This window comes from Pollicipes pollicipes, unplaced genomic scaffold (assembly GCF_011947565.3).
Source record: "Pollicipes pollicipes isolate AB1234 unplaced genomic scaffold, Ppol_2.1 Scaffold_4740;HRSCAF=5597_pilon_pilon_pilon, whole genome shotgun sequence".
NCBI lineage: Eukaryota > Metazoa > Arthropoda > Thecostraca > Pollicipedomorpha > Pollicipedidae > Pollicipes > Pollicipes pollicipes.
In genome coordinates, this window is record NW_023596545.1 from 7820328 (window position 1) to 7884267 (window position 63940).

Consider the following 63940-nt stretch of genomic DNA (forward strand, 5'->3'; position numbering starts at 1 on the left):
TCGGCGGCACGGGTCGCGTGCGGCGTGCCATTGACGCCAGCTGCCACCGCCAATACGCTCTGGCGCTCCGGCCTTGCCGCCGAAGCCGTGTTTACTCAGTGAGCAGCATCCGGCGGCGCGGCGCGAACGCCGCGGAAGCGCCTCGACGGCTGCGCGTGGACAAAGCCGCCTGCCATCCCCGGCCCCGGAGATTTGTCACGCGAGCGGCACGCGCGTCTCTGAGTCACGGATCGGCCCGACACCGATGTCGAGATGCGCCGATGTATCTATCATGTCGCCGCTGCGCCGTTCCGCGCGGTGCGGGAGACCTGGCTCTGTTTGTCGAGCGACGCAGCCAAATATCGGCAAGGACGTGACTTCGGTCAGCTGGCGCTCGAGCGCGTGCGATGAACAGGGAAGTGGTTGCGTGACACGCGAGAGGTGGGGGAGGGGGTCGTGATGTCATCTTGTGCGACGTCAAGCGACAGACATGACAGTTAGCTACGTCAGAAGAGCCCATCAAGATGACAATCCAATATGCGCCAGCCTCACCCAGCCGGCAGCAGGTACACCTCATGCGCGCTGCTGTCAAGGCCGTTCTGGATGGGTCGCTTGTGAGGGACAATAAAACCATGACCCCGTGTGCAGAGTGTCATTATTGGCAGCGCTTCGTGTAAGCGGGATGAGGCAGTTAAAGGAGTGTCATGCCATTGTTAGTGACTCAAGGTACGTTTCCAATCTTTGAAGGCGCTTGGGACTGTTTCTGCGTGTCATCTCGACTGTGTTCCGCAGATACATGAGGGGTATGCAATACCACCCAGGCATTTACAAAGATCGTGTTAAGATAGGTGTGAGACAGGTGTTAGATAGGTGATAGGTGTGCTCAAAGATAGGTGTTCTCTTTCGTGGTGATTTTGCAATGCCCGCAGCATTCACGAAGCGAAAAACAAAAGGTTTCGTTATAATAGTCATTTTTTTCTGAAAATCTGTATGATGCCTATTGCCTGTCATAGGCCAAGACTCACAAAACATGAACTGGAAAATTATTTAGTTTCTCTGAGTGATTCAAGTCTCATTCCAGCCACCACTGCATTAAAATTCCGATAATCTTTGAAATATTTGATGTGATCTGATCCGATGGTTTGATGGGATCTAAGATCACAGATCTCTGAGATGGAATGCAATCAAAGCGATGATACTAATAAACACCGTTCAACCTCATGGCTTTATGTTTTGCCGTCGACGATTTAGGTTCCGTTGTGTCATACAAAACAGCGATTGAAACACACAGTATTGAGGTTCTGTAGAAGCTCATATTACCGCACCGCTTTGGAGCCACATTACGAATCGTGATCCTACGCCTATCTCAAAACGTCTAGCACTGCCAAGCTACCCAATGTTTGCACTATAACGCCGTTAAAAATGAGTACCTTCCCGTAAATTAAAAGTCGATAACTTACCATTAGAGCTCAGAACTCATAAACTCCGGACTCATAATGAAAAAAACGGAGCTGAAGGTCTTTTTCCTATGTTTAGTTACCTTGACGCCGTTCTTTGCCAAAGCTATTGGTTACGCATCGTTTTCCCAGTCCGTCCTCGCACCTGTCCCTGGATCGAGTGGCCTTACGATCTTTACTCACGCACGTCCCGGCCCGGCAGCCCGTGCGACCCTTCCGGCCAGACATCTCTGGCAGGCAGTACAGACCGCCGGCTCGTAATGATAAACCGATGAGCTGACTGTGCCCCTGTGTCGAACAGCAGCACCCAGCTGGCAGGGTGGGTTCCGCCGTCTCCGTCGTCTCACAATGGTAAGCTGGAGAGCTGACTGTGCCCCCCCCCCCCCCCCCCCCCCCTGTGCCGAGCTGCAGCCTTCGACTGACGGGGTGGGTGCCGCCGTCTTCGTCGTCTCGCAATGAGCTGAAGAGCTGACTGTGCCCCTGTGCCGAGCTGCAGTCTCCGGCTGGCAGGATGGGTGCCACCGTCTCCGTCGCCTCGTAATGAGTTGAAGAGCTGACTGTGCCCCTGTGCCGAGCTGCAGTCTCCGGCTGGCAGGGCGGGTGCCGCCGTCTTCGTCGCCTCTTAATGAGCTGAAGAGCTGGCCGTGCCCCTGTGCCGAGCTGCAGTCTCCGGCCGACGGTGGGCGCCGCCGTCTCCGCCGGCTCGTAATCCCTCCTTCCCTGACTCTCACACACAGCTCCAGCCAGCTGCCGACGCGCTCCCACGCCAGCTCCCCGGTTGAGCGCGCTTTCTCAACAGTCCGCCGCGCCGGCTGGCGGCAAAAAACGCGACCAACCCGCCGCAGGGGCGACGGACGCGCCGGGGCCGGCCCGGCTCGCGCCGACATCGCCGCCGCGACCGATATAGCCGCCGCCGGCCATGCCCGCGCGGTCGGCGCCGACTTCGGCCGACTCGGTCGCACGGTGGGGAATCGCAGGTGCGAAAGAGTGCTGGGATGTTGGAAAGAGGGCCGCATGTGGCAATGCCTGGAGACGCCCGGGAGCTGAAGAAAGGATTGTGCAGAACAACCATCAAGTCATATTTCCGTGAAAGGTCATTTGTTGCTTTTAGGTTAGCTTGGATTAAACGTTACGTTACCATCTGTCGTGCATGCGCTACGAACGATGAGGGTTGGGTATCCTGCCAATTTTGATTTAATGGATAAGAAGTACGCCAGTAATACGCCCACTGGATCACAACGGTAAAGGTCAATGGGGACAATTTTATTTGTATCTTATATTTTTATTACTGATAAAACAGAATTGTTCATGACTTGCACAGAGGATATCTTTGGCTGTTCGTTATTACTTCAAAATGCATGCATCTTTAGATGGGTAGAATTTGATGCAGTATTTTAAGTTGCAGCTGCTGTATTCCGTTAGCCGTAGCTCTTGCGTTCATACGGTTGTGCTGAATCGCCTAGATCTGCAGCAGTATTTTCATGATGCTCGTGTACAAAACGCGTAGGCTTAGACGCCGTTGTAAATTTAGTGTTACAGATAGCTTATTGTTGGATTGCCGCTCCCATAACCCGCACCATCATCCTGGTGGCACCTCATATATCCTGGACGGTCGCCGCGGAGCACTTCATCCTGAAAAGAAACTACAGCCACATTAGGGCATAACTCGCGGGTCCAGACGGCGACCAACACCGCCCCCCCCCCCCCCCCCAAGAAAAGCAGTCAAAAAGGGTCGTAAACAGTACCGTATAACACTCAAAATGAGAAAAACAACAATAGGGTTCTTTTAAAGGGTCGATCCAAAGGTCAATAAAGTCGCAACTAAACAAGTGCTGAGTGGCTGAAAATTTGCATGTAACTAGTGGTAAGTGGATCTGAAAAATTAGCGTGCATTTCAGAAACGCTTTCATTGGTTGACAGGGGAGCACCATAACCCTCTCACACAAATCGATTCCTTCTCACAGAAGGACATCACGGTATGAGAGTTCAAAAGCTGCTGGCTTGGAGTCCGTGAGTGCACTGCATGAGCCAGTGGACCGGATCAAGATCAGACGGGTCACTGGCCGGACAGTGAGCTCGTATGACCGCTGACATCCACCTGGGTTACGACAGGATGCATAGCAATGGGAACCCCTGTGCTTAGTTCCTGGTACGATGCAGTGCTGGATGATAAAGTGCACCTCATCTTTAAACCTGGCATTTGATGCATCCAGCGTCTTCATGCAAGAATTTATTCGATGGGGATTTATGTGAGCATAGAGCGTGCTTGCTTGGCCAGGCGATGATCGTACATTGAAGTACATTGAAGTACATTGAAGGTACGGGGGAAGAGTCCCGAATTCAGCTGACTAGTAGTCCGAAAACTTTGGGTATCCAGCACCCCATCTAATTTCTTAATTAATTTACATTCGCCTCAAACTCTTTGTATTTATCTGCTTGCATCTCAAGTCTGAAAACACAACTAATGCTTTTTCATAGCTCGCTTTTTTGCATTCAAGCATCTTGTAGTCCGGACGTGACTAGACCGCAATTTATTTTCGTGTGATTCTAAGACACCAAACCCAGGGAAGATCGCTAGGGGCGCAGCTCTGTGCATATTCCGGGAGGCTGGGGCTTGCCCGAAGGTATCAAACGTTGGGTTGCTGAAACAAAATACAGAGATTTCTACTGAATGCACAGTAAATGGATTTTTTGCCTTTATATGCAAATTTCATCAAACACCGTTTTTACTTGTGTTTACATACAAGATAGCCGTGCAGGCGCGACAAGCAGAATAACTGCAACATAGGTTTTTCCCTATACACGGCGCGCTTGTGCGCGTGGTTCATGAATAAAGGGATTTTAATAACGGCGTTTCTACAATTGCCCTGTAGGTGTAGGTCAGTTTCGACGATACCCCGCTGGCTTGCACTGGACTTCAAACGCTGGTGTGTCAGTGGAGTGGGATGCTCTTTTTTGGGCTTTCGCTGCGAGAGCATTTTTGGAAGGATTCGGGAAAGTGAGGTGAAGTGTGTAAAGACTAGAATTCCATGAGGTCAGAGGTGTAGTTTTCCTGTTCAGTTGGGGTGGAGTGGTGGGGGGGGGGGGGGGGGCTCCAGCCCCTTCCCCTAACTTTGGGAAGAATTGCATGCTCTTAATGCAGGGAGAATTGTTATGTTGGTGTAATTTCGGGGGAAGGCTTAGTCGTTTTTCTCTGCTTATCCGCTCAATTCATTTTGTGAAACTACGCCCCAGCATGAAGTGATGCTTTCAGTATGTTCTATAGACTTCTGTGCGGTGTCATAAAGACTGACATTCTTTGCTTTGGTTTTTGTGCCCCACAAATTGTGTGTTGTGAGGCTGTGTTTGAGTGAGTTACGCAATATTATTATTATCCTTTTACAGGCCTACATAAGACGGAAACTTTGTGTGGAGGTAAGTTTATATTTAACCGAGTTGCAGTCCTGGGACAGCCTTTTTTGGAGTGCGGAGAGCCTGGAGAGTAGCAGTGACGAAGATCAGTTCATCATACCCCGCTGGTGTACATAGTCTATATGATTTGACAATTGAATGCCCACAGTTTAAGTGCATCATTGTCATAATGCACTTAAACTGTGGGGTTAACACATGTTGTCATTGCTATCCCAGCATAGCGCCGGCGCTGCCAATACGCATTTGGTGATGATTTCAATACCACGTGTTTATATCAGCATCTTGTACCTCCAGAATTTGCAGGTGCTGGTGGTAGTCTAGGGGTTTAGAAAAATATGCCTAGCCACTAGGCAGGTGGACCTCGCTTTAATGTTATTTCCCCTCCCTCCGTTTGCTGGTCAGTACTCAGCAGACGGCAACAGCTGATTGCCTGTCGTCATATCGATGAAAAATAGTTGATTCGCAAAAAGTATCAGATCACTTCCAAATCAAATTAAACTCCTCGCCCAGATCCACAGCCTGTTCTAATGCATGACAATTAGCGTCTAAAGCGAAAGCTATAGGTAAAAATGGACTAGGTGTGTGTGTGTGTGTGTGTGTGTGTGTGTGTGTGTGTGTGTGTGTGTGTGTGTGTGTGTGTGTGTGTGTGTGTGGTGGTGTGTGTGTGTGTGTGTGTGTGTGTGTGTGTGTGTGTGTGTGTGTGTGTGTGTGTGTGTGTGTGTGTGTGTGTGTGTGTGTGTGTGTGTGTGTGTGTGTGTGTGTGTGTGTGTGTGTGTGGTGTGTGTGTGTGTGTGTGTGTATGTGGATGAGCCGTTTGCATGACCTAGCACCTAGGACTCTCGCCTGCATGACGCACAGCATGTGTCGGCGCCAGCCTGCCTGTACTGTTGGAGGCTATTAAAGCATCCAACAGTGAATCTTCACGGCCTCCTAAATTGGATGGGGGAAGCCGGATTACTTGTGCATTGAGTACAATGGTGTTTAAAAACCAAAGGTTGCAAAAAGATGAAAGGTGTCCTTTTTACCTAGATCGATCCTTGGGCGAATTAGTCACCTGGGAAGAGATTACTCGTCATTTTTATTTAGGTTCAGCCTTGGGAAAATTAGCCAGCTGACGCTCGATGCCCAGCCGTATCTAGAGGAATCGCGAGTAAACCAAGAAGTGTAACGTCTCCCGCATTGAAGCCGTCCAACGCTGTTGATACGACTACTGCTTTCTATCTATCCTTGATGAAAACTGTTTGTTTCAACGAAAGTTCCTAGCTTTTCTACGACCAGTTCTCGTAGGTACAGTTGTCGTGTGCAATCCTCCCGTAGGTGCAACTCATGAAGTGCAAAGTCTTCAACTTCGCTGCAAGGGTAATCTCAGGTTGGCAATAATGTGATTACAGATGGATAAACTGTGTGTATGAGTCTGGCTATCCGCACATGAGTTAGCGTGTTATTTTCAGCTCTGCCTGCTGCACAGCGTTCTGATCACTGGGATACCTGTTGTGCTGCACAGCTTCCTGATCACTGGAAGACCCGTTGTGCTACACGGCGTTCCGATCACTGGAAGACCTATTGTGCTGCACGGCGTCCTGATCACTGGAAGACCTGTTTTGTTGCGCTCCTTGCATGTGTGCAATCGTGTGTGCCTGGTCGAAATGCAAGGAAATTTCACCATCTAACCTTGCCTCGTGTGTCATAACAACATGGAAAGAGACGATTCATGTATCGTGCAGTGCAGTAGCGCAAAGAGAATACCATCACTCAAGGTCAGTTCAACGCGTCAAAAGTGTCAGTTTAAAATCGGAAATCAAAAACATCATTCGACAAACATGACCACTCATGCAGTGTGCGTGAGTTGCGCGTAGGGTATGGGTGGATGTGCGGGAGGGTGGCAGTATTTACATGAACATGTCGCCTGTGCCGCGACCACTTTAGCCGATGACGCTCAGAAAATATCTCAGCTATTGAGAATAAGCCTGACCTTGTGCGATGGCACACAACAGAATACTCATCAGCCTCCTGGTCTGGGACGCTTGCAGACGCCACCGGCCGCCGTCGGATGTCGACGGTCAGTCGACTCGGGGGGGGGGGGGGGGGCGTCAGGGCGGAGAGGGTCTCGGGAAGAGTTTGGGCGCCGTTGAGAGCCGATCAGTCGACCCCGCGGACCGCCCGCCGCGGGGCGCGCCGCCCCGATTGGCGCCGGAGGCTCTCCAGCGTCGGATGCGCCGCGGCGACCTCCCCACGCCCGGACGGAAGCGAGGTAACTCACCGCCGGCACAGCCGACCTCGTCGCCACCCCCGAACGGCTGGCAACACGACCTTTCGAGACCCCTGAACTCGGGACGCATCCCACTGATCCCGGCGTGAGGCGCCCGTCTGCGCGGAGAGATCTGCCGACCAAATGGCTCATTGGAAAGTGTCACGAACATGGCCCCTACTAGCACGTCAATGTCGGCACCGTTACCTGGATACTGGGACATGAGCTAGACACATGAAACGAAACTGCGCCGTAGTCATTCGTAGGTTAAGCTCAAGAGAAACATAGCAACCAGTTTGCCGTAATTATGGCAAATAATATAAATATCTGATCACCCGTGCCAGACTGTATCGTAATATCGGGCTTTCGTGACCACTGAAGACAATGCAACATTTTCATTGGGCGTCAAGCTCCGAATGACACCACGACGACTGAACACTAATTTTTCCTTGGCAATCGTCGGCATCGAGCGGCTTGGTGCCTGGCAGCACACCATACATAACATTCCTTTCAACCCTGGCTGGTATCAACAGCAGGAACGCTCACTACGGATATCAGTAACAGTACATTGGAAACCGCCCGCATGGTATGCTGGTGCAGTATAAAAGGCGCACACTTTTACGGCAAGTTACGGCAAGTATGCAATAAAATGATGCGAGCCATGGTCAACAAGACAAAGCTGACCTATCCATGCGCTGTGGGCCGCATCACATCAGTGGCCAGTAGTCAGTGCTCAAAACACATCACTTGTGCATGTCTTAAACGCGCTCAGTGTTGTGACATCACGGGCGTGGGATGGCAGGCGGTTCCAGGCAGCTGCGGCCCGATGCGAAAACGCCCTCTGTGTGGCGGTCAGTCGGTGTCCACGCAGGTACAGGTTACTGCTGGTCGAGGCGTGAGTTTCGCGGAATGAAATAGCGGCGCGTGGGACAAAAAACGCGCTGACCTCGTGAGGCGTGCCTACCTACTTCAGCGCCCTAAACACGCTAAACACGCAACGGTGGGCCACCATGGCCTCGATCCTCGGCCATCAAAGAGAATTTACGGCCGGAGTTATATCATGGTGCTTTTTGGAGTTGGTTACTACTCTTGCAGTCAAGTTTTTGTTTGTTTGTTTTTTTTAAATTTCGTGTCGTTGGCTATTGGTCGCCCCACTCCGCACGCACAGGCAGTACCTGATATGAAAAAAACACGCATGTGCCTTGATGATGATTTTGAGACAATCTGAAGTGAAACATTGACAGAATTATGCCGAGAAACGAGGATGCCATTGTACTTTTTCACAACGCTCGAGACATGGGCAATCCATGACAGGCCGTAGTCAACTATGACGCCGAGAATTGTGGTGCTACTTGAGGCTTGCGCAGTCGAACCATTTACTTCGGCCATTCAAGTGAAAGTCAGCTGACTTATTAAAGCTTCCTTTGACACGACGGACGTTAAAGCGGTTTTAGTTTTGCTTCTTTGGGGAAGATGGCACAGAACCAGTATTGAAGCTCACGCATGGAACGTTCCAGTCTGGTTTTTAAATCGGCGAGACCAGATCCGGCAAGGGGCGCGCTGTCCACGTGCATGGTGTCGTCAGCGTAGGAGATGAGGTAGCCATGAGCCAAGTATCCATGTAAATCATTGATAAATAAAATGACACGTGATCATCCACTCATTCGTTGGTCACGCCCGATTGGCAAGACTGTCCTGGTTCAGAGCGGTTGCTCCTGTTGCGGCTTTCTGACAAGGAGCCCTTATTTCTCATCGTCGTTTCCATCGATTTTTCGTTCTCTCTCGCTCCAAACACACGCCTTTTACTTAGCTTTTGTTGCTTTCTTCCCGCTCCCCCATTGTGGGGAAGCGCGGTAAGCGTAAGAAGGATGACACCGATACTGACTCGAACTCGGCCTCCGACACTGATTCTCCTTTGGATGTAACCGACGGAAGCGTCGCTAGCCCAGTTCTGGCTACCACTTCGCCTGATGACCCCCGCGCGCCTCAGACCCAGTCCACTGGCCCACACCTTTTCACTGCGGTGTCGGGACAGAACTCGTCTCCGTCCAACACTGATGGCTTCGACCCTCTCTCGTCTTTGACCACCCCGGTATCTGCCCACTCTGATGCTGGCTCTCGCGCGACCATGACCAGCAATCGCCAGAGCCCTGAGCCCATTCTCGATCCACTCGGCTCTTTCGTCGTAGTGCAACCCACTGATGAGAATGTCTCATTTCGACAAATTAACGTCTTCTGGCCGTCCAAACAAATTCAAGGTATCTGTGGCACATGCGATCTTCAAACTGAGGCGCCAGTCAATGGGACACTCGTGATCAAAACAACCTCTCGGGCTCAGACCAAGGCTCTCCTCCAGACCACCGAATTCTGCGGCAAGAAAGTAAAAATTTATCTTCACTTCGTAAGAAGTACCACGAAAGGAACTATCTTTACACCTAAGCTCCGCTTCATGACGGAAGAGAAGATTCTGGCAGACCTCAGAGCTGACAACGCTTGTCATGTTCGACCACTAACCCCGTTCCGCAACGGACAGCGTCAGGACACCAGCTTACTTGTTTTGACTTTTGCAAGCACTCGCCTCCCAGAGACTCTCACAGCCGGCTACCTCCGATATCAAGTCGGGGTATTCACTCCAAATCCACTCAGGTGTTTCAAATGTCAACGGTTCGAACGCGTCAGCAAGTTTTACAAACAGATTGCAAGATGCCTCGAGTGCGGAGAGGCCTCTCACGAGGGGTCCGTGTGCACATCACCCCAAAAGTGTTTAAGCTGTGGAAGTGCTGACCACAGCGCCAACTCTTCCCAGTGCCCGACATGGAGAAAAGAAAAAGAAATCTGCTCCGAAAAGGCTAAGACAGGCGTATCTTATCAACAAGCACGGCGCACTGTCGAAGTAAAAATGTCTCCGTGGTCCTCACAATAATACTCGCAAGCAACAAGAGTAAAAATAGCGACAGGTGTGAACACAAACAGAACCGGTTCCCCAGTTATCGGCGCTGAAAATTTTTGCTCCAGTCAAGACTGTCTCAGTTACATCAAACACACAAACCCAACAGAATTGTTCCCTCGGGCCGGGCCTGGCCACGCGTTCGTACGTGCAGCCCTTCCGCGCCCTCCTGTCTCCAGGTCGACCATCGTTCCAGCCCTCCGGCTGCTAACGGTCGGCAGCCGGGTCCCTCTGGCCGCCGCACGAACGCCCCCCCCCCCCCCCCCCCACACACCTCCACCGGAATAACACCTGCTACAGCACGCCCGAGCGAAGACCATCGGTCCCGGCCCACCGGCCGGGGTGGCCATGGGTCGGCCTCGATCAGTTTCGTTCGACCGATGCACACCAACCGGTGGGGATGGGTCAAGCCAATATTAAATGTTTGTCGTCCTACAGTGGAATTGTCGCAGTCTCATTTCAAAATGTTCTGAACTGAAATATTTTTACAGTATTGTCTTCCATCATTATAGCTGTGCAGGAAGCTTGGTTTTACCCTACCGAGCCATATAACTTTGAATTGTTAAATTATTCCTTATATCGTAATGACGACACAACCGGCGAACGTCGCCAAGGTGGAGTGGTTCTTTATATCAAAAACGAAAAAAACACACATGCGCCTTCCACTCATCACACCTCTACAGGCTGTTGCATATTCCGTGCGACTTCATGACCGCAACATCGATATCTGTTCTATGTGCATTCCCCCAACTTACGATAATGCGGGGCTCTCGCGGCATCCTGATCACCTAGTCACTTTCAAAACCCTTCTCTCATCCTCGGCGATTTTAACGGTCACAGCCCAGCGTGGAGTAGCGGCACTCAGGCTGTCAATCGCCGAGGACAATTTAGTTGAAAACCTTATTGCGGATCTCTTGGATTGCAAAACGAGACTGCCTGTTTACAAAAAGTCGATGTGGTTTCCGACACAATCTCAGCACAATAGACCATATCATGAGACTTGAAACTGACATCAGACGTTCCTTTAAACATCAACACCACACAACTGCTGTATTACTGGACATTAGCCGAGCCTACGACATGGCTTTTAAACCTGCACTAATTTTCAAGCTCCATCAGTTAGGGTTTAAAGGCCATTTGGCACATTATCTTATTGGGTTTCTTTCCAGCATCAGACCATTTCGTGTGAGATGCAGATCCGCCGTTTCCGACACTCACCATCTAGAAAACGGCCTCCCACAAGGGAGCTGTATCTCACCAATTCTCTTTAATTTTATGATAAACGATTTGCTTGACTCATTACCACCGGAGATTTCCTCTTCACTTTTTGCGGATGATAGCGCGATCTGGTGCTCAGACGCTGAATATGACCATTCGCTGCCACGGCTCCAAGCCGCCCTAAACAAGGTGCAGCAGCGGTCAGAGCGGTACGGGTTCCGTTTCTCCGCTCCCAAATCTGCAGTTATGATTTTTAGCAAAAATATGCGTGCTAGTCCCAATTTTCGGCTCCGATTAGATGGACATTACATTCCTTTCGTTTCGTCTTTCAAATTTCTTGACATCGTACTTGACCCCAGATTGTCGATGCGACAGTACGTGGAGCATGTTTGCTCCAAATGCCTAAAACGGCTAAATTTCTTCAGATGCACTTCCGGGTCAAGATACGGTGCCAACCGCCAAACGTTATTACGTCTATACAAATCCTTAGTTCTTCCCATCATTGAATATGGCTCCGTGGTATATGCAGGAGGCAGCCAACACCCTCTCAAACCACTATCCACCATACAAATATGTTTTTGCGAGTTGCCCAAGGAGCTCTGTGTACTCCCCCGATTTCAGCGCTTGAAGCGGACGCTCACGGCATGCCTCTTGCCATCCGATGAATGGAACACACATTGAGATACATAACAAAAGTGCGACAAAATTCCTGTCACCCAGCATTTGAATCCATGCATATTTTACCTCACAGTCACCATAACTACGTAGGGCCGGCAGAACGTCGCTTAGGACTTACAATAGCATCTCGAACCACTCTCTACTGTACCACCCTTCAATTTTCTTTACTGCATTCTTCCGTGCCACCTGCTTTAATAGTACCACCATGGCAGTTAAATCCTCGGAAAGTTTTGTTCTTATGATCCCAAACGTTTTTTTTGCCAACAAGTTATGTTCAACAAACATTTAATCTTTTAATTTCCAACAATCGAAATAGCAGCTTTGTTAACGCCGATGGCTCCACGGCCAATGACCACACCGGATGTGCAATAATTTGCTCTGAGCATTACCATAAAAATTGTCGGTTACCGGATGGTACCTCAGTATATTTGGCCGAATTTTTTGCTCTTTTTCTTGCGTTGCAATACATTCATCAACACACCCATACAACAAAGACAAGAGTCATTTGTTCGGATTTGAAGGCAGCTGTACAATCTCTTATTGACCCAGACCTCACCCAACACCTTTTTTTAAAATCGTCAATCTCTATCGCATATTACACACACAGCACATGAATATCAAATTTATATGGATTCCAAGACATACAGGCATTATAGGCAATGAACGGGCTGACCAACTAGCCAAGAAAGCTTTGACAGCCCCACACATCATGGAGATCCCCGTTGATCATGCATCTACAAAACATTCGATTCGCTCAATGACAAAGCCTTTTTGGCAAGGACAATGAACCGATACTACCAGAACACAACGTCATGATATCAAACCAGACATTACCCCTTGGTCATCAACACGTCGTAAAGACCGTCTGGAGGAGAAGGCTTTTAGAAGGAGAAGGCAGAGTCCGCCCGTCTACGAATTGGACACACTAAGATCACACATACTTACATATGCTTAAGTGAACCTCGTCCTCACTGTCAGCCGTGTGATCATCCACTTTCGGTTAAACATATTGTTATTGAGTGCGCCAAATATCAACAGCAACGCAAAGTTATGCAGGCCTTTTGTCTTAAGCAAATTATTGAGTTTTCTTTAAAAACGTCCTTGGCGATGACCATCATCAACTGCTTAACACCGTATTTAACTTTCTCAGACTTACCGGCTTGCTTGAAGCGTTGCAAACGCCAATAAATGTGTACTTTTCTTCACATACATAATTACACCAATTTGAAATAACACCATCCTGGCGTGAAATGGCCTAAACAGGCCGAAGCGCCTCAAACAAATAAACTGAAACTGAAGTAAAATGAACACATTCGGCCCTCTTATCCTCTATCTTCCCACATCCTGCATCCTCACGACACCCCGCTTGTCCGGGGCAGGCTGCATGTGTCAGCCACGAGTGGGTCGAGAGCCCTTTGGGAGGGTGACCCCGACCGGGTACCCAGCCCACCAGCGCTCGGCGGTTTGTCCCCCAGGTGAATATGAGCCTGCCCCATCGTTGACCTCTTTCCTTCATCCCATAGCCCTGAAATGATTATTTCTCATCGAAATGGCCCTAATCCAGACAACCAAACCAAACAAAATGAAAGAAATAGGACCGGTGATCGAGCCCTGAGGTACATCGCAGGACATGAAAGGGTGAGCCGTATTTCATCCACCACCTGCCTTCAATCACTCAAATCGCCTTAAACCATCCCACACCGGCAACGCCTTACCATGACAGCGTAGTGAGAAGGATGTCGTGGTCGACGCTATCAAACGCCTTCGACAGACTGATCGTCGTTACCGACGATACAAGACCGTCGTTAGCGTTGGTGACCAGGCGTTGACCACGGCGTGCACGGTATCGTCGGTTGAACGGCGTGGCCTGTAGGATTACTGAGATGGATGCAGCAGCCCTGTCGCGTTCAAATATTCTGTAAGCTGTGTGCAAGCTACCAAGTTCTAATATCTTAGAGAGCACACTGAGCAGAGATATGGGCCTATCGTCCGATGGTACAGCCGGATCATCTGACTTTGGAACTCAGCAGTGATCCCTTCCTATTGGAGGGAGGTGTAATAATGGTCTAGCTCTCTAAAGCGACCCTTACGATCTGACAGTGGCAGAGCCGGCGCCTGGCTGCGCGCGGCTCATGGTGAGCGCGTTACGTAAGTGGAGCGCCTGGAGCCTGCCAATGACCGGGTGGTGGTGCGTGGCGCAGGGCAGACGTATTGCTGCCGACGTCTGACCTCCTCCGGGGTGACAGCCGGGTCGTGACTGAGAGACGACAGTGGCGCAGGGCAGCCATACTGCCTCCAGCGTCTGACCTCCTCTGGGGTGACGGCCGGGTCGTGACTGAGAGACGACAGTGGCACAGGGCAGACGTGCTGCTGCCGGCGTCTGACCTCCTCCGGGATGACGGCCGGGTCGTGACTGAGAAGCGACAGAGTCCGGGTGGCGATTGGGTGCTGGCCGAGCGTGTCTGACCTCGCCAGGACTGGCCAAGTTCCGATGTTTGACCCGACCTCAAGCGTGGGGCAGCGGGAGCGATGACCGAGCCGCCGCCTGCGGCCGGGCACGCCGACGTGCCGCCTGCACGCGTTGACCACAGCTGCCGGGCCGACTTCCTCGTTTGCGGTCATGTATAGTGGACCGCTATGTCCACAGATGAGTCAGGTGGAGCGCGCCACGGAGCGCTCCTCGAGATTATGCTCCACGTGCAGCCGGCGCCGCCCGCCCGCATCTCACATTATCTTGGGGTCCGTGTCCTTTGCTGACATCGGCGCGATCACGGTAACGGCCGCTGCTGGTAGACTGCCAAGTTTCGCTCTTATTTGGCCGGCCGGCCACGGTGTCAGGGTGAACGTGTGCTGCACTACGGCCTCCTCTATCCGGCACCGCACCCCGGCACTGCAAAGGACGCCAGGTATCGCCTCACGCTGACCCATTGCCTCCAGCTGGCCCACGCCGGAGTGCAGCTCGCTCAGCACTCAGTCTAACACTGCCTTCTGGATGCAGAAGCGGGACGGTGCTTAGTGCCGAAGGTGGTGTAGCGCCTTGCGAACAAACAAGTGAGTCGGACAGCGAAAGGCTTCGTCGGCAGGTAATGCAGCAAGCGGGTCAGCAGGCCAGCTGACGAATTACAAGCGTGGGCAGTCTCGAAATAAGGGCATTGAGGGCGTCCCCGGAGGCAGTAGATAATACCTGGTGTAAATAAATAGGACATTAAGTGCATCCTTCAAACTAACGCGACAATGAGCCTTTGAACGGCGTCATATAACTTGTAAGTGCTTTCTCAGACAAATATGCAATTACAGTGAGGATTGGACTGTAAGCAATTTCAGTGGCCATTGACCAGTCATGAAGGTTAGATCAACATTAAGTCCACAACATATTCCTGGCTAGAAAACTTATTTTATCACAAAGCTTATACACTCATTTCAATTTTTGTATAACAAAAATGTTAGCAGATGTCTTAGGTTAATTTCATGAAGGCCGAGGCAGGTGACTGACCTTAAATGACCATCGTGGACTGGTTGGTTTTAAGAATATGCCGCTTAATGGTAGTTCTTGACATTGATCTTAAACCAAATTTCAATATAATATCTATTGAAGATTTAAGAGCCGCCTAAAAGAGAGCATCATTGTATTGGTGCCAACGACATTTTGTGACTGGCAGTAGTTTATGTCGCTAGGTCATTAAAGCGTCTTTTATGCCAAGTCAAATGCCAAATTTTCTAGAAAATCAAACTTTTTCGGGTTTACGTGATCACACGTATGATACTATGCCTCGTACCGATGCGAGAAGCTGTTCGTGCCGGCCGTAGATCACCGTGCAGCGTTCCTCAAAAACCGCCCCTGCTCCGAAACCAGACATGCTAGGAGCGTACTCTATATGTTAAACCACACGCAATGAAGAGTTAGCTAAAAAAGTGTTGGGCTACCGAATAGTTGAGCGTCATTGCACGGTATACCGGAGAGGCATGATATAAAACATAAATTGGGGGGGGGGGGGGTCGTATCAGCCCCCTATCAGGGTGGGCGAAACCTGGCTTGAACCTCGCCACCAGAGATGTAAAGGTTTCATACAAAGGTGCTCACATAGGGGCTTACTTACCCGTGAATTGTGCTGCATTTAGCTTTCTTGCTTTTTCATATGTTAGGCGTCAAATTAGCAACCGTCGCCACCCAAACGCGTCGCATTCAAGCAGCCACCCTGGCCGGTATCCAAAATGACCACAACGGTCGTGATCCATTGGCCATCCAGGATAACACCCGATCAACCAGTCTTCAAACCGCAAAAAACTTAGCGGGTAGCTAAAACTGGGCCGTCTTGGCCGGGACCTGATCGACCTGCCGGGGCGGACGGACAGGAGCACCGGAACCGCCCCCTCCCCTCCCTGACGACCCCCGATCGAGCGCCATCTGACCTTCCGGTCGGGAGATGAGGCCGATAACCGACCCAGCAGCGGCGACAATGGTGACCCGACCGCAGAGCAGCTGCACACCGCCCGATCTGGGGCGGCTGCGGGCGCACCGGGCCCTGGTGGCGCCGGCGGCCCGGCCGTCCGACAGCGATGCTGCCGGAGAGGACTGTGGTGACGCCTACAGCCCAGCCCTACGACAGCGGGGCTACCGGAGAGGGCTCTGGTGGCGTCGGCAGCGAGGCTGTCCGAGAGGGCTCTGGTGGCGCCGGCAGCCCGGCCCTACGACAGCGGGGCTGCCGGAGAGGGCTCTGGTGGCGCCGGCAGCCCGGCCCTACGACAGCGGGGCTGCCGGAGAGGGCTCTGGTGGCGCCGGCAGCCCGGCCCTACGACAGCCGGGTTGCCGGAGAGGGCTCTGGTGGCGCCGGCGGCCCGGCCCTACGACAGCCAGGCTACCGGAGAGGGCTCTGGTGACACCGGCAGCCCAGCCCTGCGGCAGCGAGGCCGCCGGAGAGGGCTGTGGTGGCGCCGGCAGCGAGGCGAGACTGCCGGAGAGAGCTCTGGTGACACCGGCAGTTCAACCCTGCGCCAGCGAGGCTGCCGGAGAGGGCTGTGGTGACACCGGCAGCCCAGCCCTACGACAGCGAGGCTGCCGGAGAGGGCTCTGGTGGCGCCAGCAGCGGGGCTGTCGGAAAGAGGTCCGGTGACAGCCCGGTAGCACGACAGCGAAACTGTTGGGCGACTTCAGCCCACCATACCGGGCGCAGCTGGACGGCAGAGCTCGGCGCCGATGTCGACCCAATATGTATGCTGCGGCAGAAACTGGCATGATGACGGTGACGGCTGGTCGGTGCAGCCACACGGCTGAGGTCACGATGGCAAAAGCGGAGACACCGGGGTCACTCGCGAGCCAGTTAGACGTTCCAAATATAGATCTGGCATGGCTTCTGTGCCAATATTTATAGCTCAGATTTTGCGAGGGAGCACTTGTGTGTGGGCTCAGGCATTGGCTAATAGGTGCGGAGTCTTTCGCGACCAATAGATTGGCCTTGCCCTTCTAGGTATTAACGGTGACCGTACCTCATCCAGCCTTTCAACAGTTCTTCTGTTACACAGACACACACACCCACACACACACACACACACATATATATATATATATATATATATATATATATATATATATATATATATATATATATATATATATATATTGCAATAGTGTCTTACCCTAAGGCTTCATGAAGGGTATTCGTGAGCGCTCTTTAGCACCAAATATGGAGCCATTTGAATCTTGTCGTAGACAGACCGTAGCATCGGTGTCGATTTCTCAAAATGATTGGGGGGAGCAGAGTCGTTGACACGTGTGTACTTCTGCACAATCGCATGAAAGTGTGATTCCTTGTACTCAAGCAACTGAATCCCTCACGGTGGTGATGAGTGGATCATAAGCCGACCTGCCGGGGAATAGGACTTTTGAAGTTCTGGCATGATCTAAAGAGTTTGCTATTGCCTGGGTTTTTAATAGGTGCATATCGTTATATGAAAACGTCTTCCGCGGTGATTTGAGGGCAGCGAATTGCGGTATCTAATCTATGACGTCTACAAGTTCATCTAACTTCCGAGGGTCTCCTATTACAAGTGATTGACAGCCATCCCCATACCGCATAAGCTGTGCGGCACCAGTGTGGAGGTTGCGTTTTTCCAAATGTATGTACTATGACATGGAACCGATCGGCGAACCTTGGTACATCCTGGAGCATCTGGATGGCGCATCTGGCGCATCTGGGCGAGCATCGCTGTCCGAGGCGTAACATTTATATTTTTGTAAAAGTATAACATTTTACGAGTGTGAATGATGCTCAGGGCAATAGTTTAGCTATGGGCGTCATGCGCCATGGAATTTCAGTTCTCCTAGCAGCATGTAGCGACAGACACAGTCGAAGATCTTTTAAAGCTGAACTGTACACGTCAACGGTACCTGGCCGCATCCATGGCACGGGACAGTATCTGAGATCCATCCACACAGGATCCATCTATGCATACGGTATCCACACGGTCTAAGATCCATCCATACGGCGTCTGAGATGCTCAGGGTTGTCGTCTCAATTAAATGAACTCCGCACAGACCTTGTGGGCTCGAGATGTCATGGCATAGCGTGCAATGTAAAACGTGCCATAAACCGCCCACAAGCCAGCTTCTCTTCTAGCTTAGACACTATGAGAATCAGCGAGATTGGTTTGCAACTCCCTAATGTGGCTTTATCTAAAAATTGGCCTCACAAGTGATACCATAAGTAATATCCATAATATATTGGCGAAATAAAGCGCCATGCTGTCGCGACCACAAGCGCCGCTGGTGTTCATCGGTACCATCGTGAATTTTAGTTCATGTTCGGTAACAGATCGTAGGCAAAAGAACCCGTGTGCACTCGTGTGACAGCAGTCTTGCATGCCCACGGAGCCGCCGACAATGCATTGTCGGATGTCCTCCCCTCCGTACCAGCAAATGCATTGTTGACCTGGCCTACCAGTTCATTGTAAAACTGCGTTGGCTATGGTCCCTTGTCACCGAAGGGTTTCTGGACCTCGCTGTCTCGATTCTTTACCAGGCATCTTTGCAGGGGTTGCATCGGCTGGTTGCATGCCCGACGACTCAGGTGCCCGTGCACCGCGTCGGTGTGACAAAGTGGATAGCCCAATGTCATGAGTTCCTGAATCACCTCCAGCAGAGGGAGAGCGGTCGGCTTGCAAAGCTGGACCTACTGCTGTGGATACATGCACGTCAAGCAGCGGTCTGACGATGGTCAGGAGCGCATCCCACCGTTCATCGGGAGGCGTCAGGACAGCTCTCCGGCCGACAGCGGCGTATTCTGTAACCGCATATCGGTGTTTGTTCGGCGGCAGATGTGCCTACTTTTGTGCTGCTGTTCTGTTGTGTTGTACGTGCATGGTAGAAGTGGCCGGGTCATGGTCACTGACTGGCCGGGCGCTGGGTGCAGGCCCTGTACACTGCACATGACGTACTCCATTTTCTGCGCACCTGCGGTAGGGTTTTGACCACGCCCTTCCTGTCAGGGTGCCCCCTCCCCCCCCCTAACACGCAAGCATAAAGAATCCCTCGCCGATTTATCGGACCCAGAGGTCAGACGACTGCTACGGTGGCTCAGAGCGAGGTCGTGACCTGGAGTTGGGCAAACGGATCGTATGATCGATTTCAAGTAAGACCATGCCAGCCATTCCACTGCCGCGAGCACTGGGGGTCCGGCGTCAGTGCCGGGACAGGGAGGTAACTTACCAGTTAGACCATGCCAGCCACTCCACTGCCCCGAGCGCTGGGGACCCAGCGTCACTCCCGGGATAGGGCGATAGCTTACCAGTTAGACCATGCCAGCCACTCCACTGCCGTGAGCGCTGGGGGCCCAATGTCAGTGCCGGGACAGGGCGATAGCTTGCCAGTTGCTTTCATCGCCCGAGAGGGAGCCAGTAAACAAAAGCCTATCGAAGTCAGACCTGAGCCAAGCAACTGCCATCAAAATCGGCACGTGTGTCAACCATCTGCGCCACCAGAAGTTCTCAGAAAGGCTGCAGACAATCACACTAGACATGCTGTTGGCGCGCATGGCTATTGCTTCTAAGACGTGTGTTCTGCGGGTTAGACTTTATTTTGTTTCGTTGAGTACCTTATGGGTGTGCAATGTACAGCGAGAGAACCCGCTTCGGCTCACATTTTGTGCTTAGTTTGATTGAAACCCATGACAGCAGGTGGTGCCACTACGTAGCTGGTGTAAGCCGCCGGTCATCTTGCGGCGATTTTGTTCCACCTATCTCTTGACCCGGGTGCTTTCCGCCTTGGAGCTTTGTTATGCGCTGGATCCTGAAATAATTTGTGGCGAATCTATCATGTGTCACGAATGATAAGCGTCTACCATAGGGACATATATTCGCCAAAGAGGATAGGGTATCAAGATTAAGGAAGGGGGGGGGGCTTGACTCTCTCTAACGACATGGGAAAGCCTAGCCCTCTTTCACCACATTAATTTGCTCTGTGTCGGCAAAAAATGTTGCCGGGCACCCTTTTATTTTGTTGAGCGTGGGTAGCCGAATCCAGGTTTCAATTATCTACGTATGGTCGATGTTATGTGGCTTTAGATGCTCTTGGAGGTGTATATAATCGCGTAATGCGCACAACTGTGAGCGGATGCCACAGGAGACCCCAACCGGAAGCCACACGGCGGTCTGCATGCTGGAAAGCAGCCCTCATGTCAGACGTGTCGGACATAGCTTGTGTTTTTTGTGGTGGTGCGGGTTAGAGGATTACCGCTACCGCTATCGGCTTAGTCGGCTAGTGTCGATGGTCAGGTTTTCCTAACTGTTCCATTGCACATTCACGTCTAAGTAGTGGTTGGAGCATATCAAGGGCTCTTATGAACGGAGACGGCCAGTAGATTCGTCACGTTTTGGGGTCCTAATATGCAATCGGTTTGTTCCCAATCACCGATATGCACCGATAAGACATCGTGACAAAATAATGCAAATTATTACAGCCTGCAGACGTCGAAACATATCTGATTAGCGCCATACCGAAAAAATCTAGTACAGAATCAATAGGGCTTGCGATTCTGGCCATGAATTACATGCAGCATGCAGCAAAAACAGAAAATACTCGAATCTATACCGTTCGAACTCTGGCATCTAAAAGTGTGACTTGCTCGGTCAGCTGCATTCTTCTGGACATAACACCGCTGTTTCCTTTCGAGGCTTAGTTGCCGAAAAGGATACAAACCGCCTCCTACAGACATCAGTAGTTAATAACCTGCTGGTGAGATGATGTCATGTTCACGTCCCTTTTATCCGACATCTGTCGTCTGAGCGGCCGGAGCCTCTTCCAACGAGTCCCTACAGAATACCAAGCGGCTCCTTCCGGCCACCGCCAGCCCCAGGCAGGCTGACTCAACCCGGATTCCGCCGACGTGCCCGCAGAGCTGGGCAAGGCCGGCGCACACACGTGGGTGACGTCACCCGACGGCTGTGACGTCACATTGCCGCCAATGATTAGGCCCTAAGCGGGGCTCAGCGGGGTTCGTCTCTACAAACGCCCGGCACCAGGATACGAGAGACGATTCAGCAATAATCTGAGCACTTGGAGACGGTAGATGACGGTAGATGACACCACATTGCCAGTTGATGTCTAATTTCTTCGTTTTTGCTATCTTTTCGGCACAGAAAATTCTTCAGGGCAAGTACCTTGGCTGCGAATAATTAAAGGCTCCTTCTTTTCATCTGTTTTGCCCAAATAAAGTACGCTTGCTTTGTAATATTTCTTGATGTGTGTGGCAATTAAAAGCTAATTAATTAATTGAAGATTACGTTGCCTGTAATCCTATTTGAGTCATGCTTGCCAGTCGCGATTTAGTTGTGATCCTATTCTAAGCCACGTTTACTTGTCGTGATCTAGTTGTAATCCATGAACCGTGTTCTAAAATTAAAAATGCAGGCTGTTTCAAATAACTTCTAAAAACAAAGACCCCAACTGATAGAAACAGCACAAAGAGACGTTTAGACCATGATTTATCATCATAAGCCTTCACAAAAACCTGTCTGTCTTCATCAGTCTAATATCAAGCCACCACTAAAGAGCAGCGGAACACTTCATGCCGGTTTCTGCGTCGCCTGCTGCGCACCTCCTCGAAAAGCTCTGCTACATCCCGAAACCGAGATTATGGTGTACTCATTAAACTCTCTCTCGTATGTAGCGCGGCATCTCGAGTGCCGCGCCATCCCGGTCCGGTCAAGTTCGCTAGCCTCCTCCCCCGAGGTCACGGTCGTTTGGTGTTCATTTCCACCTGTTGCTGACCGACTGATATATGGCCGGCCCAGCTGGCCGCCGCACCGGCCGACCATCTGTCGGTCCGAGCGGCCGCCTAAAAAGCCGGCAGATGAGCGTGCCGGCGAGTGGCTGAGCGCACGTTGTAATCTCATGGTCCAGAGAGGCGGCGGCTCCTGTCGCAGGAGCTCGGCGGTTTTTCTTTCAACCCTGGCGGGGGGCTGGCCACAATTTCAGAACTAAAGCTGGGAGAACCAAAAAACATGCTTGGATTTTAGGATGTAAACAATTAAGCGTGGCTGTAGACCTAGTGCTCAAATTTGAGGTTCTTGGGGCATTTGATCCGAGTTTTTGAGCATTTGAGCATTTACCGAAAGTATGTAAAGTGAGAGCTCTGTTCATGCTTAAACAAGGGCATAGAAATTCGGAAAATTTTGTTGTTTTTTATAACTAGATAAGCCGAGTCGAGAAGACCGCCATAGAATTGCAAAATGATGCCTCTTACAGTCCAACGTCAATGGTTACCAATGTTCACCAGCCACTTTTACCCCAAGTGGCTAGACATTGTTTCTGTCGAGGATCAATGCGATTCAAACACGTCAATTCAACACCGAAATGTGTGGATTATTGATAAGATACCAAATATCCGGAGACGGAAGCATGCCTAACTACAACACCGGGATTTCTGCATTCTGGATGCGGTATGTTGAGTGCGTGCACTCGCAAAACATAATCTTTTTGTAAATCTTTTATTAATGTAAACAGCAAAGCAAGAATGAAATTAGGCATGATATGTTGAGTGCGTTCTACAGCGGGCCTTCTCGAGATTGAAAAGTGTTGGTAGGCCCGCATGAAGATAATCGAACAGCGCTTGATCCAAGTGCTGTAAGCATCGATATTTGCCGGGTTTTATTACTTAGCAGCTATTCAAGAATTAGATGTACTTGAATCATGATAATGCAAGCCTGATGTATGTGCATATACATGTATATATATATATATATATATGTATATATATATTGTATACATAATATATATATACATATATATATATATATATATAGATAGATAGATAGATAGATAGATAGACGAATAGACAATAGATATATTGCTGCCTGGGGTGACTCAGGATAAAACTTTTTTGAACAGATATGGTTTCTCCAGACTAGACTGGTCCTTCGGTTCTAGAGGAGCTCAGTGATCTCATTTTTGTCGAAAAGCATGCACGCTTACGGGATGCATAAAGAGCTCAAAGTTCGGAAGTTTAGAGCAATTTTGACTCTGAGAGGACCAGCAATGCGTCATCAAAATGGACATCAAAATCGGTTTAGGTGCTGTCAACAAAGCTTTTAGCGCTCCCATACCTTGCCAATTGCACATTTTTTAACATGACATCTGGCTGGTGTGTCACTTGAGTGGAAGGAATAAGACGTCTTTTGGAAGGAAGGAGGCAATGCTTTAAAGAAACAAACTGCGTTGAGGTGGGTGTCAAACGATTTTTTGCTGCCATAAAACTTGATAGTGTTGGCAAATGTGATGCAAGCACGTTTAACCTCACTTTGATCCCATCTGACCTCACTTCTTCCTTTCATTTTCCATTTAACCACGACCAAGAGAAATGTAGACGACCACGGATGCGCATCAAATCAGAACATATGCGCAAGAGAAACCTTGACTTTACATCATTATTGTACCGGAGGGTTGTTATGAGCATATCTCATATTGTACGTCGGCATGCATAGAAGCATGTCCGTCCACCGTAAGCTTGTTAAATGTGTTCGTTTTTTGCTGGTGGGGCTCCACCTCCGGTAGAAGCCACTGCAGCTGATCGCTGCCACCGATTAAAACACACGCGAAGAGCTCAATCATAGATGCACCCCTCATTCGTAGCTATTGCACGCCGCTCAAAATCGTGATAAAACGGACAGTCTTCGTTGGCTACCCATTCCAGAAATGGCTTTCTTTGCCACCGGCTAGCATTGATCTGGATAAGATGGAATACCAGCCAGGAAGGCTGATCTACCACATCCGTCAGTTTGTGTCTCGGTTGACGAATGGTGCAGCATCCTCAAAATCCTTCGTAACTGGCATAGATGGCAGTGTCGAAACCATGGCTGTCATTTAATTATCGATGCCAACTGACGTCATCCGAAATCATTCGGCACACGACCATATGACGTCACCCGAAATCAGTCGGCACGCGACCATATGACATCACCCGGAATCAGTCGGCACACGACCATATGACGTCACGCAAAACCAGTCGGCACCATATCAGGCCATATCGGTGCTCAAAAAAGCTCAATGTTGATACCTGACGGCCAGCGCTGTTTCGACCACGAGCTTGTTAACCGACCGGTAGTGCAGCAGATTCCGGCACAGCCCAGCTCTTGCCTAGGGAAGTCAGTGGGCGGCTTACCCTCGGAGCTGTCTGCTCCCGCGTTCCGCTGACGCCCTCAGGGATGACCCGAAGCCGTGCCAGAACCTGCTGCACTACCGGACGGGTGGCAAGCCCGTGATTAGAGCGGCGTTGGCCGTGATACACCTCCCCTTGGCCTATTTGAGGCCCGAACGGTCGCGTTCCGTCTAGTTGCGGGTGACGTCAGCGGTGACGTAAAAGGAGCCGTGGTTTCGACGCTTTTGTCTCAGCCGGTGGTAAATATTTCGAAGATGTTACGCCATTCAAGGAGTCGGAGAGACAATTGTTGGATCTGATAGATGAGTCCGTTTGGGTGATATTCCAGCTTATTCGGATCAAAGCTAGCCGGCGGCTAAATCAGTCAATTGATGAAAGGAAAGCCAAATACTGCTATGCGTTTTGTCGGTGTCTTGAGAAGAGTGCAAAAATTACAAAAGCTGCACATGATTACGCAGAGCAGGGTGTGTCAATGATGGAGAGTTTTGCAAGCCTTATAGCCTGTGACAAGCCTTGCAAGCCTTGTAACCTGTTAGCAGCAATGGCTTCTGCGGGAGGTGGAAGCTCACTGACAGAAGATTAGCACATTAATAAGCAACATGCACCGCACACACTATAATTCAAGTAGCAAACAATATAACTACCATGACTAATTTAGGAAATGATTATGTGACCTGGGTGCCCGCTTGATGCATCTGTTTTCAATATAACGTGGTTTGACACTTAAGTTCTCTTCATCGAGGTTGTACAGAGAAAGGACAAAGTGAGGTCAGGTGGGGTGAAAGAGAGGTCAAACGAACCCAGATCACATTTGTACACGCACCATCGACGCACCTCTTTTATCACAAGGACTATTTAGATACCCGTTTCGAGGCAGTTCGAAAATTTTCGTTTTTAAGCATTGCTGCCTCTACCTTCCTCTAGATCCCTTTCCGCTTCAGTAAGTTACACGCCAACTAGATGCCACGGTCACAGATATGGAATCGGCATTGAAAGATAGCGTTAAGGGTTTCGTTTCAAACGCCCGAGCCGATATGAGCGTTCATTTTTACAACGCTTTGCTGGTCTCTCAGTGAATAGCTTAAAATTACAGAATTTTTGAATCCCTGCGCATTGCCTAAAAATACACAAATTTTGACACACAAGAAACTGCTGAAATCGGGTTGTATCGCAGAAATAGACTAGCCCCGAGGAGTGATGCTTTCCCAAACACCGTTATTCTGGGACACCCTGCTGGTCATGGTGTGATTTCATGTGTGTTTTGAGCCGCCATTCTGGATGAGCATTGTGGCATGTCTTTTAAGTGAAGTGGTCGTCAATCCATTGTAGTCACGGCTGCCAACGAAGTTTTAGGTAGAGTTGGCAAGTTAACGGAGCAGATGCTATTTTCTAGCAGCATTGTTGATATGCATAAATGCATATACACATACAAACATATGTAAGCATTCAAGTAGTTTTAGGCAACCGTACGTGTGGGATGTTGAGGAGATAATTTCTGATGGTTGGCTTAAATTTTGTTTCGGTATGTGGGCAATGGGTATGTGGTGGCACCATGCATCTTTTTACTAATAAACTCGCCATATTGTCATAAAACGTTTATATCAGTACCAAAATTCAAGGCTTATAGATTGCATTTCAAAGCAACAAAGTGGATTTGTCTGCGGCCACTTAACACGCAGTCAGGTGGAGATCAAATTGACCCCACCCCCTCAAAGGTTTTTCCAGACTGGTTTCTGAACAGTGCAATGCAGTCGCACAAAATTTTGCATAGAAGTAGAGAACTAAAAGGCGGATCGTTTCATATCAAGAATTTAGATATACCTTGTGAGGTCGCTGACCTACGGCAGGTAAAAGTCAGGTCATGGGCTTGTGAAGTCAATTTCTAAGGGATCGTTCGATATGATATAACAACGGAACGTTAATGGAGACCATACACCCGTGAGATACTTTCTTAGGCAACGCAACAATTGAATGAACAAATTCCATTGACCTAAGGTCAGTTTTGAAGGTCATACCACGATAAAAGCCAACATGTTCTATTACTCTAGGGCTTGCTGACCGGGGTAGATTCAGGTGCACATTTCAAATTTATTGACAACAGGAATCGCATTATATTTTGCCATGCACTTGTTAACGGTCAGAAAAGGTCACTGACCTAATAAGACGGAGGTCAACATTTTGCTTTTAAGGCCATACTGCCCAGCGTAATACTTGTCGCTTATTTTATTTTTCATTTTTATTGCCTAGCGCAATACTTGACCTTTTCGCAAAACTTAAAAGTAGTATTGCATGATTTTAGTCACCATAACCTTCAAAAGACAAACAAAGTCACTGACCTTAAATGATCATGTAACCTTTTGCTTAGAACAGGTATCTAGGTTCTGAAGGCACTTTGGGGACCAGCCTGGGAATTGATCTTGTTTGACCTTCATTTGACTAGAAGTTCATGACCTAGAAACCTTAAACTTTGACCTGAGTGAGTTTAGCTACAGGCCAACACACCCAGAAAATTTGTTGCTTCCAGCTTCCTTAGTTCCTGAGATCTCGGGGGGTCAAATTGACCCCCCACCCGAACAGAGAGTACCCAACCAGCCACCCGGGAGCGTGTAAATTTCCATTTCGCTACTTTTGGACCTAAATGACATCAAATATTACGCCATGTGCCCATATATGTCCTTGGCCTCATCAAACTATATCTACAGGGTGCTTTATTATAGATGTCATTTTCAGAAAGTTTGCATTAAGTACAAACGCATTAATGAGCAGCTTTCTGGATACCACATTCCTTTGCATAAGCGATCATTTTTGTTTTTATAGTCATTGCTCATCTGCCTAACGGCATTTCCACGATATCCCCTGAACACGAACGCACTTCTCCAAAGTTCCAGAATGATCGACGCCTGCTGGTGTCTTGCAAATGACCGACGCCTGCTGGTGTCTTGCAAATGACCGACGCCTGCTGGTGTCTTGCAAATGATCGACGCCTGCTGGTGTCTTGCAAATGATCGACGCCTGCTGGTGTCTTGCAAATGGCATGTTCAGCGGCTGAACGCCGGTTGGGAGCGTTCACATCTAGTTCCCAGGCCATGATGGTTGCGTCATGAGCACCAATCTGAATGTACCGCAGTTTTCAACAATTTTTGCCATATACCACATGTTTGGCCTATTTTTAGAATAATTATTTGCACATTTAAAATTGACATTTTAAGTGCGCGCCCTGTAGCAGGACGCGCTAACTCTCGTCGGCTCTCCCCTCTTTGTGGCGTCCTGTAGCCTGTAATCTCTCGATAACGGCCTTTCCTTGTTTCCCGGAACCTAAACCCAAACTGGGCGTTCCCTGAACCCGTTCGCATTCACCCTCGCTCATATATTCAGCGGGCAGCATCCATAGCCAGCACCATCCAGGCTGACATTCAGAATTCCCCTTTGTTATAGTTCCCATATGTCTGCAACGTAATGACCTGGCCATTCTCCCGCACCTGACTAATGCCCGGCCACCTTAAAGATGTTATCCCTCCCTATCGAGACAGTTTTGGTACGCACCCGGTAATCATCCCCATCTCGTCGTATCAGCCTGCTTTTTTGCCTGTGGTTAGCATTTGTGCGCATCTGTATGCTTATCCTTATCATTTGGACTCATCCTATTGAAATACTGTTGTATTTTGTCGCATTGTCGACCTGTATTCCTCCCTTCGGCTTGTCTGATCGTCTGTCTGTCTCACTCTCTCCCCATTTCTCTCTCTCTCCCTCTCCCTCCCTCTCTCTCCTCTGTCCCCCCCCCCCTCTCTCTCTCTCTCCCTCTCTGTCTGTGTCTTTCTTCATGTCATGTCCTCCCCGTTCTCCGTCGGTGCCGGCCTGTACCGGACACCCGTCATTCCTGGGCCGTTCCCGCGATGCCGTCGGTGTTCCGCGACCTTCCCGGCACGGCCCGGGTCAGGCCCAGGTCATCGGCGCCGGCGCCGGCCGGCCGACTGACCGGTCCGGCCGGCCACGACATCGCCGCCGGCGCTCCGCCGCCGCCCAGAGCGCCAATCAGCGGGAGGCTGGCGTCTGCGCCGCTCTACCAGGCGGGCAGGCTGCCGGCGCCAGCAGTCAGTCCGACTCGGCAGCGCTTCCTGGCCAGTCGGCCCTCCTCGACCCCCGTCGGCCGCACCACCAGCCGCGCCAGACTCGGCCGGCACGTGGTGATAGCAGCAGGCGCGCAGGCTATCCCGCCGCTGCCGTCGTGGTCCTCGGCGAGCACTCTGTGATAGATCGGGCATTACCAGGTGAGTCGGACGAGCGGCGACTCGGTGAGCAGCCCGTCTGCCTCTTCCCCACCTCGTGGTGTGGCTTAGGGGCATGCCGTCGGTGTCCTGATGACAGCACCGAATGTCGTTCCGTTGACATGACCAGCTGGGCAGCCGCTGACAGGTGCGAGACGGGGCGTAAAAGACTGCGACGCGCAATAGGTCCCCTCGGTGGACTGCATCACATCACACAAGCATAGCACGGTTCAAAGCTGCCGAACATTTTCTTAGGTTGATGCCATTCATCCGTGTGTCAGTTGAAAGCTCCTACCATGTCCATCATTTGCTCACAGAGCACCGCGTTTTTCCCCACTAATACCCTCAGGTTTTCTGGTTGAGGAAACATATACAAGCCGCTAAAAGATTCTGGGAGCATATGAATGGGAAAAGATAAGTGGTAGTAAACACCTCTTGAAGTACCTAGATCATAATTGGGTAGTTCTTAAACAATTACTCCTATCCAATAAAACCAAGACGTTTCGTAACGAAAGACAATGGTGTAACGGCTACTCAGTTCTTGGTTTTGAATCGGCAGTCATCCGAATGCAATAACTTTAAAACCAGTACTTCATGATTCCCTGTAACATAGATATTGGCACAGGCTCTACAATCCAGAAAATTACCCGTAAATCGGATTACAGATTGGACTACCAATTATCCTGCGTAAAGGTTGCAGGTCTCACTTTCTGCTCAGTTAGATTGGGGCTTGGAAACTCATACGCGAAAACAAAGTCAAGTATCGTATCGTATTGTGCAGCGTTCAATGGCGCGCTCTGCCTACGCTGCCATTCAAACTTCTAGCACGCTCCACTCAACGCTGCGGGTGCATGAGTCACGCCATGGCATTGTCGCTCCGATAATCTGATCTATTAAGCCTGCATGAATGATGTCATAAACATTCTGAGCAATGATGTAACTCTGGCAGCAAGGACAAGGATAAGTACGTTAGTTCCCAACCCACAAGATTATAGCGTACTCATGAGATATCTTGGCGCGGTCAAACCGGTTGTATTGATCTTGCGGTCTCATACATGGATGTTCGTAGCAAATCTTAGTCCTTTCTTGCAATCGAGCTGCAGTGGAGGTCATGTTAGGCACAAAAACATCGCTGTCCCTGACGAAATGGGAGCCTAACCCCAATACGCTCCGCATCATTCACCTAAAAAAACAGCTCAAGCCATTATTTCACCGAGCTACTATTTGTTGCACTCCCTGACGTTGTGGGATAGATGCTCATGGCAATAACAGCATGTCAGTATAAAGCTGTCAGGGACAACGGTTATGGCAGGCTGCGCTCCAATCTTTTAGCATTAGTTTTAAGGCATATAGGTATTTATCATTTACTGATTCTCCACGTTAATGCGAGGATTTTCAAAGGCGAAGACCATGTCTAGATGATCTCTTCTTCTTGAGATAACTAGCCTCATTATGGGTGTTTATCTCAAGGGCACGCTGGTTCAACGCGCTGGTGCAGGCCAGGGAAATTAGGCAGTGCAACTTCTTGGTTTTACTGCTTTCCTGCTTGCTGTTTACATTAACCTCATACCTCTCGGCGCCGGAGGTGGCAGAGAGCTTCTCATCACGGCATGTCCATGCTTTTGAGATAATAATCGTCCCTGCATCTTTCTGGTAAATTATCGACGCCCGTACCAAATTTCTGCCATCAGCAGCCGCCGAACCATTCTGGAGCTTCCTGTCACGGTGTCACTTGACCTCATCCGAGTAAGCCAGCCGGATTCGGCGGCGAGCCGGCGCTGAGGCGGCGGCTGCCGCTGCCGGCGCGGCTGCCGTGCCTCCGGTGCTAGCCGGGGTCAGCGTCAGGACGCGCCCTTGTCACGGGCCGCTGGCAGAGCGCGCCGCCGGCCAGTCACGAGCGGCGCCGGCCGCCGGCGCGTCACGTCTGCCGCGCGGTCGTCCGCCCCGCGCCGTCATTGTCGCCGACGACTGAAGGCGACCGGCGCCAGGAAGCGATGAGTGCCCGGCGGAGTGAACGCTCTCGCCGGTATGTCCATCGCCGCCTCCCGAGGCGCGAGCCGTTATTGAACTCGGGAAGGACGAATGGGTTACTCCGAGTGGCCGCGACGCCGAATTGGCCCATTACTACCGCCAGAGACAGATTAGTGTACATAAAGGTGGGTGATTCTGGCGGTGTGGGATGCACTCCATCTTGACTCCCGGTGTGACAGCTTTCAAATAGGCCCGCTGCCCTCGGTCGTTGGCACCAGGGCTCAGTGCACCCACCCAGGCTCCGTCTCACCAGATGGTCGCCGATCCACCAAGCGTCCGTGTCCCGCCGGACATGGTGTCCTGCCAGTGACCCCGTGACTCGACATTGTCGGTGCCGGGCCGAGCACGCGCCGCGGTCGCTGCAGACCGGCCGGCTGGCCAGCCAGTCATCCACCTGACCCCCGGCATCCCGTTAATCCGGGGTGGTCCTGGCGGCAAGTCAACAGCGACCGCAGCCGAGGTCGCACCGGCGAGGGTGTCGCCGGTCTTACCGGTCGGCCGAGGAATTAACGCGCCGCCACGGTCACCGTTATGGATATACCATGGCCGGTCCGATCTGGGCCACGGAGTCATGCGCCTCACGTCTCCTCTCCCACCGGGATAGGGCGGCCAGAAGTCGTCATGCGCCTTACGTCTCCCCTCCCACCGGGATAAGGCGGCCAGAAGCCGCCACGCTCGCGTGGTGAGGCAGCAGCTTTATATGGTGTTAGTCCGTTATTCCAGGGGATTAGCTTGCATTGAATGGCTTGTCCAGACGCGTGAAATACCGGTGGACCTGGGGCCGGACGCCGATCCGTTTTAATGATCCCAGATAAAGCATGGGACGCGGGACAACTGCATGCCTCAGGCAAAGGCGTGCCTTGCTGGTGCCTAATACCCAGAAATAAACCTGCTGAGCCTGATCCCTCCGACGAATCGATTGCGCAACAGAGGCTAGGTTAGTCAAAGGCTAGATTAGTCAAAAAGCCAACAACGGTCTGGGCTTTTCCTGAATCGAGTTTGTGCTCCGATGCTGCAACCACCCTTAGCTGCGGGCAAACGCAACCGGTTTATTTACTCGGAGATAGATATCATCGATTAATAGGAGTATTGACATGTCTCCTGCGGCGCCTGTCTGGGCGTGGGCGGACGACTCTCGAGCTGCTCTAGAGGAACGACTGGCTGGCGTCATGAGGTGCTGCAGGCGTCAGGTGTTACGTCATGAGGTGCTGCAGGCGTCTGGTGTGCCCAGAACTCCAGCCCGCAGTAGATGCAAACGAGCCTTGGGACTTTTATGTGTGCACTGATACCTGTTAGCAGCAGCCTGTTGTTGACGGTTCTTGGAAGGGCAACGGATGTTCTTGTGTCGCTCCTGGTATTGTTCATACTAAGAGGTTGAGTTCCAGAACTTTCAAGGCGCGATTTCAGCAATTCCTTTCTAATATCATAGAACATGATTATCTTAACAAATACAGCCGTTTGCACTCACATGCTGGGATCACAAAATGGGTTTACAACGATACATAGTTGCAACAATGCCTTACAGGCCGCTGGCCCCACCTTCACACTCATCAGCACCTTTCACCCGGTGAGACAACCACTAGTCGGTGCAGGGTGGGAGCCGTCACGAGCTACTAACACGATCTCCGTGGCAGCCGGCGTTCAACGACCCGCGCCAGGCCCAATCCATCACGCACGAGACCGGCCGCCATTCAGCCGCGGTCGCCGCCCGATATTGGCGGATATTCGGCCGCGCGCCAGTCACCGCGCAGGCAGAGGACAATGCTGAGTCAGCGCCGTCTCATCTGACGCCGACGCAGATGTGGATTCCTCGGACTTCCCGAATACCGACAGCCGCGCCTCGCGCCGCCCCAATGGACGCAGGGCCGCGTGTAATAGATTCTCAGTAATTATCTAATTTCCGTCGTGTCCTTTTCCAATCAGCGAGTTCGACCGGCGTGAACGTCATGCACCTGGCGCTAAAGCGCTCTTGGACGGCTGATGGCAGCGGCTAAAGGTGGTTGTCTTCGATCATATGCACACGGAGCTTGCTACGGAAACTGCTCAGCAGCGTGCATATGGACAGTTCGCACCTATCTTTATAACGGAGACTTGGGACCTTTGGGCTGGCATTGTTTGGTGTCGCAAGTCGTGAATTTAGCGGTCGTGATACCATCGCACTTCTTTTGTACACACAAGTCACTGAAAACAGCCGTTTTAATTACGGCTTCCGCGCTCTGAAATGTAACAAATTCCAGCCTGCTGGTCTGCTCATTGTCTTCACACTTCTAACGGATGTCGGCTGAGGGCAGTCGGAGCACAAAACCAAGCGGACGGAGGCGGCTTTTTGCGGCGCCGAGCAGCGTCCGACAATACCAGTCGCTTCGCTGTAATATGCATGCGTTAGATTACGGTTGGAACACCTCTCTCGCGCCGCGCAGACCCTCGCCAGGCGCGGTCACAGATGGCGACACAGGACGCGCGAGGTGCTCGTGCACACACCAACGGCCCTTTGCGCTCCCTGCTGCCGACGCGTCGACCCTTGTTGCCGGGCAGCGGGTGTGTCGGTCTGGAGAGGGTGTGGGGGGGAGGTGTGATGCTCTAGACTCCGGCCTGCCTCCGACCCGCCTGAAGAAGAATGAATATTAATCAGCCGCGAATTTGCTTATTCAAATGGGCAGGTTAGCGCAAAATATTTGCACAGAGCCCCTGGAGAGCCGGGCGACGGCGGAAAGGGCAATACACTGAAGACGGTCCAGAGGAAGGGGGGACCCGGAGGGATGGTGCGGCAGGTGTCTGGGGAGAAGGGGGCCGGGCGAGCCCAGGCCCGGGGGACGGTGCGGCAGGTGCCTGTCTCTGTCCAGCCGCACTCTCACGGCCAGGGCGGGCCGGGCCAGGATGTGTGGGAATGGAGGACGATTAGCCGGGCCGGCCTCATGTCGAAGTGGCGTGCAGCTAACCAGTCGTCGGAATCACCGGCAATTACTCTGCGAACCTCTGCCCGCTACAAGGTTACCCGCCGACTGAAGGACGCGGGGGTGGGGAGGGGCCGGGCAGCAGCTCATGGGGATGTCATGCTCACGCACACGCACCCGCCAATAGCCATACGAGGTGTTGGCAGATGTGGGTGGTAACCGATCATGCCAGGAATCGTGTTGTTTGTACGGGAATCAGCTCGAACAGAATTCAAAGCCGGGTATATTTGTACGCATCTTTGTTATGCCGCCTGCCTGTATCTTCTCGGATAAGACTGACCGTGGCTGGCGGGCGCAAGCCAGCTGATATATGATGATAATCCCGTGACTCAGAGTGCATTTTTGGCTCCGGCTGACCCGAGGGCACGTGGTCAGCATGCCGATGCACCCTGCAAGATGCTTTTGATCTCGCCTAGGCCCGCCAGATTAGCGCGATATACATGGAGCCCTGTTTTATGGGTGCTTTGTCCGGGCCGCGTTCCGGGCAACAAGCGCGGGAGAGGTGCTGCAGAACAGGGTCCGCCCAAGTGGCGCCACGTGGTGGCGCCCCGTCCAGCGGCGCATCCTCTCTGCGCCATGGGAACGCCGCACCGTCAAGGCCGATCTGCGCGCGCGGGCGCCGGCCGCCATCCGAGCGAGCAGAACGTCTTCCGGGCGCCGGGGATGAGTCGACGGCCGACCGGTGGCGGCGGACGCCGCCCGGTAACGGTAGTCGCCCGGCCCGGCTCAGGACGAGGCGTTCACACCCTCTGTTGGTCGGAGCCGCGGAGCGGCGAGACGGATGGGCGGCGCCGCGATCGCCGGTCACAGCCGGCCGCCTCTCCAGTATGTGCCTCCGCCAATCCGACGTCTGAAGGCGCCACACCGCGACCGGGGCTAGTGGCCGCTGCGTGGCTGCAGTCTCTGGTGTTATCTGCCTGGCGCCCGGCCGTTGGCGTGGTCGTCGCCGCCGCCGCATGATGCATGAGGTGTATTTGAAAGTCAAGGCTGAAGCAGCACGGGCAAGGGCCATTTACGGCGTCGCTATAAATTGTCCGCAAAAGGCCGTTGTGGCAGAGGTCTGTATGTCGGCATCCTCCATGTGCGGCTCATGTACAAGGCACACGGGGTGAAGAATGCGAGCAGTTGTCTCAATGTTATTCAAGGCTGCATCACCAGTTATGTTTATTGTACTGAACAAGCTTTTTGAAATTTTTGCCATGCCAATATATTTAAATGCAGAAGTAGCATCTGCATCCAAGGGTGCAGGTGGTAGATGTAAGTGCAGAGTCGGCGCTCATTCTGTCTCTTATAGCATTGTCCACCGCCTGCTCAACGGCATTGTCCCTCCACAAGTGTTCACATGTTCATTTGCCATCACCGACATGGGGTCAGGTCGGCACTGGCGACAGGCGACAGTGAATGAGCTGGGGAGCGTCGACCGCGGCTCTCGGGGCTGGCGGCCGCCGCTCCCCGGCCGATGAGAGGATCCTGCTCGGTCGTGCCGCCGCCGCCGCCGCCGCCGCCGGCAGCCGGACCACCTGTCGTCAGCCGTGTCAGTGACCCCGCGGCTGCCGACTGGCCGCCGGGTCAGCCGGTCCGCCGGCGGCTGTTAGCACGGCTGCCGAGCGACGCTGTCCGCTCGGCCAGATTATGGGCCGGTCACGCGCCTTCCGGCGGCTGCGGTCGCGGTCACGGCGCCCGGCGACGGCGGCCCCGTTCGTGGAGCCGTCCTGGCACGGCCAGCCCTCGGAGCTGGCCCGGACGTGTCCCGGTCGGCGCGACTCCTGATCCTGCGGCTAATGCTGCTGCCTGCTGCCTACCGGCTAATGCTGCTGCCTGCTGCCTGCCGGCTAATGGTCGCTCGCTGTCATGAGGGTCGGCGTTGGGCTTGTACTGGCAGCGTCAGAGTCGGAGGTGGGCTCGTGCTGGCGGCGTCGGGTAGCAGATTATTTTTGTGGGACAGGAGGAATGGCGGTGCTGGTGCCGCGTGCCGAGGCGTTTGCCGCCAGCGACTGACCCCCCGGCCCCGGTCTGTTGCAGGATGGAGAGCGGCCAGTGGGGGAGGTGGCTCCCTCTGCTGGTGCTACTGGCGGCGTCCGTGATACCAGCCAGCTCAGGTACGCAAGGAGTCAGGAAGCCAGCAATGGAGTGCATATGAGACCACAACTGCTGGAGGGCCACGCACATGCAATTCACACAGCTGAAGATGAGCACGATGTGACAAAAAGGGTACCTCGCGTCAGCATTCCTATCGGTTTACGCCTTCTCCGTGCTTTGTAGGCAGTACGTCTAGGCCGCTGTAGTCTGCTGGGATGGCAAAGTCATCACGCTGATCAAACATTATGAATCTGCAGCATTTACGGGAAGTGCGTCAATTTCAATACAAATGCGGTATGCATTCTTCCATTTCCATAACACAACATTACCATGCAATATATTATACGCAAACACATGCATGACCTATGCATGCATGACTTCCTTGAGCGGCGGGGACAAATCAAACAGAAGGTAAGCTTGGCAAGGCCCTGCAGACGAGTCGAGACGGGGGCTGGACTTTAAGAACAGCCGCCAATAGCTCTCACAAGGAAGGAGAGGCGTGGGTTTCCTGAGGAATGGGTACCTGTCTGGACTGTGAAAATGTGCTTGTGACTTTCTGGCTATGGGTATGGGTACGGGCGGGAAGATCAGAAACGACTCGTAAAGCCTAAAAGACACCCAAAAAATCATGGCATTGGCTTTATATTCACTGTCACCTACATCATTTGCATAAATTTTGCAAAAGCTGGTTCGTGAGGAATGGCAGCGGCAGTAGCATGCGGCCAAGACACCATGTAAAGCGGATGACTTTTAGCAATGGAAATCCTACCACTGAGGGCCTCTGCCGGGCACCGACCCCGCAGGCATGCATGGCAATGCAGCCCGCACCGGGCACGGAACAACGGGGAGGGAGCGAGGGGAGGGTGAGCGGAAGGTGCAGCCAGCAGCTGCAGATGGCGGCGCCCCCCCCCCCCTTCCTCACCCCGCCACTCCGTTGCCCTGCCACGAAGTCTGACAGGTCCTGGTGGTGACGTTGACCGGCTGTGAGTGGGGTCACCACCCGACAACCCTGACCCCTGCTCCTCTCGACATAAACCAGCCGCCCGTCTAGGTGGCAGCGCTTCTGCTGAGGCGAGGCGCCGCCGGCCATCAGTCATGAATTATGGAGCCCCGGCATGGGCGCGGCGGGTGCCAACCCGCCCGGCACCCCTCAGCGGTTCGCGAATGGCGTCCGCCGCCGCTCGTGTCCCTCCGACGCCCAGCAGAGCGTGCAGCGCCTGTCCGGCCGCGATGTGACACGGTCTGGCACGTGACCAAACATGAGACCAATCAGATGAACGCGCGGACGTGGGTTGAATGCTGGGCGCCGAATGCTTGATTGCGTTCGAAATAGGTACGCCGTCACTCCAAAAGCACTGTTTTAATACACCACTGCGATGCGATTGCTGTACACTGCTTCGAGGCTCTAAAGTCACCGTATTGCCCTTTGAAAGCCAATGACATTCATAATCAAAACGCATCAAATCAATTCTGGCAGCATCCAGGCAAGCAGCACCATGCACTTGATATGAGCCATGGAACGGCTCGCATTTTACATCCCAAAGGCATGAAAACGATAAGCCATATGTGAGTGATCATCTTGCTGAGATCGTGATTTACACATGGTACTTAAGTCCCATTCCTTTGCATTTATATATTATAGGGGTGGTTGCCGCTGCAACCACAGCCAGCGTTGTGCCCTAAAATCTCCCTTTTCTTGTTATTTGCAAAACTCAAAGTTTCCAGAATAAGATGTAAAGCAAGCGCCGTACTGTAACGAAATGTTCTGAAATGATGACACGGTGGAGAGATATTTCAACCCTGTTAATCCTGTTCTCGTGCCGGCAAGACCAGTTTTGTCAAGGCGAATATCTGTCGCAGTTCCTGGGTCAGTGCTCCGTATCAGCGCCTACGCAGGAATGTTACATTCCGCAATGATTAGGTGCTGATGAGGTGACGGACGATATATCCGGCTTATTAAGCACTTCATTTGTCTACGTCTAGTGCGAACTGCTGATCCTGCGTAATAAAAGCGCTGTCACAACCTTCACCTGTTTGACTCTAACACAAAGTGGCGTGTAACGCACTTGGCGCGACGCAAAATGTACTTATCAACCAGGATCCTTTTCTGGGCATTATTTGCGAACCGAACAGTGACGATTTGTTAGAGAGCTCTTCGATAATGCGTTTTTGTAAATTCCTTGTGACTCATTTCAGCACAGTTAACTGCAACTTTGCAGCTTCATTGGTGATGTTTCCGAACCAGATAAGTTCGTAGCCATGCTCTTGCTGTAATTGCGATCATTCTGTTTTTCAGCACCACTTGAGTGGGATGAAGACGAACCAGGTACGTTGCTTTTGTTCTGTTAATGTGCGATAACTTCGTGCAACTTGAACGATGTCTTCCGCAACTGTACGCCAAAGCCCACAATTTCATCAATGCAGAATTTACGGCCATTGGTAATGATGGATGCGAGCAATAAAGCTATCGAATTGGCTTGTTAGAGCCATAACAACATAAGCATAACGACAAATCGTATGAATAACTCACCAGTTTTAGTTCCCCGTCAAATAGTCGGAAGTCTTCGAGATTCGAGACGACCCTGGCTAACGACGGCCCTTGTCTCCTGTGGGCCAGCTGACTGACCTTTGACCCGCGCCGCTCCAGGATGCTTTCACATGATGCAGCACTACAACAACGGCGACCAGATTGTGACGGACGAGCCGTGTCTGAACTGCACCTGCCGCAACAACATGCTCATGTGCTTCCTGAAGGTGTGCCCCTACGTGATGCCTCTGACGAAGGGGTGCTCCATGGAGAAGAAGCCGGGCGACTGTTGCGCCACCGTGACGTGCGAGCAAGGTCAGTGGTGGTGCTTTGGACCCCATTGGGGTTTTCGTGGCGAGTTCAACTTAAGAAGTCGCTTTAACAATGTCTTTCATTGCGATGAATACCACCGTGTATTCTCGCGCGACGCGGGAATACAACGCGTTTTGAGCTTAATAAGCCAATTGCTTGTGGCGGACTGAGATCGTTGCGTGATGTCAGTCGCCCATTTTATGCCAGCCGCTGCTGACATTTGTAGAGAAGTTGTAGATGCTCTGTCCGGGTCAGTCGAATGGCCGGCAGACGACACCACGTATAGCTTTGCGGAGATGCCCGTTACCTATTACTGCTTACTGTTTCGTCCTGTCTTGTCATTAGAACAGCCGGTGTCCATTGCCTCGACGAAATGTTTTTGAGTGCTGACTTGTGACCCACTGACGTTGTGTTAGGTCACTTTTCTATTTGTCTCGAAGACCCTCCCCCACGCCCAAAAAAGAAGGGTTATCTTAACGCAAACAAAGACTATCGTCTTTGATCATTCTTTGGTGTCCATGAGCACTATGCCGGTGAAACAAGGACTATGTGAAAAACTTTAAAGCATTGGACAATGGTAAAAGCCTTTTCTACCATGGTGGATAAATTCGTCAAAAAAATCATATTCAGGAAGAGATGGTAGTATCGGGCCCTAACCCCTCCTAGCCCCCCCCCCCCCCTCCCCGCAGCTTTTACACAAATCGCCGCCGCCGTGAGGGACAGTATGCTAATGCGAGCGCGGTGTAGTGGCACCGAGCTCTTTCAACAGCGGCGCCCGTTAAAGCCGGCTGGCGATAAACACTGAGACGCCGGTTTGGTCAGCTGCAGCTTGACTGCCTGCCCCCCCCCCCCCCCCAATGGGCGGTGCTGGCGCGCCATGGCAGGGGTCAGCCCCGCCGACGTTGGTAAGATGGGCGGCTGGTCACTCACCCCAGGCCTGAGCACACGCGACGGTGATGTCATGCCAGCACGGTCATCCAGCCGTCTGCGGGCCAGACGCGACCGGTCTGTCGCCGCCGCCGCCACCGGGCCCGACTCGTTGCCGGCCAAATCGGGTGGCGCTGCCCTTCACATGGTGATGAGGATGTTATGTGCGGAGCATTGCCAATGTAAATTCAGATGTTCTAGATCAGCGCTTGATGTATTCATGGCAAGTCCTTGATCCGCCCCTTGTGATCATTTTGTTCAGGAAAATTATTTCCGCGCGTGCTGGTTGAAAATGTCGAAATACCACAAAGTGGAGCGTTTGTAGATGCGCGGCATAAACACGCGCTAGGGAAGCCGGTTTGTTGATGCGCGCTATAAACACGCGCCAGGGAAGCCGGTTTTTAGATACACGCTATAAACACGCGCCAGGGAAGCCGGTTTTTAGATGCGCGCTATAAACATGCGCCAGGGAAGCCGGTTTTTAAATGCGCGCTATAAACACGCGCCAGGGAAGCCGGTTTGTAGATACGCGCTATAAACACGCGTCAGGGAGGCCGGTTGAATGCGACGGGACCAAGCGGACCGGGGGACCGGGGGTCGATCCGCCCCACTGATATCTAACAAATGAAGAGAGCTAGACGGACGAGACATAAAATTTGCAAGGTAGGTAGGGCTTTATGTGAACTTACTAGTGTCAAACTATGAGGTTGCTAGGTCATGACCCTCGGGTCACATAATTCACGCAAGGAAAAGCTCCAAATTGGTGACCGAAGAGCCTACAGACCTCCCCATGCAACCGCCGTTACTCTAGATACCCCTTCTAAGCACAAGGACGCTGGTTATAACTTCTGGTCAATGGCCTTTTTATACATTCAAGAGGATGCAGAAAGCAATTGTTCTTATTTTTCACCTAGGTCAACGCCAGGGATTACGCTGGAAGTATGTTTCTAAAAACAAAAGCTGGTCGCGGTCATTTTAGACCAGTAGCCTCCTTTGGCCTTCATGAAGTTCAAGTAAGTTGTCTTTTCAGGTTTCTGCGATCAAGAAATTATCAAAGGCAGTCATAGGCTACCCGATAAAGCAAGAATTTCAAGACAAAGTTATTTATTTCAACCTCATTCTGCCATTGCTACCTGGCTCAATATCAATGAAATGAGTCGAGATTCTAAATGAGCTGTTTAGTTGTCTAAAATACAATCTAAAATATGCATGAATGAACACAGCCCTTGGTTTACACCGAAACATTGGCTGTTCAGTTACCTGCAAGAACGACATTTGGCGCTGCTACGCGGCGCCGCTTGGAAGTAATTCGAGAAACCCTTCAGGGGAGGGGAGGGGAGTCAAGTAGACCCCCAACCGAGCTCGTGACAACATCAGGCTTACATGTGTTTGACCCCGCCACACATCCATAACCAGCCTGGGATCCATCAGACCCCGACGATCAACATTTCGCGCAGTTTCCGCGCCACCAACCCCACAACTGCTCTTTGCCCGGCGGCTGTCGCCACTGACGCTCGCAGCCGCGAGCATGTCCAATATCGCCGAGAGTCGGCCGGGCCTGTCGGATTCCGCCGGCGCAGTCGGCGTGTCAGCGATCGATCGCTCTGCGGGCGACGCCTGAACGCACGAGTTGGCGCGCGCCAGGGTGAACACACACCCAACGAGGCCCGACGGCATGGCCAGACGCGCGGCCGGCGACCCCCGTCTGGCGGCGGTCGCGCGTCGCTGCCGCGCCTCCCAGGCGATGTCGCTCTGATCGCCATGCCGCTCTCGTTGGGCGTGTACAGAGGACGGGAAGCCGTCGCTGGGCGTGTACAGAGGACGGGAAGCCGTCGCTGGGTGTGTACAAAGGGCGAGACAGCGCGGCGCACTGAACCCTGCGTCAGCTGGTGGCCCCGCTGCTGTGGCACCCGTCAGCTGGTGGCCCCGCTGCTGTGGCACCCGTCGGCCGGTGGCCCCGCTGCTGTGGTACCCGTCAGCCGGTGGCCCCGCTGCTGTGGCACCCGTCAGCCGGTGGCCCCGCTGCTGTGGCACCCGTCAGCTGGCGGCCCTGCTCCCGTGGTGTCCGTCAGACCGTGTGTGTGTGCGTGTGTCTCACCGGCGATGTCCTCTGCTCCGCAGTTCCCGTGCCCATCATGCAGATGCTGGGCATGATGAACCAGACGGCGACGACGGAGGTGCCGCCGACCGCGCTCAGTCCGCTGGCCGTCGGCGACGCCGGCTGCCAGGTGGATGGACAGTACTATGCTGATGGCGCCCAGGTCAGTGAGTGGGGGATCCCGGCGGTTGGAACGGACGGGGCGCCGAGAGTGCAGGGCAACACCACACGACAGGGAGACGGGTCAGCCAGTGGTGATTCAGGCCATGGTCCGCTTCGCGCCAATTTGGTTTTTTATTGATACTGATGGTAGATAGCATTTTACATGTAAGTTCAAGATTATTTGTGATCAAGGATGAACGACTCAAAAAGGCAAGAAAACAAAATGAAAGAAATAAGCTCATAAACAAAGTCATCGAAGTTACCCCTTACACGGGGTGCTGTACTGTGTCTATGACCATTTTCAGATCACTCGTGTATGTCCAAGCATAGTTTGAGCTTTTTATATTCAACAGGCGCATGTCAGCTCATATTTGAGACCTCCTTTTGTTCGCCTTCACCTCCGGCGGGTAGGTGATATTTGGCACCTGACATCCTGGACCGCCTCCAGGTGCCATCTGACCCGAATGAGCCCTGCGACGTCTGCTACTGCATCCGGAACCACACAGCTTGCGTGCAACAGGAGTGCACGATGAGAGTGCCCGGGTGCCAGCCTATCTACGCGGAAGGCATCTGCTGCCCTGTGCGATACGTATGCGGTACGTAGCCAGCGCCATCTGCACAGAGTGCTCGGGCAGTGGTGACATCTAGTGAGCGATCTGTGCCTTGAGTGGAGTATCGGCGTGTGGACGGCGTCGAACCCCAAACATATGACATGCATTTGAAGTTCCTGAAACAGGTCTCTTGATGGATGATGCCGGTTTTACTTTGCTTCAAAAGAGGCTTTACTGAACAGTGTCCTTAGAATCTAGAACCTCAGCATCAGACGTCTACTGCGTGTGATGCGAGGAGTTAATCGTGAAAGTGATTTCAGATTACGAGACGACCACGCTAGCTCCCATCACCACCCTCCGGCCGGACGCCGGCAACACCGGCTGCGTGCAAAACGGCGTGTTCTACAACGACGGCGACCAGGTGTGCAGCGTTTGTACCATTCGAGGGGCTACGATAGCCGATCAGTGTTTATGTCCTTGGTGTCATTGTCTTACTTGGATTCACCAAATTTCCGAAAAAGTTGACAAATAAACTGCACAGTCAACCCAAAGGAGTGTATCAGGGTCTGTATACATGATAATGAAGCTGATGCCGCTGTCAGAGGTATTTCCTGACCTAATACGCTCTGTCTCTAGATTCCCTCGGAGGACCCGTGCCAGCACTGCTACTGCATGCACTCGGAGGTCAAGTGCGCCATACAGGACTGTGCCTCACCCCTGGACCACGCCCACGCCCAGTGCAAGCCGGTGCCTCCGTCGCCGGGCCAGTGCTGCCCTGACCAATACAACTGTGGTGAGTACACGCCCGAGGCGTACCCGGCGCGCCTCTGCGTCTGTTCAGGCTGACTCACAGCACTTGCCACCAACTCCGAGAACATGTCTTATAGCGTATGTTCATCCGTTCCTCTTACTATTCACTCACATTTCATGATCTTTTGCGAGCTTTCTGTCTGCATTTCCTCCAATGAAATAATGCTGTCGTTGCATTTGCAGTTACACCTGAATCTTGCTTACCTTGCTTCTTCCCTACATTATTTTTCTTCCCTAATTCTATCATCTCGCTCTTGCATTACAACGAATACCAAGACCACATATCATGCACATTTCATGCATAGTACTCCCTCGGCATTCATTCAACGATCACTGCTTACGCTGTCCTTTACTGAATAGCCAAACTGCTTGATGATTTCAGGCAACACATCTCGACAGATACAAATACAGGGACGGAAAGTGGGTAATGCACTTATTCTGCCAAGCAACGGTAAACCTTACCTTTATGCCGCACTTGTGAGGTGAACAGGACTGCATTATATGTGAAGCACAGCTAGCGAACACTGCACCGCACGCTCGGTGTTCCAGACTCACAAAATGATCCTGTCTAGCACTTACCGAGTGATAAACCCTGACTGGGCTGTGGGCTGCCTGCATGCATCCCAAAGTTGCCTCTAGCATGAACTGGCCTGGCTACAGTATTTGCAAAGAGATGATAGTGATGATCTGCCCTGCTAAATGATGCACACAATCTGTGTGCTGAATGAAAGACATGATGTGCTCCCTTATATGCTGACAGACTAAGAAACGGTAAAGATGTTTCCGTGCGCATACATGTGGCCTAGTGCGGTAACGAAATGTGCTTGATGTTTGGATATTGCCAAATGTCTGGGCTCAGTCCAAGAGTTTCATGTCGCTCAAAGGCTAATGAGTTTGCACTTCTCAGGCAAACGAGTCACACAAGCAAGCGGTGCAACGTTCTCAACAACCATTGCAACATCGTCATCAATGTCCATACGTTTTCAGGTGGTATTACTCACGGCGGCGGCAGCGTCCCTCCCGGTGGCGCGGCCACTGACGGCGAGGAGGCGGCACAGACCGAGGAGAGCAGTCCGCTCGAGCAGGCCACCACCGGACATGGTCCAGCGTCCGAGCAAGGTTCAGAGGGCGATACTGTCGCGCCGGCAGGTGGCTCTGCCATCGAGCAGCCCTCGCAGACGGGGGAAAGTGGGTTGATCACGGGAGTGGACACTGTCGAAGGGGATCAAGAACCCGGAGAAGGAGCAGCTGGTGACGAAACCGAGCTCATTGATTCGCAGGGCGTTGTCCAGGTTCCTGATGAGGAGATCGAGACCAGTGGAGACGGCTTACAAACCGATGGCTCGGGAAGTCGTTCCGGAGACCGACGGCTCGGGAGCGCTTGACGAATCATACGTTGAAGGCATTCTGCCCGGAGTCGGAGTGGAGGGTGGACAAGCCGAAAGTTCCGGCGAAACTAGCGGACCACCCAGTGGGTCCCCTTGACGGGGGAGCTCCTGCTGCTGAGGGCAGTGGAGAGATCACTGAAGATAGCAGTGGAGTCACCTGACGGGGGAGCTCCTGCTCCTGAGGGCAGTGGAGAGATCACTGAAGATAGCAGTGAGTCACCTGACGGGGGAGCTCCTGCTGCTGAGGGCAGTGGAGAGATCACTGAAGATAGCAGTGAGTCACCTGACGGGGGAGCTCCTGCTGCTGAGGGCAGTGGAGAGATCGCTGAAGATAGCACCGCTCCGGGTGCGGATGTTGGCACAGCTGAGATCCCTGTTGATGGCGTTGACTCCAGTGGCGATTCTGCTGAAGGAGATCGCCCGCTCGAAGGAGACGAAATTCTGAGCCAGGGAGATAACACCGTCTCAGGCTCTGGAACCCAGGAAATCCCTGGTGCAGGCGAATCGGTCTCAGAGGTCAGTGGCGAATCTGAGGTAACGGAGGGGGCACCTGGCTCGGGAGAAGCAGTTACTGAGCCCCTGTTTCCTTCCGAAGACGAGCTGGTAGGATCTGGAGGCTCCAGTGACGATCTTCCTGAACCTCTCGGAGAAGTTGGCCAGGATGGTGGTGAGGTCACCGATGAAGCCACCGAAGTAACCGTTATTGAAGGAGGAGAGAGCTCCATCCTGGAGGGGAGTGGCCAAGAGTCTGCTGTTAGCCCCGTGGGGGATGCGGACACGCCGGCTACAGAGGAGGCTGTCCCTGGCTCAGAACCTGCTACCGGAAGTGAGACCACTCAGGAATCAATCGATGGAAGCCCTGAGGGCTCTGCCTCGGGTGCTGACATCGATGAGGAATCTTCGGGTGGCACTTATGAAGAAGACGATTCTGGTAGCGAGACCACGGAGAAACCCACAGATGCGGTTAGTGAGGGTGTTGATCCTGGAATTGATGTCGACGAACAATCATCTGGTGAGATTTCTGATGAAAATGTTCCTATCAGTGAGACCCCTGGAGGAACTTTGGTTGATATTCTTGAAGGGATTGTTCCGGGCAGTGAGCCCACCGATGAATCTGCTGAGGAGTCAACTGCGGGTATTGTTCCTGGCGTTGATGCTACTGAAGAGTCCTCTGGGCAGTCTCCCGATGATGCTGCTTCCGGCGATGGTATTACTGCCGAATCATCGGGTGAAGTCGCTGAGGATCTTGAACCCGGCACTGGGACCACCGACGGGCATGCCTCTGGAGACCAGGCATCTGAGGAAGTCGCACCGGGAGCTGACCAGGCTTCTGAGGACAACGCACCGGGAGCTGACCATGCTTCTGAGGAAAACGCACCGGGAGCTGACCAGGCTTCTGATGAAGACGCACCGGGGACTGACAGCACTGACGAGTTTGTCATCCAAACCCCTGGCGGGGCCTACCCTGGCGGATCGAGCACCGACACCTACCCAACCGAAACTCCGACTGGCGGTTTTCCTAGTGACGTCACGTCACCAGAGACACCAGGAGAGGGCTCCGGGGACGACCTGTTCCCCGTGACCGAGGCCGGCGGCGTCACTCCGGGTCTTCCGACACAAACGCTGCCCCCTGGCCCAGTCGGCATCATCTCCGAGACTGCGGTCGGCGGTGCGGACGCCACTGAGCAGACCCAACCGACCGGCACCGGTCAGCCCGCAGGCGGGGACGAAAACACACAACAGCCGACAGGTGAGCTCTTCCAGCGATCTGCCAGCGGGCACGTGGTTTGAAAGGAACTCATAACCAGGCTGATATTTGCGTTGTTCAAATCATCATATGTAAAGCCACATGCGTGTGCTCAGGATGTTTTGTGGGCGAAATGTTAAACGCACTATTGAAATGTTGGTAACTTTCCCCTCCTACTCGCATGTGCATTATTTTGTGCTGAAAACCATTTCATGATTTCAGTTATCTCTACTGAGGTGCCCACCGCTGCTCTCCCTGAGTCTGAATCTCAGACCTCGGAGGAGTCATCTGAGCTTGGAGCAGACGGACCTTCTGGCGAAGGTGAAGTCGAGACGCTGCAGGAAGGTCAAGACGCGTCCACCAGCACCGTCATTCCTCAGACAGATGGGGCTACCAATGCCCCGCTCCCATCAGGAGACGGGGACAGCCAGTTGGTGGAGGGCTCCGGAGGCCAGACAGTAGGAGAGGAAGGTGTTATTCCGCCAGCAGGTGGTGACCAGGAACCAGGCGTGCCTACCGTTGGAGAAGATGGCGATGGAACCGAGCCGGAAAGCCAGAGTCAAGATGGCGACCTCACGATCATCGATACAGATGGATCTGGTATTGAGATCGATGAGACGCCTGGCTCGGGCGCGGGAGAGGAAGCCCCCTCAGACCAGACAGCTTCTGAAGTCACGTCCTCTTCTGGAGACGAAATACCTGTCGAGTCTGACGCTGCAGATGGCCAGTCTCAAGGACAAACGACTGGCGAGGATGGCACGATCTTCGTCCTTCCTGGAGGTGGACAAGGTGGGGAATACCCTGGTGTGGACGGTGTGTCCGATGGCCACGAGGGCTCTGCTTCAATGGCTGAAATACCCGAGAGCTCCAGCGAACAGATCGGGGAGGATTCGACAGCGGAGACCATTGAGGGGACCATCAACATTCCATCCATCCCTGACTCTGAGTTTGAGCAAATTGCCGGATCCAGCAACGAGGTGGAGGAAGGGAAGCCGACCGACACACCGCTGCCTGACAATCAAGGCGAGGAGTCTGGTGAGCTAGAGGACGGATCCGGCAGTCTTGGACCCGCCAGCGGGCATGGTGAAGACGGCCCTTCTCCAGACGAACTACAAATCTCTGTGCCAGGCTCAACGGTGGATGAAGTGGTTACAGAAGCTGGGGAAGCTCATGGCTCGACAGAGACATCAGGCACTGATCCGTCTTCTCAGGATACCGAAGTTGACCCCAGTACTGACTTAGAGTCTGGTTCAGGCGCTCCGGTTGCCGGCGGTGAAAATGCTGAGGCAGCCTCGGATGGTTCGAATTCAGCCGTTGATGCACCCGAGATTTCTGGTGACGGAGATAATGTTGAGTCATCTGGATCGATTGAACACCTTCCCGAGCATAGCGGGGTCAGTACTGAACGCCCTGGTCCTGGTAGTGACCTTTCCGAGTCTGAGCTGGTGGACGCGCAGACCGAAGAGTCTGGCCAAGGTCCTGAAGCATCGACGGACGAGTACCCATACCCTCCAACCACTGACAATGAAGGTGTTGCAGATCCCGACTCAATTACTCAAGTGATAGAGACGTCTGGAGATGAGCTGATGCCGGGCAGTGACCAAAGCTCGATCGAAGGTACGCCATCCGGAAGCGGGGGTGACCTTCTCATCACGGTCCCTGATGGCACTCAGCCTGACGAGGGTCTTGATGAAGATGAATCGGAGGAGGTGTCTGGTGAAGGGATCGATTCACCGGTACCTGCTGGGGAAGGAGAGGAGGGTGGGTCTCAAGGGGAAATTTCTGCGCCAGGAACTGACCATGCAGCGCCTGCAGGCGAAGTGGGATCAGAAGAATCACCAGAACATGCTGATGGGTCTGGTGTATCCGTAGCTGACGGTGAACTGATCAACATCAGCATCCTCGAGGGGTCTGGCGACATTCCCACTTCTTCTGGAGAGACACCAGAAGCTCTGGAGGGCGAGTCCATGGTTGATGTCGTCCCTGGTGATGACGTATCTACAACTACCGGACCTGACATACTCTCAGGATCAGAAGCCTCTGGGGATAAGCCTACCTCAGGTGATGAGCAGGCCATTCCTCAAACCTCCGGTGAAAGTGACGGTGTTCCGGAAAATCCCGAGGACCTAACTACCACCGATATGCTGCTTCCGGGCCAAGAGAACCTTGGTGTCGGTGATGAATCCGGCACTGACGAAGGTCAAGAAACTCCTGCGTCTGGCCAAGAGCCAGCTATCACCCAAGGATCTGGAGCTGGGGAAATTCATGCTCCTGTAGGTGAACAAGGTTCGGCTACGATCGAGGGCACCGAAGGTGAGGAAGGTCAGGTTCCTGGAACCGTGACAGACACAGGCACTATTGAAGGATCTGGGAATGAAGATCAGCAACCAATTGGTATCGAGGTTGTGGTTAGCATCGAAGGGTCGGGAGTTGACGAAGGTGATATCCCGGGCACTGAGGAGGAAGGAAACGTCGTTGAGGGCTCTGCTTCCGAGGAAGATCAGCCATCCGGTTCACAAAATGTCCCGATTGAGCCTGGCACCACAGAAGAGGGAGCTTCCAACGAACAGACCTCGACCGCACAGACCCCAACCGAAGGCGATTCAGCCACAGAGATCCCCACGTCCCCCACCACGAAGCCTACAGGAAGTGGGACTGGCGCCCAGCCTACCTACCCCGTCACTGATATCGACATTGGACCGTCCGGCATCGCATCGGAGGTTGATTCCGGCTCTGGCGACGTGACACCGGACGGCGATATCGAATCAGCCCTCATTGACGCGCTGAGCGACGCCCTCGGGCTCGGCTCTGGGGACGGCCACGACCAGACGGAGACTTCCGGAGACCAGCTGATCTCTATTGACGGCAGCGGACCGGCAGTGACGGAGCAGGAGGTCGGAGAGGGACAGCAGGGCTCAGGTGGCCGTCCCGTGCAGCAGGAAGGCGTGGGCGAAGAACAAACGACGCCGGATAACGGGAGCGTGATTCAAGGATCTGGTGATGCGTCTGACCCCCACGCGGATGGTGATGGAACGGAGCCTTCCTTCGGCAGTGAGGGTGGTGCTCAGGGATCTGGCGAAGTCCCCGCTCAGGGCGGTGAGGACACACAGACGCCCATGATTGAGGGTGTTGGTGAGATCGAGGGTTCTGGCGAGGATCCTGCCGGAAATGTTCCAGACAGCGTGTCTGAATCAGCTACCGGTATTCACGGACTTGTGCCCGGTGTTCAAACCACCGAGGCTCCTGTCATCACCGAAGTGATCCCCGGCTCTGGGACTACCGATGGCTCCCAGCCCGGCGAAGTGACCCCTGGCTCTGGGAGTACCGACGACTACAAGCCCGCCGAAGTGGTTCCCGGCTCTGAGACTACCGATGGTTACCAGCCCGGCGAAGTGACCCCTGGCTCTGAGACTGCCGATGGTTCCCAGCCTAGCGAAGCGATCCCTGGTTCTGAGACTGCCGATGGTTCCCAGCCCGGTGAAGTGGTTCCCGGCTCTGAGACTGCCGATGGTTCCCAGCCCGGTGAAGTGGTTCCCGGCTCTGAGACCACCGATGGTTCCCAGCCCGGCCAAGTGATCCCTGGCTCTGAGACCACCGACGGTTCCCAGCCCGGCGAAGTGACTCCTGGCTCTGGGAGTACCGACGACTACAAGCCCGCCGAAGTGGTTCCCGGCTCTGAGACCACCGATGGTTTCCAGCCCGGCGAAGTGACCCCTGGCTCTGAGACTACAGATGGTTCCCAGCCCGGCGAAGTGACCCCTGGCTCTGAGACTGCCGATGGTTCCCAGCCTAGCGAAGGGATCCATGGTTCTGAGACCACCGATGGTTCCCAGCCCGGCGAAATGACCCCTGGCTCTGGGAGTACCGACGACACCAAGCCCGCCGAAGTGGTTCCCGGCTCTGAGACCACCGATGGTTCTCAGCCCGGCGAAGGGATCCCTGGTTCTGAGACCACCGATGGTTCCCAGCCCGGCGAAGTGACTCCTGGCTCTGAGACCACCGATGGTTCCCAGCCCGGCGAAGTGACTACTGGCTCTGAGACCACCGACGGTTCCCAGCCCGGCGAAGTGACTCCTGGCTCTGGGAGTACCGACGACTACAAGCCCGCCGAAGTGGTTCCCGGCTCTGAGACCACCGATGGTTCCCAGCCCGGCGAAGTGACCCCTGGCTCTGAGACTGCCGATGGTTCCCAGCCCGGCGAAGTTGTTCCCGGCTCTGAGACCACCGATGGTTCCCAGCCCGGCGAAGTGACCCCTGGCTCTGAGACTGCCGATGGTTCCCAGCCCGGTGAAGTGGTTCCCGGCTCTGAGACCACCGATGGTTCCCAGCCCGGCCAAGTGACCCCTGGCTCTGAGACTGCCGATGGTTCCCAGCCCGGCCAAGTGGCCCCTGGCTCTGAGACTGCCGATGGTTCCCAGCCTGGCGAAGTGATCCCTGGCTCTGAGACTACCGATGGTTCCCAGCCTGGTGAAGTGACCCCTGGCTCTGGGAGTACCGACGACTACAAGCCCGCCGAAGTGGTTCCCGGCTCTGAGACCACCGATGGTTCCCAGCCCGGCGAAGTGACCCCTGGCTCTGAGACTGCCGATGGTTCCCAGCCCGGTGAAGTGACCCCTGGCTCTGAGACCACCGATGGTTCCCAGCCCGGCGAGGTGACTCCTGGCTCTGAGACTGCCGATGGTTCCCAGCCCGGCCAAGTGATCCCTGGCTCTGAGACCACCGACGGTTCCCAGCCCGGCGAAGTGACTCCTGGCTCTGGGAGTACCGACGACTACAAGCCCGCCGAAGTGGTTCCCGGCTCTGAGACCACCGATGGTTCCCAGCCCGGCGAAGTGACCCCTGGCTCTGAGACTGCCGATGGTTCCCAGCCCGGCGAAGTGGCCCCTGGCTCTGAGACTGCCGATGGTTCCCAGCCCGGCCAAGTGATCCCTGGCTCTGAGACCACCGATGGTTCCCAGCCCGGCGAGGTGACTACCGATGGTTCCCAGCCCGGCGAAGTGACCCCTGGCTCTGAGACCACCGATGGTTCCCAGCCCGGCGATGTGACCCCTGGCTCTGAGACTGCCGATGGTTCCCAGCCCGGCGAAGTGACTCCTGGCTCTGGGAGTACCGACGACTACAAGCCCACCGAAGTGGTTCCCGGTTCTGAGACCACCGATGGTTCCCAGCCCGGCGAAGTGACCCCTGGCTCTGAGACTACCGATGGTTCCCAGCCCGGCGAAGTGACCCCTGGCTCTGAGACTGCCGATGGTTCCCAGCCCGGTGAAGTGACCCCTGGCTCTGGGGGTACCGACGACTACAAGCCCGCCGAAGTGGTTCCCGGTTCTGAGCCACCGATGGTTCCCAGCCCGGTGAAGTGACCCCTGGCTCTGAGACTGCCGATGGCTCCCAGCCCGGCGAGGTGATTCCTGGCTCTGAGACCACCGATGGTTCCCAGCCCGGCGAAGTGACCCCTGGCTCTGAGACTACCGATGGTTCCCAGCCCGGCGAGGTGACTCCTGGCTCTGAGATTGCCGATGGTTCCCAGCCCGGCGAAGCGATCCCTGGCTCTGAGACTGCCGATGGTTCCCAGCCCGGCCAAGTGACTCCTGGCTCTGGGAGTACCGACGACTACAAGCCCGCCGAAGTGGTTCCCGGCTCTGAGACCACCGATGGTTCCCAGCCCGGCGAAGTGACCCCTGGCTCTGAGACTACCGATGGTTCCCAGCCCGGCGAGGTGACTCCTGGCTCTGAGACTGCCGATGGTTCCCAGCCCGGCCAAGTGATCCCTGGCTCTGAGACCACCGATGGTTCCCAGCCCGGCGAGGTGACTTCCGATGGTTCCCAGCCCGGCGAAGTGACCCCTGGCTCTGGGAGTACCGACGACTACAAGCCCGTCGAGGTGGTTCCCGGCTCTGAGACCACCGATGGTTCTCAGCCCGGCGAAGTAACCCCTGGCTCTGAGACTACCGATGGCTCCCAGCCCGGCGAGGTGACTCCTGGCTCTGAGACTACCGATGGTTCCCAGCCCGGCGAAGTGACCCCTGGCTCTGGGAGTACCGACGACTACAAGCCCGTCGAGGTGGTTCCCGGCTCTGAGACCACCGATGGTTCTCAGCCCGGCGAAGTAACCCCTGGCTCTGAGACTGCCGATGGTTCCCAGCCAGCCGAAGTGATCCCTGGCTCTGAGACCACCGATGATTCCAAGCCAGCCGAAGTGATCCCTGGATCTGAAACGGACGAAACCGTTGCTGGTGTCCAGCCGGCTGACTCGATGCCAGGAGAGACCTCTACAGACCTGCCTGCCGGTGGAGAACAGGAACAGACTCTCGAGAGCGCCAGTCAAACGGAGGCCGAGGACAAGGAGGATGGGCCGACGGCAGCAGTGCCCGGCGAAGGCTCGTGCCTGATTGACGGCGTTACCTACGGATCAGGCGTCTCAGTGCCTACCAGCAGCCAGTGTCAGATCAGCTGCGTCTGCTCCAACTCGGTCATGGAGTGCAAGACTCGCAGCTGTCCTGTTGCGCCCACGGGCAACTGCCGACCGTACTATACCAAAGGGTCGTGCTGCCCCGCTTACGATTGCAGTGAGTATTAGCTTCGTGCCCAAGGATGGCAATGGAGTTTGATTAGCGGTTTTTATTTAAAAGGTCTTGGATAAGCCAGAGGATATCTTTCAAGTGGTTTCTGTTGAAAGCAATATATTGTAATGAAGTAAAGCGAACATTTATCACCGCGCGTAAAATCACGGTGGCCTTTGTTACCTTTACAGCTGCAAGATGCGCACGATACATTTTCGTTACCACTAGCATTCTGTGGATTCCTCGCTCACCTGCCCTTCCTTCTCCACAGGTAACACGGTGGAGCCCCCCGTCACGCTGCAGTGTTATCTGGACGGCGTGATCCATGACGAGGGTGACGTCATTACTCATCCGGACCCGTGCAAGTACTGCCTGTGCCTGAGCGGCGAGGTGGTGTGCGCCACGCAGGTGTGCAGACGGCCAGACGAGCTGGAGGGCATGGACTGCCGCCCGCTGGCGGCCAAGGCTGGGCAGTGCTGCCCTTCCGAATACTCATGCGGTGAGTACGCAGGGAGTCAGCCGAGATCCCAATAGCTGTGAATAACGCTTACTTATGTTAAAGTCACGAGAGAAAGGCATGAAACTGAGATACATATCACAGTACGTCACTAGTCAGCTGTATCCAGCGATAACAAACCGTGATAACATTGGGAAATTTTGATCGTGGTTATATGGATGACTTCCGTCGCATGTCTGCTATCCTTCTGGTTATGACTCTGGGCCAAGTTTTTTATAATTTATACATGGGACTGTCGTTTTGCTGTTACAGACATCTCGGTGCTGGAGAGCCTGAATCTGACGGCGTCAGAGCTGCCCGGCGGCGTGTCGTCTGGTTCTGTCGTCGTCACTACGGAAGGACCGGGCCAGGAGGTTATCAGCGTCTCCACCGCAGCCCCAGACGTCCAGTCACCCTCCACGGAGGGCCCGGGCATCGAACAGCCGAGCACGGAGAAGCCAGCATCGACTAGTCAGGAGGGTGAGCCTGGTAGCGAGGAGGGTACCTACCTACCTCTGCCGGGCGAAGATAACATCCCTGGTCACGGCTCGCAAGAAACGCCCATCGATAGCAACATCGATGTTTCCGGAGGCAGTGGAGGACAAGGTGTGGACGACAACGTCCTTGGAAGTGGGGATCAGCCAATAGACACTGCTGAAGGTTCCAGTCAGACTAGCGATGAAACCCTAGAGGGTGAAGACAAGCCTGTGGAGGGTGAGGAAAAGCCCACGGTGCCTACAACAGAATCGGCTGAGGGTGAGGAGAAGCCCACTGATCCCGCGGCGGGATCTTCTCAGGTTGCTGTGGAGCCTGCCGAAGGCGATGACGGAGCTGCAGAGGGCGAGACTAGTCCCACCGATGCTGTTACTGGAAACACTGAAGGCGAGAACAAACCAACTGACCCTGCTTCCGGATCTGACCAGGGTCCCGCTGACCAGCTGGTGACAGAGGGAAGTGGATCTCTATCTCAGCAAGGCAATGATCCCAATACGGGCTCAGAACAGATCATTGACAACGAAATCGATATTGAAGATGTTCTGGAATCCGTAAGCGGGGAGCCAGATGCTGGTGTACAGGGAAGTGGTGAGGATCCCGAGGATTTCACACCCGAATCCGTCGATGGTGTTTCAGAGGCTGGTGAAGGACGTTCACAGTCCCGGCGATCCTGTTGCCGGAGGGGTTGCCGAGGGTGTTGATAAGCCAGTGGACAGCAATGAAAAACCCGCAGAGGACGTGGATAAGCCTGTGGATGCTGATACCAGGCCTACAAGTCCCGATGCCGGACCTGGTCAGGAAGTCATCGACCAGCTGACGACAGAAGGCAGTGGACCTCCCTTCTCAGCAAGGCGATGGCCTCGAAGTAGGCTCAGGACAACAGGAGACTCAAACTGAGATCGACATTGGGGATGTTCCGGAATTCGAAGACGGGGATTCAGATGCTGGTGTACAAGGAAGTGGCAAGGACCCTGAGGATTCCATACTCGGAGCTGGTGGTGGCATCGGCGAGGCGGTCGAAGCACGGCGATAAACCCGTCGATCCTGTTGGTGGGTCCGAGAGCGATGGAGAGCCTTTGGAAGGTGAGGACAAACCCACCGACCCTAACGCTGGATCTGTTCAGAGCGAAGACAAGCCGGCGGGTCCCACTACCGGAATTGATCAGGACATCGATGACCAACTGGTAACTGAGGGCAGTGGTTCTACAGCTCATCAAGATGACCTAGAGCCAGGCTCAGGACAGGAGGAAAATGAAACAGATGCCACTGAGGACGTCCTGGGGCTCGGCGAGCATAGCCCAGACACTGGTATCCATGAAAGTAGCGAAATTCCTGAGGAGGGAAGCGGAAGTGACGATAAGCCAAAAGATCCCAATGTTGGATCTGTTGAAGGTGCTGAAGGGTCTACCGTGGGTGAAATTCAGTCGGTAGAGGGCGAGGATAAGCCGGCAGTGGGTGATCACAAACCTATCAGCCCCGAAGCTGGAGCCGGTCAGGGGGTTCCTGACCAGGTGACAACAGATGGCAGTGAAGAAAAGCCGTCTCAGGATGGCGATGGTCTGGAGCTAGGATCAGGACAGGAAGAGCCAGATACAGATAATAATATTGAAGATGTCCTTGGAGTTGGAGATGTTGAGACCGATCCTGGTGTCCAGGGAAGCGGGCAAGGCCCCCAGGATCTACCCACTGGGCCTGAAGAAGGAAGTGAAGAGAGTACCGACAAGGGCAGTGGGGAGGCGGAAGAGGGCGTTATTACTCCCACGGATCCAAACGATCAGACCACCATCGACACACTCGTGACGGACGCCACTGGCTCTCAACCTCAGCAAGTTGATGACCTAGAGCCAATCTCAGGGCAAGACGGGATCCAAGCTCCAATCGACACTGATGGTGTTTTGGGAGGCGCCGAGCCAGGTGCTGGCACCGCGGAAAGTGACGAAGTCCCTGAGGGTGTCTCTGAATCTGAAGAGGGCGTTGTACAGATCCCCGAGGGGAGCGAAAAGCCTGTCGAGGGTATCGAATCTCCATCTACTCCTGAATCGTCTTCTACCACTGGCTCAACTGAGTCAGAAACAATGATCGTCGACCCTGAGTCAGGGAAGGAGACTACCGACAATGGTATCAGTGCTGTATATCCAACTGAAGAGGCGGTGGATGGATCCACCAGCATTGGCATCTCTCCGGGAAATGTTGAGGAAGGGACCGGCCAGGACGGGATCGTTGTTGTCATCGAGAACGAAACCCCAGCGCCTCCAGAAAGCTCTTCTTCCGTGATCGAGGATTCAGAAAGCCAGAACACAGCCCAAGGGGAGCCCGGAGTACCTGTTACTGGAACCTGCACCGGACCCAACTGTCCTGCTGGTGAGGATGGAACAAGCACTACTACTACTACTGTGGTAACATCTGAGATCCCGGAAGGAGGAGAAGGACAGCCGGGAGACGTTACCACTGGAGTCATTGCGGGAGAACCTGGCACTGAGTGCACTGGACCCAACTGCCCTACTGGTGAGGATGGAACGATCACCACTTCCACTACTGTGGTAACATCTGAGATCCCTGAAGGAGCAGAAGGACAGCCGGGAGACGTTACCACTGGAGTCATTGCGGGAGAACCTGGCACTGAGTGCGCCGGATCCAACTGCCCTACTGGTGAGGATGGAACGATCACCACTACCACTACTGTGGTAACATCCGAGATCCCGGAAGGAGGAGAAGAACAGCCGGGAGACGTTACCACTGGAGTCACTGCGGGAGAACCTGGCACTGAGTGCACCGGACCCAACTGCCCTGCTGGTGAGGATGGAACGATCACCACTACCACTACTGTGGTAACATCCGAGATCCCGGAAGGAGGAGAGGGACAGCCGGGAGACGTTACCACTGGAGTCACTGCGGGAGAACCTGGCACTGAGTGTACCGGACCCAACTGCCCCGCTGGTGAGGATGGAACGATCACCACTACCACTACTGTGGTGACATCCGAGATCCCGGAAGGAGGAGAAGGACAGCCGGGAGACGCTACCACTGGAGTCACTGCGGGAGAACCTGGCACTGAGTGCACCGGACCCAACTGCCCCGCTGGTGAGGATGGAACGATCACCACTACCACTTCTGTGGTGACATCCGAGATCCCGGAAGGAGGAGAGGGACAGCCGGGAGACGCTACCACTGGAGTCATTGTGGGAGAACCTGGCACTGAGTGCGCCGGACCCAACTGCCCCGCTGGTGAGGATGGAACGATCACCACTACCACTACTGTGGTAACATCCGAGATCCCAGAAGAAGGAGAAGGACAGCCGGGAGACGCTACCACTGGAGCCATTGCTGGAGAACCTGGCACTGGGTGCACGGGACCCAACTGCCCTACTGGTGAGGATGGAACGATCACCACTACCACTACTGTGGTAACATCTGAGATCCCGGAAGGGGGAGAAGGACAGCCGGGAGACGCTACCACTGGAGTCATTGCGGGAGAACCTGGCACTGAGTGCACCGGACCCAACTGCCCCACTGGTGAGGATGGAACGATCACCACTACCACTACTGTGGTAACATCTGAGATCCCTGAAGGAGCAGAAGGACAGCCGGGAGACGTTACCACTGGAGTCACTGCGGGAGAACCTGGCACTGGGTGTACCGGACCCAACTGCCCTACTGGTGAGGATGGAACGATCACCACTACCACTACTGTGGTAACATCCGAGATCCCGGAAGGAGGAGAGGGACAGCCGGGAGACGCTACCACTGGAGTCATTGCGGGAGAACCTGGCACTGGGTGCACCGGACCCAACTGCCCCACTGGTGAGGATGGAACGATCACCACTACCACTACTGTGGTAACATCCGAGATCCCGGAAGGAGGAGAAGGACAGCCGGGAGACGCTACCACTGGAGTCACTGCGGGAGAACCTGGCACTGGGTGTACCGGACCCAACTGCCCTGCCGGTGAACATGGAACGACCACCACTACCACTACTGTGGTAACATCTGAGATCCCGGAAGGAGGAGAAGGACAGCCGGGAGACGCTACCACTGGAGTCATTGCGGGAGAACCTGGCACTGAGTGCACCGGACCCAACTGCCCTGCCGGTGAACATGGAACGACCACCACTACCACTACTGTGGTAACATCTGAGATCCCGGAAGGAGGAGAAGGACAGCCGGGAGACGCTACCACTGGAGTCATTGCGGGAGAACCTGGCATTGAGTGCACCGGACCCAACTGCCCTGCTGGTGGGGATGGAACGATCACCACTACCACTACTGTGGTAACATCCGAGATCCCGGAAGGAGGAGAGGGACAGCAGGGAGATGCTACCTCTGGAGTCACTGCGGGAGAACCTGGCACTGAGTGCACCGGACCCAACTGCCCCGCTGGTGAGGATGGAACGATCACCACTACCACTACTGTGGTAACATCCGAGATCCCGGAAGGAGGAGAGGGACAGCTGGGAGATGTTACCACAGGAGTCACTGCGGGAGAACCTGGCACTGAGTGCACCGGACCCAACTGCCCTGCCGGTGAACATGGAACGACCACCACTACCACTACTGTGGTAACATCTGAGATCCCGGAAGGAGGAGAGGGACAGCCGGGAGATGTTTCCACTGGAGTCACTGCGGGAGAACCTGGCACTGAGTGCACCGGACCCAACTGCCCTGCCGGTGAACATGGAACGATCACCACCACTACTACAACAGTAACCTCTGAGAGTTTGGAAGGAAGCGGAGGGCAGGCACAATCCTCTGCATCCCCAGGGGATGTGGGGGGATCCACAACCACCACCACTGTCGTCACCACCGAAGGGGGCGTCGAACAGTCTGGGATCGCTGACCAATCAACGGCTACAGGAGCTGGCTGCACCGGCTCCAACTGTCCCGCAGGCGCAGGCGGGTCCACGACTGTTACCACAACTGTCGTAACGTCAGAGACGGCTGAGGGAAGTGAGGACCAGTCTGGAACTGCAGTCATTGAAGGATCAGGAGCCTCAGGAGTCTTGTGCAACGGACCTAACTGCCCTGCCGGTGCTGATGGATCCACATCCACCACGACCACTATCGTGACCACCGAACAAGGTGAAGGACAGGCTGGACTCGACGCCGGCCCCTCTTCATCAGGTGTTGGCTGCTCGGGTGCAAATTGTCCCGCTGGCTCTGATGGATCCACGACAACCACCACCACAGTTGTCACTGTTGACGAAGGGAAACCTGGGTTCGGTGCTGGTTCCTCCACTTCGGGTGCTGGATGCACGGGTACAGACTGCCCAGCTGGTGCTGGTGGGTCCACAACCACCACCACCACTGTCGTCACCACTGAGGGAGGCGAGGGACAGCATGGATCCGGAACTGGTTCCTCCACCCCAGGCGCTGGCTGCACTGGCGCAAACTGTCCTGCTGGCAGTGGCGCCATCACCACAACGACCACCACCACAGTCGTCACCACCGAAGGTGGCGAGGATGGCGAGGGCGCAACGACCATCACTGAAACCACTGAAGTCTCTGAGGGCTCTGGCGGCACCGGACCATCGGGCACGATTACTGGTGACGCGGCTCAGGGCGAAGGCGCGTCGGGCACTGGTGGCTCAACCACAACTACAACCACCACTACCGTGGTGACGGAGGGAGGCGCAGGCGCAGCTGCTCCAGGCTCTGCCACTTCCACCAGCACAGTGATTACCGATGGAGGAGAAGGCTCAGGGGGCGAGGGTGACTCCTCGACTTCCACCACGGTGACAGAAACGACCGGCAGCAGCGGCTACCTGCCGACGGGCGAATCCAGCACAACCTCGGGTGACCACTCAGGTGGAGGCTCCAGCACCTCGGTTATCACTGGTGGTCAGGGCGGTGGTTCCGGTCAAGGTTCCTCCTCCGTTATCTCCGGCGGTGAGGGCAGCTACGGTGGCCTGGTTGTCATTCCCGGTCTCATGGTCGTCGAGACGACCACCACCACCGTCGTCACGACCACGAAGCCGAGTCCCAACAGTCTTTCCGGCTTCATCACCGTCACTACAACCACCACCGTGGTGGAAACGTTCGTGGCCTACCCGACCGGTCGCAACACCACTACGACGCAGACCACCGTGTCAACATCCACCCGGCCAGCGCAGCCGCCCGAAATCGCGGGCTTCAACGCCGGCGTCGAACCTACCTCCGACACCAGCCAGACGATTGTTACCACCATCACCGGCGCCGACGGCAAGAACTCGACCACCACGGAGACGACGGGCTCATTGCCCGGCGGCGCCCCGCAGACCCCCGGCGCCAGTCACGGTGGCGCGTTGGCGGATGGCGGCGGTGGGCCAGCCGTCTCTGGGGGCGCAGGTGGCGACCACAGCGGCGAATCCCAGATGATTTCTGTAACCGACGAGGTGCTTGATATGCTGGCTACCGTCAGGCCAGAGGAGTTTGAAAACGCCACAGACATCTCTGACGAGGAGGTGAACGGCGCCAGCGTCGGTGAAAATTTTGTTGACGGCGACGGCGCAGCAGTTGGCTCCGGTGCCTCTTCCCAGACCGGCAGTTCTGACAACGCCTACGGCACCGGCAGTGGTTCTGACTCCGACTCCGGCTCGTCGACCTCCACCTCAACCACGACATCGACGACGACCACGACGAACGTGTTCCTGGGGCCGGGCGCGTGCCTGTTTGACGGCAAGGTGTACGTGTCGGCGCAGCAGATTCCGCGTGACAACCCGTGCGACTTCTGCTTCTGCTTCCGCGGCGACATCATCTGCCTGCAGCAGTCGTGCCCGCCGCCGGTGCCTGGCTGTATGGAGCAGCCGATCGACGGCTTCTGCTGCCCGCGCTACGAGTGCGCCGTCGAGGAGAACGCCTTCAACCTGACCAAGCCGGAGTCAACCACCGCGAGCGCAGTCTCGGTCGAGACCGAGTTTGAGGTTCAGGGCTGCGAGATCCAAGGCGTTTTCTACCAGGTCGACCAGATTGTCGAGGCCGCCTCAGGACCGTGCCTCGAATGCAGGTCAGTAGAAAGTCTGGGTTCGATGTCGGTTCATATCATGAGATGTCAATGGAAATGAACAATTTGAAAATCCCATAGTTGTGGTTGAAATTAGTTGCGTTGTCTCCGTTCTATGGGCTCGTAATATGTACTTTGGTGTGGTAACACTGTTGTTCTAAATTTAAGCATATCGATAGCCTTTTTCCACTCCTCACAGACATTTTCTTTGGTCTTGTTCCTCATGCGGCCACCTAGCCGTCATATACTAACATGCAGTCACTTACTTGTCGTTTAAAAGGTGACATTATGAAAAGTAAAATGATAACTCACGATTAAGGTCGTGACAGAAAACTATGGTATTGAAACTGACCCTCCCTTTTACTACTTCAGGTGCGGCCAGAATGGCATGATGTCCTGCGACCCCAAGAGTTGTCAGCCCCAGACGCTGCTGAAGAAGATGATGATCAAGGCGGCGCAGAGGAAGAGATGAGCCAACGTCGGATGAACCGAGCGAGCGAGCGAGCGAGCGCAGACGGACGAGTGGAAGCAATCCGAGCGTTGTCGATGGAGGGTGCCAAAAGTGATCTTATGCGTCTCGAGGGTGCAGTGGAATTGCGTCATCGGATACCATATCAAAAGATATTGCGAGGACACAGTGAGGGAGATGGTTGCCACCGTGCGCACTCGTGCACGTGCTAGAGCTCAATTTGGAGACAGCCGGAGGCCAGCATTAATTTCTCCCAAGCTATCTCTCAGGCGAGAGACAGGCCGCTGGCCGTCGTGCCTTTTGTGCGTCAGTGATGCTTGGCATCACCGTCAGGATGAAGACGTCATAATTGCTGTGTGCTTTATCTTGCATACTTGTAACGAAGGATAGCGGCGGGCATTAATTTTGTAGTGTTTGAGTGGGTGAGTTCATTGAACTGTTTCAAGCTGATGAGACCTAAGATGATGGGCATACTAGTGCAGCAGTGGAGCGCTTCACTTCCTTTGTACATGTCAACTCCATATTTTTAAGTGAGCAGTCTTGTACACCATGTCTACTTTTGTACCATGTTAGGGCCCGGCTCGCCTTGCGGTGAGCCAATTGCGCAGATCGTGCTGTCGGTGCCGAGGGTTCGTGTGATACGTGAGCTGCGACGCGACGGTCGTCTGATGATCAGCTAATTTGCCCCGATGTCTGCCAGCGTGGCGGCCAGTCACGAAGACGGGCGGACGGCTGCGTCCGCCTGGCAGAGCGGGTGGAAGCCGCCAGTGAGCGGTGACAGATGAGGTGTAGCCTCTTGGTCACGGCCTCTGCGCCCTCGACTCCGCCGCTGGCCGCCATGCACTATCCTTTGTTATAATTTCATGCAAGGCCTGTCGCCGACATCGCTTACGTCGTTGAAATATATTTATAATCATCGCCCTGTGTGAATTGGCCGGAAAATAGGGAAACAAGACAACCGAGACTTTGCGCTGCATTCGGATGAAATGATGGTAACATTCTAAGGTAGCATTCTATCTTGGATCTATTTCAGATGTTTATCCATAAACGTAACAAAACTGCCCCATGGGAATTGGGAGAGAGCCGCAGCACCATGATGCATATGCAACCCTCACATGTTGAAAATGACGATAACAAATGACTGACAGGATCTCTATACCATCGCAAGTGTTGGGATCCCATCCGGGACCCACCAATGTTCTTCGCACCAAACAAGAGACCAAATAATCGGCAATACGCCATTTTAAGGTAAGACAGCAGCAGTTGCATCAGCAGTGCTCACATCATCATTCATTTTTGAAGCGATGTGGCATAGCCCCCAAGTAATGAGGTCAATGCCAATCAATTACGGACCGGTTTATCGCTGCAAAAACCAGCCCTGGAACGCCTGAAAGCGTTGTGGGAATCTAAATAAGAACGCTGTGCTTCCCGATCCAATCGAGCCCTGACACATTTGCTGGCATACACCGCCCATCAATGCAACATATTGGCCTAAGAAACCGTCCAGGTCACACGTTGCTGGATGTGCTGCCATGGTCACGCTGTATGCGTTGATCTTATGTCAGGCGGCATGTGCGCTGCACTCGTACCCAGAAATTCATGCAGCGGAACGCAGAGTGAATCAGAGGACCTCAGAGTGAATCAGAGGGAACGTGATAGCCTCAGAGATTCTGAACAGCGGCAATATCTTGAACATGAACAGCACTTGCGTTGCTTGTCGTCATGGTCTTGCGACAACCGCTCAGTGATTGTTAGTGTTAGAGACTGTCCCACAGGAACCGGAGCACCGCCCTTCTGTTTGGAAGAATATTGTTCCAGCAAACCTTGAGAAACGCCCCGGAACATTCGGCGGGTTCGACCCCTTGGTGGCGCCGCCATTTGTGTCAACCGCGTATTCTATATCGTGCGGTTTGTAATAGCAGGGCAGCACGCACCGCAATCAGGGACATGAAGGTCATGTGATGACTTTGTTCCAAGGCCTTGGGGACTGGGGACGTCGTCTAGTTGTCGGGGTCATGTCACCGACTTGACCGCTGATCTCTTTCTCTCTGGGTGAGTCGGCGCTGTCCGTCGCCCAACCCCTAATAGAGCATTGCTAAGCTAGTGCCTCGCTAGCCATTTGAGCACGGTGGTCAAATCACGACAGGGTAAATGCGGCACCTGCACAAGCTACTGAGTCGGGGAGCAGTGGTTTCTTGCTTACATGAATGGTTAGAGCCTTAAAACACAAATGCAACTTTGCTCAGTGGCACGTGATCAAGCAGCTCACCAAACGCGGCTGGCAGCTAGGTGGAAAACGTCACCTTCGCGAGGTAAGAAGCATATCGAGCTTATGAAAATATTTGGTATGCGCAACAAACAGTCCTAGCATACCAAAAAGCCTGACGTGGTTCAAATGTTGTGTATAAACCAGCACAGGTCCACCTCGGAGCAAACTGAGCCGCCTGCTGATCACTTTTCACTGTAGTGGGCAACACTGGTCTGTAGCGTGGAACATCAGAGGAAGCA

At 53.8% G+C, this 63940-nt stretch overlaps 4 protein-coding genes across 5 annotated transcripts; 3 read left to right on the forward strand and 1 right to left on the reverse strand.

Annotated features, from left to right (window-relative positions):
- Positions 1-28697: 28697 nt before the first annotated feature.
- On the forward strand, positions 28698-44686 carry LOC119098973 (kielin/chordin-like protein). Its single transcript, XM_037222023.1, has 9 exons — positions 28698-28853; positions 35858-35934; positions 38211-38240; positions 38562-38756; positions 41802-41941; positions 42389-42536; positions 42812-42912; positions 43128-43284; positions 44289-44686. Exons 2-9 carry the CDS (start codon positions 35859-35861, stop codon positions 44684-44686), a joined length of 1245 nt encoding a protein of 414 aa, XP_037077918.1. The 5' UTR covers positions 28698-28853; position 35858.
- Positions 44687-44854: 168 nt separating this feature from the next.
- LOC119098974 (mucin-22) lies at positions 44855-51796 on the forward strand. The gene is made up of 2 exons (XM_037222024.1): positions 44855-46439; positions 46659-51796. Exon 2 carries the CDS (start codon positions 47282-47284, stop codon positions 51794-51796), a length of 4515 nt encoding a protein of 1504 aa, XP_037077919.1. The 5' UTR covers positions 44855-46439; positions 46659-47281.
- A 14-nt stretch (positions 51797-51810) lies between these two features.
- On the forward strand, positions 51811-54714 carry LOC119099328 (spore wall protein 2). Of its 2 annotated transcripts, XM_037222460.1 has the most exons (4): positions 51811-52242; positions 52408-53002; positions 53268-53495; positions 53766-54714. In XM_037222460.1, the coding sequence occupies exons 2-4, from the start codon at positions 52690-52692 to the stop codon at positions 54686-54688; spliced, it is 1464 nt and encodes a 487-aa protein (XP_037078355.1). In that variant the 5' UTR covers positions 51811-52242; positions 52408-52689; the 3' UTR covers positions 54689-54714. The 2 variants fall into 2 exon arrangements, with proteins under 2 accessions (XP_037078355.1, XP_037078354.1); XM_037222459.1 differs by having other exon boundaries at positions 51811-53002.
- Positions 54715-56235: 1521 nt separating this feature from the next.
- On the reverse strand, positions 56236-57264 carry LOC119099329 (uncharacterized; the record flags this gene model as incomplete). The annotated part of the gene is given in 1 exon segment (XM_037222461.1): positions 56236-57264. A coding segment is annotated over 1 exon segment (995 nt), but the record flags the coding sequence as incomplete, so codon positions are not given.
- Between the last annotated feature and the right edge of the window lie 6676 nt (positions 57265-63940).

Excerpts from the sequence above, each read along its gene's own strand:
- LOC119098973 (XM_037222023.1), top strand. The coding sequence starts at position 35,859 with ATGGAGAGCGGCCAGTGGGGGAGGTGGCTCCCTCTGCTGGTGCTACTG. Across the intron at positions 38,241-38,561 it reads GTGGGATGAAGACGAACCAG|GATGCTTTCACATGATGCAG; the intron begins GTACGTTGCTTT and ends GCGCCGCTCCAG. Across the intron at positions 42,537-42,811 it reads CCCTGTGCGATACGTATGCG|ATTACGAGACGACCACGCTA; the intron begins GTACGTAGCCAG and ends AAGTGATTTCAG.
- LOC119098974 (XM_037222024.1), top strand. The coding sequence starts at position 47,282 with ATGGCTGAAATACCCGAGAGCTCCAGCGAACAGATCGGGGAGGATTCG.
- LOC119099328 (XM_037222459.1), top strand. The coding sequence starts at position 52,690 with ATGCCAGGAGAGACCTCTACAGACCTGCCTGCCGGTGGAGAACAGGAA. Across the intron at positions 53,003-53,267 it reads CTGCCCCGCTTACGATTGCA|GTAACACGGTGGAGCCCCCC; the intron begins GTGAGTATTAGC and ends CCTTCTCCACAG. Across the intron at positions 53,496-53,765 it reads CCCTTCCGAATACTCATGCG|ACATCTCGGTGCTGGAGAGC; the intron begins GTGAGTACGCAG and ends TTGCTGTTACAG.